The sequence below is a fragment of the Brassica napus genome, chromosome A7 (assembly GCF_020379485.1).
Source record: "Brassica napus cultivar Da-Ae chromosome A7, Da-Ae, whole genome shotgun sequence".
In the NCBI taxonomy this organism is placed as follows: domain Eukaryota; kingdom Viridiplantae; phylum Streptophyta; class Magnoliopsida; order Brassicales; family Brassicaceae; genus Brassica; species Brassica napus.
In genome coordinates, this window is record NC_063440.1 from 7,885,524 (window position 1) to 7,946,471 (window position 60,948).

The 60,948-nt window shown below is 32.8% G+C and overlaps 5 protein-coding genes across 14 annotated transcripts; 4 read left to right on the forward strand and 1 right to left on the reverse strand.

The window, feature by feature from the left end:
- The first annotated feature begins 21,479 nt into the window (after positions 1–21,479).
- LOC106367682 (probable pectate lyase 10) lies at positions 21,480–29,836 on the forward strand. The gene is made up of 7 exons (XM_013807511.3): positions 21,480–21,684; positions 21,776–21,835; positions 21,924–21,992; positions 27,654–28,296; positions 28,910–29,013; positions 29,089–29,227; positions 29,308–29,836. Exons 1-7 carry the CDS (start codon positions 21,602–21,604, stop codon positions 29,527–29,529), a joined length of 1,320 nt encoding a protein of 439 aa, XP_013662965.1. The 5' UTR covers positions 21,480–21,601; the 3' UTR covers positions 29,530–29,836.
- LOC106431708 lies at positions 22,867–26,308 on the forward strand. 3 transcript variants are annotated; one of them, XM_048736515.1, is made up of 8 exons: positions 22,867–23,212; positions 23,304–23,506; positions 24,416–24,695; positions 24,793–24,907; positions 24,995–25,119; positions 25,259–25,316; positions 25,392–25,549; positions 25,624–25,708. In XM_048736515.1, exons 2-6 carry the CDS (start codon positions 23,315–23,317, stop codon positions 25,270–25,272), a joined length of 726 nt encoding a protein of 241 aa, XP_048592472.1. In that variant the 5' UTR covers positions 22,867–23,212; positions 23,304–23,314; the 3' UTR covers positions 25,273–25,316; positions 25,392–25,549; positions 25,624–25,708. The 3 variants fall into 3 exon arrangements, with proteins under 3 accessions (XP_048592472.1, XP_048592471.1, XP_048592473.1); XM_048736514.1 differs by having other exon boundaries at positions 22,869–23,506; positions 25,624–25,744; XM_048736516.1 differs by lacking the exons at positions 22,867–23,212; positions 23,304–23,506; positions 24,416–24,695 and adding an exon at positions 25,816–26,308 and having other exon boundaries at positions 24,795–24,907; positions 25,624–25,744.
- Positions 29,837–35,120: 5,284 nt separating the features above from the next.
- On the reverse strand, positions 35,121–38,302 carry LOC106367681. Its single transcript, XM_013807510.3, has 4 exons — positions 37,878–38,302; positions 36,191–37,677; positions 35,968–36,103; positions 35,121–35,778 (listed from the first exon to the last, which is right to left on the reverse strand). Exons 2-4 carry the CDS (start codon positions 37,664–37,666, stop codon positions 35,231–35,233), a joined length of 2,160 nt encoding a protein of 719 aa, XP_013662964.1. The 5' UTR covers positions 37,667–37,677; positions 37,878–38,302; the 3' UTR covers positions 35,121–35,230.
- Positions 38,303–43,238: 4,936 nt separating this feature from the next.
- Positions 43,239–47,652, forward strand: LOC106364823 (rho guanine nucleotide exchange factor 8). 2 transcript variants are annotated; one of them, XM_013804315.3, is made up of 7 exons: positions 43,254–45,279; positions 45,380–45,496; positions 45,602–45,756; positions 45,836–45,910; positions 46,117–46,389; positions 46,584–46,904; positions 46,994–47,650. In XM_013804315.3, exons 1-7 carry the CDS (start codon positions 45,027–45,029, stop codon positions 47,363–47,365), a joined length of 1,566 nt encoding a protein of 521 aa, XP_013659769.1. In that variant the 5' UTR covers positions 43,254–45,026; the 3' UTR covers positions 47,366–47,650. The 2 variants fall into 2 exon arrangements, with proteins under 2 accessions (XP_048592474.1, XP_013659769.1); XM_048736517.1 differs by having other exon boundaries at positions 43,239–45,279; positions 45,380–45,756; positions 46,994–47,652.
- An 8,963-nt stretch (positions 47,653–56,615) lies between these two features.
- Positions 56,616–59,170, forward strand: LOC125576436 (E3 ubiquitin-protein ligase RSL1-like). Of its 7 annotated transcripts, none has more exons than XM_048736520.1 (5): positions 56,624–57,132; positions 57,317–57,357; positions 57,541–57,698; positions 58,104–58,757; positions 58,884–59,170. In XM_048736520.1, the coding sequence occupies exons 4-5, from the start codon at positions 58,153–58,155 to the stop codon at positions 59,026–59,028; spliced, it is 750 nt and encodes a 249-aa protein (XP_048592477.1). In that variant the 5' UTR covers positions 56,624–57,132; positions 57,317–57,357; positions 57,541–57,698; positions 58,104–58,152; the 3' UTR covers positions 59,029–59,170. The 7 variants fall into 7 exon arrangements, with proteins under 7 accessions (XP_048592481.1, XP_048592480.1, XP_048592477.1 ...); XM_048736521.1 differs by having other exon boundaries at positions 57,546–57,698; XM_048736524.1 differs by having other exon boundaries at positions 56,616–57,357; positions 58,114–58,757.
- Positions 59,171–60,948: the final 1,778 nt, after the last annotated feature.

Below are 60,948 nucleotides of genomic sequence, written 5' to 3' on the forward strand. Positions count from 1 at the left end.
TTAAATAGTAGTGACATTTTTTGTAAATAGATCAAAAATTCAAGGATTGTATGGAAAAAAATATGGTAAAATGTAGTAAACAAAAAAAAAGGTTACATTTCCATTTACTTCAATTTTTGAGTCATTTTTGGAAAAAAAAAATCCTATTAATTGCTTGTTACCTAAGGTATTTGACCAAACGGAGGTCGTGTTAGCTTGTCACTAATCTTATCACCACTAAGTTGCATTTGCAACAACCACACTTTCAGTTTGGTAATTCTATTTAAAACTCAATGGGTTTTGACTTCGCGAAACATAATCTAGTTGAAAAATATCTGAATTACCTAAAAATAAATGGACTTACAATATTTCCACCTCCATTCATTATTCATTACTCAAGCCAATTGCAACACTTGGGGATCACTGTACAATTTACATTATTTTATATTATCGTGTATTTTAGTTAAGTGGCTGATTGATTGTGTTGCGTTGCTAGTTGCGTTATTCAAACAAGATGAAATTATATGTTTGAGTGAGCTAATACATTCATACTGTCACATTTGAAAACATAAATCAGGAGACTGCAGCCATAGATCGAACAGCTTGATATTGGTGTCGAGTTCTATCATCAACCACAATTTAGCGTTGCCAATATAAAACTCGGAATCTATAATAATTGGAAACTCACTTAAACTACTCTTTTTATAATCAATGTATGATGGTTTAATGCTTTATGTAGGTCTAGGAGATTATGGTTCCAGTCGTTATGATTGCCCATTATAAGCATATGGAATCACAAGAATACTCAACAATTTACAAAAGTTATTGAGATTATAATATATTTAGTTTCCAATTACTAAAACTTCTATGACATTTCAACAGATTATTAAAAAAGGCAAGCCAATTTTCTGAAAAAAAACATTAGAGAAATATAAAAGAATTGTGTGTGACGTATTAAATATTAGCCCGAAAAATTAATTTTAGTTATGGAGCTAAGGAATTAATGAAAAGTAAAGCAGCTAAGACCATCTCCATCCATTAGAACCCATTAGAGGTCCTAATGATTATATTAAGAATATTTGATGTGAGTTGGCAAGTTTAGGACCTTAGTTAGTGGCTCTATAGTTTTCCTCCTCCAATGGTAGGACTCCTATGGGGTGCTTAAAATATATATTTTTTTTAGTAGAATAATTTTAAATTAAAAGATACTTAAAAATTTGAATAAAAATTACATAAAAACATATAAAAAATACAAATACAAATCATAAACTAGAAAATGCCGATTAGTTGAAATCTTGAGTTGTTCCAAATTTTTGCCATATATTCTCAACCAAATCAGCTTTCAATCGTTGATGTATTTTGTTATCACGTATTTGATTTCGAATGCTCATCATATTCATCACATTTCCGAGATTTGAAGGCATATCTGTTGAAAACGCCATATCCACTTGTGAACTTCGGCTTGATTCTGGTTGTGAGAAAACTGATACATCAAACAAAGAGTATCCACCCCGTTCATCTTCTACAATCATATTATGTAGAATGATACATGCTCTCATTATCTTGCCAATTTTTATTTTATCCCACAAAAGAGCTGGATTTTTGACTATGGCAAATCGAGCTTGCAAGACCCCAAAAGCACGCTCGACATCCTTACGCACAGCTTCTTGTTGTGTAGCGAATAATGATGCTTTCTGACTTTTGCAAGACCCCAAAAGCACGCTCGACATCCTTATGCATCTTCAGGGCATCCAGTACCAAATGCACGCGCATCCGAGGCAGGGACTTGAATACTTGGTTCACGACTAACATAGGAGAAGGAGGGATTTGGTTGTTGACTGTTTAGGAGATTTTGAAAGCCATAAGGTTCACTAAATGGATCCATACCGAAAGAGAAGAAATTAAAAAAAGAGAAAGAGAGCTTCTTCTGATGAGAGAAGAGATATAAATTCCAAGGAGATGAAAGAAATGTGAATTGAGAAAGGGATAGTTGGTCGGTTTTTAAAGCAAACTTAAAGAGAGTATGGGATTTGTTATGTGTAAATGCCCATCAATGTATCTACCTAATTATAAAACAACCAAAACACCTCATAAGTCAATTTAATTCTAACGTAAACAATGCCATCAATGTATCCACCTAGTTATAAATCAACCAGAACACCTCAAAAATACATTTAATTCTAACGTAAGCAATTATGAATCAATGTATCTACCTAGTTATAAATCAACCAAAACACCTCAAAAATACCTTTAATTCTAACGTTCACAATGCCCATCAATGTATCTACTCCTAAAGACCATTTAATTCCAACCTAAACAATCTCTAACACTCATTAAAGGATTGTCTCTACTTACCTATGTGTGCCCTCTGTATCTTGCTGCTCCCTGCAAGACCTTTGTCTTCTTTATGTGTTTCTCATTTACTGTCTCCCACGCTGTCTTCAACCTAAGAAAAGGGAAACGAGAGACAATTAACAAATAAAAACAATGAACCGATTTAATCAATCAACTTGGAAAGTTTTTAAGACAATCAAGATTTAATCAAACACACAAGAAACTTGGAACAGATTAAGACAATGAAGATTTAATCAATCAACTGTTTTGAATCAAAACCAAAGTCTACTCAAACTTCTAACTCAAGACAAAGAAGGAAAACTTTGAATCATCAAATAAAACAGAGTAAAAAAATGCGATCTCTTACACATTGTCATCGCTGTAACGGTGGTGGTACTGATGGCGCCGCCGACGATCTCCGCCGCGAAGTTCGGAGTAACCTACTCCACTCCCGACTTCAGCTCTGGATCCGTCGAATTTTCTCCACAAAGAATCGTAGCAAAGATCGATCGTTTCTATGGAGATCGAGGCGGTGAGGCTTCTCGATCCGAATCCGGAGATGATTGACGCCTTCGCCTCCACGACGGTATCTCTGTTCCTCTCTGTTCCCAATCGACTGGTTCCGATGCTGGCTTCAGATCGTTCGAGTGGGTAAAGCTCGCCCAATCCTTCCCTTCCACAATCGCCCAAAGATCTCCATGATATCCGTCGGAGACGACGAACAAACGGATTGAACATCATCAAGGAGAGTTCGACAGAGAGAGGAGGAAGAGATGTCGTCGATGACATCGAAGAAGAAAAAAAAAATGAAACCAACCGGCCACGAGACCTTTCGTCTCAAAGGAGCCATCCAATCCACTGCTGCCACGTCAGGGTCCTTTATCACTCCTTAAATCACCAATTCAAGGAGCGCTCCTGCCTAATAAAACTATTTTTGATTTAATTTTTGGCTTTAATTACTTTAGTACCTCCTCTAAGATCTACTGATGGAGGTGCTCTAAGCAAGTGGATTATCTAATAAAATTAAGAGACTCTAAAATTAATCGAAGTAATGTTCATGTGTCTTGATTAACGGTGATAACCTAGCTAGATATGTGGCTTGTCTTATATGCCAAAAGTCAATGTCAAAACAAAGTCTTGATTGTTAGTGTTTTATGGTTTTTAATTTTGTTTATTTTTTTTGAACTTTCGGGTTTTAGATTTGGGTTAAGTTTTCTGTATAATTTCAGGCTTTTACTTTTAGTTTTTAGGCTTCTGTTTGTTTGAAATCTTTGTTTTGAAGTTTATAATTTTTTTATTTTCTGTATATTTTAGGTTTTTAAAATCTTGAATGGTTTTAAAAATAATTTTTAGACTTTAGGTTTTTGAGTTTTTGGTTTCATATTTTTGATAAATGTTTTAAATTTATATTAAAAAACATGATTGATACTTTTGTTGAGCTTTTGGTTTTTACCTTTTAACTTTTTATCTCTAAATATTATGTTTTGAAAACATTTTGTTCGTTTAAGTTTTAGGTTTTGAATTATCTATTTATTTATTTTTCTTTTCTCTTATAAGCTTTTATATCCAGGTAGGAATGAAAAAAAAATACAATTAAAACTAAAGAAAAAAATCTACAAACTCCGAACAAAACAGACTAAGCTAGCAGTGCCAATATTAAACCGTTATAATGGATATATAAAAAAGAAAAAGATTGACACCAAGAAACTTGCTGGAGCTGACCGCAAAGCGATTAGGAGACCGCCGTCAAGAATCTCCACGAAACCTAGCTGAGAACAGAGAAAAACTTAAGAAGCTGTCACCGTAATGATCATTACTGATTCAAATCTAAAATGCCCTAAAGACGAAAACGAGAGAAACAACCCGATAAATCAAACTTTCAGGGACAAGAAACCAAAAACGAAAGAAAGTTTTCTAACCCAAACGATCGGAGAGGTTTTAAAAAGTTTAGTTGCCTGCAAAAACAAAACAAAATCTCTATTTAAAATTATTTTATAAAACTTTTGTGATTATATTATTAAAAACTAAAATAATAGTTTTACTCATTTATAATTAAATGAAAAACATTTATGAAGTAATGCATAAGTGTGTTATATCATAATTTTTAGAAAATACATTGTTACAAATTATTATAATAGAGATGTGTAAAAGTATGAAAACTTTTCTCGTATACAAAAATTATATTTTGTTAAAGTTAAATGGAGAAAATAGTAATACTTGCAAAATTTAATATTGAAAAAAAAAACTAATAGCAATTTTGTTGAAAATCTATAAGGAGTGGTTTTGGTTTTTGTTTAAAAGGTGAATTTTGTTTTTTGAAAATCAGTTTCCTGAATTACAAGAAAATTATTTTTCCAAAACCTTAGAATGGTTGGTAAAGTGATTATCTGAAAAACAAAAACCAAAGTATACGTCAAAATCTTGAAAACAAAATCAAGGCCCGAACGTGCTTGAGTAATGCCCTCATTAAACTTCCCACTATTTCCCACTAGTAAAATACATCGCTACAGCCACGAACATGCCACACGATTTTCGTAGCAAAAACGTAAGAGCTACGATGTAGATACGATATGCTACGAAAAAGAAAACGTAGCCTTTTTCTTGCAAAACGTAGCAAAGCTTGCTACGAAATTGCTACGAATATATTTGTGGCAATGTTCTCCTACGTTTTGCTACGTCTTTAACGTGGGTATCGCTATATATTAATATTTTATCTTAGTCGGCCAGAAAAAAACAAAAAAATAAGCTTGCCACGAACAGATTCGTAGCAAGTCGTGGCTAGCCCACCGAAAAAAAAATCCCATCAATCCAATCCTGCACTTAAGGCAGTGATAAATACAAAAAACTAAGCCACGAAAATGTTTCATGGTAAATTTCGTGACTAGCTTTCTCAGTGCAATCACATCCGTCTGGTTGTGTGCAGAAAAGATTCTAATATTTGCCACGAAAATAATCGTAGCAAAACCGTAGCAATTTTAGTGGCAATTCGTAGCAAAAATTGTAGCAAATATCGTGGCAAATCATGGCAAAAACGTGGCAAGGTATTTTCTATATAAGCAAGCAAACCTACGAGAGTTCTATCACATTTCAAACCATAACAAATCGTGAAATCAAACCATTTTTCCCTTGTGTTTAAAAAAAAAACCATTTTCCCAAAAAAAAAAAATAGAGAGAAATTTCAATGTCTTATTATTTTCAAAATCGAGAGTGGATGGATCGACACATTGATCCAGTTGATAATAATGTTTCGAGAGAATTTAGCGAAGGTGTTGAAGTTTTTATCGCATTTGCCTCGAGTCAAAATTCTTTTATGGAGCGAAAAACCATGCTATGTCCTTGTGTAAGTTGTGGAAACCGAAAGCAACGTGATGTAAGAACCGTATCCCGCCATCTTTACCGAGTCGGCTTCAAAAGTAATTATTATGTATGGTCAAGCCATGGAGAAACCTATTATGACGCTGGAGAATCTTCGACGGGAGGTCAATTTATGGGAGATGAAGCAAGATATGTAGGCGGACCATATGAAGAGAACATTCCTGGAGGAGACTTTGGGTCAACTGAAATACCGGAGAATTTGATGGAGGAACCCAACGAAGAGCAATATGAAGAAGGAGTGTTTGAAGCTTTTGAAGCCGCTAATCAACCACTATATGATGGATGTGTTGAAGGTATTTCTCAACTATACTTGGCATCTCGTTTAATGAAAGTAAAAACTGATCATAATTTGGCGGAGTCATGTATGGATGAGTTATCACAAACTTTTAGAGATGTTTTGCCACAACCAAATATAGCTCCTGAGTCATATTATGAGATGAAGAAGCTGACGAAGTCGCTTGGCCTCCCTGTCGTGAAGATCGATATTTGTGAAGATAATTGCATGTTATTTTGGAAAGAAGATCGCGAGTTGATGGCGTGTCGGTTTTGTGGAAAAGATAGATATCACCAGAAGAACCATGGAAAAGGGAAAAGGCGTCCAAAACAGAGAATGTTCTATTTGCCTATTACGGAGAGGTTGAAGCGTCTTTACCAACAAGAGGCTACTGCATCACAAATGCGATGGCACGCAGAACATGAGTCGCCAGAAGGAGAAATGCACCACCCTTCTGATGCAGCAGCGTGGAAGCATTTTAACAAGGTATATCCTGATTTCGCTGCGGAAAGTCGAAATGTTTATCTAGGATTAGCAACAGATGGATTTAATCCAGTGGGTATGAGCGGTGAATCCCACTCGGTCTGGCCCGTCATCGTAACCCCATATAACCTACCTCCTGGTATGTGTATGAAAAGAGAATATTTCTTTTTATCAGTACTAGTTCCTGGGCCAAGGCATCCAAAGAAGAGCATTGATATCTATCTGCAGCCGTTAATTGAAGAACTAAAAAGTTTGTGGAGCGATGGAGTCGAAGCCTATGATGTCTCGAAGAAGCAAAATTTTACGATGCGAGCCGCACTAATGTGGACAATTAATGACTTTCCCGCTTACGGCATGATGTCCGGATGGATGACTCATGGCCGTTTAGCTTGTCCATATTGTCTTGATGATACAAAGTCTTTTTGGTTGCAACATGGAAGGAAGCATAGCTGGTTTGACTGCCATAGAATGTTCTTGCCTAGGGAGCATCCTTACAGAAGAAATGTCCAAGCTTTTCGAAAGGGGCAAACGGTAACTGATGATCCTCCACCATGGTTGACGGGAGAAGAAATTCTTCGCGAAAGAATCAACAACATCGAAGGACTGAAGGAAACGGTCGATCTTCGCGTAACCAGCCACACCTCCATCCTGACAAGATCAATGGAGCATTGTGGTAAGACTATCTTGCATTTAGATTTTAAAATTTAAACTATTGTGTTTGCCATTTAACAATGAACACATACATTATTGTTCTTTTTCAATCATCCTGATTTAGATTTAGAGCATTGTGGTAAGACTTAGACTTAGTAAGACTTAGACTTAGTAATGATTTAGATTTTATTATACATTACAGGTAGCAAACTACTACTGATAGATTGTAGGTATTTGTAAAAGCATTAGACCAGGTTAAAAACAATTGTATGATGAACCGTGTATAAGTAGATTAAGTGTAGAGTTTAATATATGATTTTTTTTTGATGTTTGCCATTGTCTTGTCTCAGGTTTGGTATTGATCCTGAAGTCCATGCTTTTATCCGAGCAACATGGCAGGGAAACTATTGGGGGTCGTGGGCAAGCTGGAACTTCGTTCCACCTGAGAAGAAGGATCAGTGGTGGCATGCGTTTATTGTAAGTGCTTCTTTCCCTCTCTTTTTCCCTTTCTCAGCTATAAGTAACAATCAGTGTTTAACTCTAATGACTTATATTATGTTTTTTGCAGCAACACTACTACTGGGAGGACCAATTCCATGATGAAATCTACTTGAAATGGAAGAAACAAACCCAGGTTACCGTCTGTGGCCGCATCAGCCAGAAAAGGAGAGATAACCGGCAACCTTCCTACATGTCAGACGCTCACTGGGCAACAATGGTTGAGAAGTACAACACTGAGCAAGCGAAAAAGAAGAGTGCAAAAGCTGCAAAATCTCGTAAGTCTGCTCCAGTTGGGAAGAAGATGCACAAGCACGGTGCAGGCCCACGCTGTTTCCTTAACATTCAGTATAATATGGTAAGTTTTGCCTTGAGTTTATTTTCTTAATTTTTTTTGCCTTAACTGTTGTCTAACTTCCATCTGTTTCCTTTCTTATAGATGGTTGATGAAGGTTTGGATGAACCACCTTCATACACAGCCCTTGCGAGGAAGACTCACACGGGTAAAGACGGCTCCTTCTTAGACGAACGTACAGAGGAGCTGGTGCTGGAGGTTGAGGAAGCCGTTGAAGAGATGTTACAAGCTAGATCTCCACATGGAGACAGTCAAACCGACTCCACTGCTGCTTCAAATGCAAAGCGCTACCTTCTCAACCAAGAATACATCAAGGTCATCTCTTCTCTCATCCTCATTTTATTTATTTCAGCTTACTGGAAATGCTTGTGTTGTTTAATTTAATTATTGGAAATGCTTGTGACTGTCTTAGTTAGTTATTGGAAATGCTTGTGACTGTCTGTCTTAGTTATTGGAAATGCTTGTGACTGTCCTAGTTAGTTATGTTGCTTGTGACTGTCTTACTTAGTTATGTTGCTTGTGACTGTCTTACTTAGTTATTGGAAATGCTTGATTATGATTATTTTTCCTTTCCTTTTGCAGAGAGGAAAGACAAAGAAGGGCACAATCTATGGCCTTGGCAGTGCTCAGTACAAGAACAGCAGTCCTTCTGTGCCAATTCCTGTCTCACTCAAGCGCAACCTTGACGTGGATATGCGCATGTCTGGCTTCGAGACCACCATTTCTGAAGTCAAGGAAGACATTGCTGGAGTCAAGGAAGATTTCACTGCTTTGAAGACAGAGATCAATGCTTTCAAGACTGAAGTCACAGGGGGGATGTCTGCAAGCCAAGCAACTCTCAACATTATTCTGCAAACTCTCCAATCTCAAGCTTCCACTCCTGCCTCAACTGCACAACCATTTCAGCCTCAAGCTCAGCCCCAAGCTCCAGTTCAATCTCATCATCACCCACAACCTCAAGCTCAGTCTACGGCTCCACCACAACATCTCTCGACCAATACCCATTCTGATTTAGATAGGTGGTGCCAAGAACTTGATATGTAAGGTTTGATCAGTTCATGTATTAAGCTACAATATTTTGTGTACTTTGGTTCAAATTCATGGATCTTTTGAATGTTTGAAACTTCAACTCTTATGTAATATATTTCGGTTTCAATGATATTATGACTTTCTATTCGCATATAGCATTTTATATAAATTTCAAATTTGTTTTTATAATTGATTTTAATTTTTTTTTTATAATTGGTTAAACTAGCCACGAAATGTTTCGTCAGTAAAACGTAGCATATGTTACGAAAGAAACCGTGGCAAAACCGTGCCTGTTGCTACATTATATTTCGTATCAAATCGTAGCAAGTTACTGAAATCGTGGCAAGCGTTGCCACGAAAACTTTCGTAGCAAAACGTGGCACTTTGCTACGATTTTTGATACGCGCTCTTTTTGCTACGCTCGTATACGTACGTTTTACGTTTCGTAGCATTTCGTGGTTTCTGCTCCGTATAGCCACGAAATCTTGGTCATAGCCACGAAAATTAACGTGGCTGTAGCGATGTTTTTTACTAGTGTCCATATATTACTCTCTTTTTTTTTTTCTCTTTTTGTACTCTCTCAAAAATAATTTTGGGTTTCATTCTTTTTCAGGATCCATGTATATTTTTTTAATTGTGGCCATTGGATTTTTTTCATTCAAGAAATTCTTCTTTTCTACTTCATTCAAGAAATTCTTAAATCTTAAAGTCGATAATCTATTTCTTTTTGTGTTAATATGAAAAAATTATTTGAGACAACCCTCATATAGTCATATGTATCAATAAGTTTCAATGCACATGGGGCACAAATAATATGTTTTTTCTTTTCCAGCCGCACAAATAAAATGCTCGAAATATATATATACTTGATGCATTCTCCTAGCTAGTGATAATACTTGATGCATTGGATTTATGATGGTGAACTATTAAACTTTAAGAAGTCAAGCTGGTTTTATATATTGATAAATAATATGAAAATATATAGAGACGTAGTGTAGGCCACAATTGTTCTTTGCGCTTGAATTTGCATTTATATTTTTCATACTATAATTTGCTAATCATCAGAATGAATAATCAAAGATAAATCAAATTTATATTATTATTTCCTCTCTCACAAGAATGATAAAACATAATAATGCGCAAAGGTTTTTTTTTTTTTTTTGAACATTAATAATGCGCAAAGGTTACGTGTTGGAGAATGTTAAAGTGGATTGGATTAAGCACCCTTTTACCACGAGGTAAAATAGCCGACCCATGTATGGATTGCATTTTGCCGGCCAGGTTCCTCTAGCTTTTTTCCAAACCGGGCTTACCATTCAGAATCGGTTCGTAGGTAACCATTATACAGCCAGTCACACTAACAGATTTAACCAATTAAAATTATATTTGACACCAACTCTGATCTCACCCAAAACTTTGCAAAAATGTATTTTTGGTGAATATCGATAATTCCTCTAGAATTTCCTTCTTACATTTTATACTTCTCTCGAGGAGTCTACAAATCTAAATGGTTATGACGAATAACCATACACTACAAGAAAACAGCGGTATTCTGACGGACGTTCCGACGGAAAATGAATTCCTCGGAATATACCGAGGAATTTCCGAGGCAATTCCGAGGAAACACAAAATTTGGCTTCCTCGGAATTTCCTCGGAATATTCCGACGGAATTCCGAGGAAAATTCATCTCGTCGGAATATTCCGACGGAATACCGAGGAAACTAGTATTCCTCGGAAAAAACCGATGAATTCCGAGGAAATATTATAGACGTTAGAGAGCCGTTGGAGAGCCGTTGGGGGATTTTAAAAATTCCGAGGAAATTCCGACGAACTAGCCGTTTGCATCGGAATTCCGTCGGAATTTCCTCGGACCGTCGGCAGGATTTCAACTATAAATACAAGCACCCCTCTTCCTCTTCATTCACTCCATATCTTCATCCTCCCTCTCACTTTCTTTACACACGAATTTGATTCATAAAAAACATGTCTTCTTCAAATTATTTTCGTTCTTGGATCGATCGACCTCATTTGGATCCGAACACGAGATTGCTTACGGAAGAATACCAACAAGGTATAACCGAATTCATGGGGTTAGTTCACCGACAACCGGAAGCAAAAACAGGTATGTTAAGATGTCCTTGCTCTAATTGTAAAAATAAAAAAGTTATTAAAGAATGGGATGTTTGGACTCATCTATATTTGAGTGGGTTTACACGAAGTTACAAAATTTGGTATCATCATGGAGAAACTGATTATGAACTTGGTAGTACTAGCGAACCTCAGCCAGCGGTTAGATTAGAAGATCCAATTAGAACGGATGTAGATTACGGTGTAGGTACTGAGCAGATGGTAAATGATCATTTAGAGGGGAAATTTACCCAATGCCGAAGCTAGGAGATTTTATGATATGTTGGATGCTGGAAAGCAACCATTGTACGAAGGTTGCAGAGATGGTCATTCAGCTTTATCATCTGCTACAAGATTGATGGGCATTAAGACGGATTATAATTTGGCTGAAGACTGTGTGGATGCGATTGCTGATTATGTAAAAGGTATTCTACCCGAAGATAATGTAGCTCCTGGCTCATACTACGAGGTTCAGAAACTCGTAGCTGGTCTTGGTTTATCGTATCAGGTAATAGATGTATGCAGAGACAACTGCATGATTTATTGGAGGGCGGATGAACAGCGGGTTTCATGCAAATTTTGTGGGAAGCCTCGTTATAAAGATACGAGTGGAAGAGTTCCAGTACCATATAAAAGGATGTGGTATTTGCCTTTGACGGAAAGGTTGCAGAGGCTGTATCTGTCTGAACGCACAGCGAAACCAATGAGATGGCATGCGGAGCACTCAACAGATGGTGAGATCAGACATCCTTCAGATGCAAAAGCGTGGAAGCATTTCCAATCAAAGTATCCCGACTTTGCGTATGAGAGAAGAAATGTCTACCTTGGATTATGTACTGATGGTTTCAGCCCGTTTGGCAAGAGTGGAAGACAGTATTCTCTATGGCCAGTCATTCTTACACCATACAACCTACCCCCAAACTTGTGCTTGCGACGAGAGTTTTTGTTTCTCTCGATTCTCGTTCCCGGACCAGAGCATCCTAAGAGATCACTTGATGTGTTTCTTCAGCCACTAATATATGAGTTGCAACAACTATGGACTCAAGGTGCTGAAACATACGATGTTTCGTATAAAGAAAACTTTCAAATGCGGGCAGTACTAATGTGGACAATAAGTGATTTTCCAGCATATGGTATGTTATCTGGATGGACAACGCATGGAAGGCTATCATGTCCATATTGTCAAGATAACACTGATGCTTTCCAACTAAAACACGGAAGGAAAACGTGTTGGTTTGACTGTCACAGGAGATTTCTACCACCAGATCATCCATATCGTAGAAGTAGGAATTTGTTTACGAAGAACAAGAAGGTGTTTGACAGTCCACCTCCGGAAATTCGTGGGAAAGATTTGAAGACACAACTTAGAGATTTTGGTGCAGAAAGGACGCCAGACGTCGGTGGACATGAGCATTTTCCGGTAGATGGTGTTGGAAACCTACATAACTGGCACAAAAAAAGTATTTTTTGGGATCTGCCATACTGGGAGGATCATCTACTAAGGCATAATTTAGATGTCATGCATATCGAGAAGAACTTTTTTGACAATCTCATGAACACGATCCTTAATGTTCAAGGTAAAACAAAGGATAATTTGAAGTCAAGACTGGATTTAGTCGATATATGTGCTCGTTCAGAACTTCATGTTGATGAGAGTGGTAGGGCTCCTTTTCCCATATACCGACTTGATGCAGCGGGAAAGGATGCGTTCTTTGATTGGATTTCAAACGATGTGGAATTTCCAGACGGTTACGCATCTAATTTGCGTAACTGTATCGACAGAAAGGAAGGAAAGTTTACTGGCTTGAAAAGCCATGATTGCCATGTAATGATGCAGCGTCTCCTTCCGTTTGCCTTCAAGGAACTATTACCACGAAATGTTCATGAAGCAATTGCAGGGATAAGTGGTTTCTTCCGCGATTTATGCACAAGATCAGTGACTCTTGAAGGTATTGAAAATTTGAAGACTAACATAGCTGTGATTCAGTGCAACCTTGAGAAGATATTTCCTCCCTCATTTTTTGATGTTATGGAGCATCTTGTTATTCACCTGGTAAGAGAATTGGAACTTGGTGGTCCTGTGCAGTATAGATGGATGTATCTGTATGAGCGGTATATGTTCCATTTGAAGAAGATGGTGAAAATTTAAGTAGGGTGGAAGGGTCTATAGTCGCACAGATGATCAATGAAGAAACTTCAAACTTTGCCGAGTACTACTTTCCAGCAGAAGTTCAGACCAAAAACAGAAGACCTGCTCGGCATGATGATAGAGGCGAACGGGCAACATATCATTGGAAGGTTCCAGACATTTTCACAGACGTTGGACGACTTAGCGGAAAACCAAAGGACCGTCGACTTACTGATCAGGAGCGCAGTCATTTGCAAACATATTTACTCACCAACTGCGAAGATGTTCTTCAATATGAAAGGATTTTCATGGCAGAAAGCGGTTAGAATATAGATACGCCACAGAGGACGAACTAGAAGAAATGAAGCAGAGAGAATTTGGTGGATGGATGTTTACTTATGTGAGTGATGGTTTGGCCAGAGGTGAAACATTTGACGATTGGATACGCGAGATGGTCGTTGGACCAAACTTTGTTGTGAAGTCATATCCGAGATTTTGTACTCGAGGATATGCATTCACAACTCAGAAGAGGAGACGTTCGAGTATGACTTACGATGCTGGTGTTTGTTCTGCATCAGGAGATGATGTATACTACGGACACATAAATGAGATTTTGGAAATCAAGTATTTGGGCATGGTTGGATTGCGCTGTACTGTTTTCTATTGTGACTGGCACGACAACACTCCAGATCGAGGTGTGAGAACAGATGCATTTGGTGTTACATCAGTAAATTCAAGACGGAAGCTGCAATATTATGATCCTTTCATTCTTGCTTCTCAGGCCGATCAGGTTTGTTATATCAAGTACCCCCGGGTAAGGAACAGAGATGATCCATGGGTTACTGTTACAAGACTCAACCCGAGAGGCCGAGTTCAGGGAAGTTCTGAGCTGGAAGACCCACTACAACCAAGCACATCCGGCAACTTAAGTGCAGCAGAAGATTTAGGTGGAGTTGGCCTTGTAGTCGATTTAACCGACTTCGGAGAAGAAGCCGCCGTTCACGTAGAGGATGAACCAGTGATTGGAGAGTTTCACCAAGATCCAGATTCAGATTCATCTGGTGATGACGACTCGGAAACAGACTAGCGTCGACCTTTTTTTTTTTTTTTTTTAAAGGAACATTCCGAGGAAATTCCGAGGACAGATAGGTTTTCCTCGGAATTTCCTCGGAATAGATCTTCTCGATTGAAATCCCCAATTCCTCGGAATTTCCTCGGAATTTTCCGAGGGAATTCCGAGGAACTCTTTATGTTCGTCAGAATTTCCTCGGAAAATTCCGAGGAAATTCCGAGGAATTGGGGATTTGATTATAGATTCATTTTCCTCGGAATCTCCTCGGTATATTCCGAGGAAATACCGACGAACACAAGGATATCCTCGGAATCTCCTCGGTATATTCCGAGGAAATTCCGAGGAACTTGTGGTTTTAAATCGAAAACAACGTTTTACGGATTGAATAACACGTATATAACCTTCATTAAGTGTCATAACCAGATTATGATGTTTGGAACTATGAACTTTGGTGTTTTATCCAATAACAAACACTTTTACGATTGCATGAACGAAAACCACACAACATAAGAGAAACACTTATACACTTTAATAAACGGTAAAGGGAATACTTACAATTATTTTTGAAATTGTGTTATTTCATGGTTTATGATCATCTATACAAAAATCCTCAATGGTATGCATTATAATTGTATAAGAAATGAAATACGGCGAAAATAATCGATGTTTTAAAACCCCAAACCCTGGTTCCTCAGAAATTCCTCGGAGATTACCGAGGGTATTCCGAGGAATCCTTGTTCGTCGGAATATTTTCATTTAACCGGGTAAACCAAGCCGCCAAATATTTCGGGAAAATTGAATCAAAGAATTCCGAGGAAATTCCGACGGAAATAAAAAATATTTCCGAGGAAATTCCGACGGATAGTTTCCGTCGGACGCCTCATAATATTAGGGCGAGCCCGATCTTCTTCCCCATTTCTCTCTTTCTCTCCGCGCCGCACAGCTTCTCCTCTCGCGATTTCCGGCGACTCCACCGTTCTCTCTCGCGTTTTTCCGGCGAATCTCTCCTAATCCTCCCCCATAATCATGTAAGAACCCTATCCCACTCTTTTAGGTTAGATTTGTATGGTTTTTAAGTAGATTTGATGATTTTGGAATGAGATTTATAGATTTTGTTAGGGTGAATGGTAGATTTGTGTAAAATCGATTTTGTTAGGGTGAATGGTAGATTTTGATGATTTTGGAATGAGATTGATTATGTATTTCACTTGATTTGAATTTTTTTTTTAGTTTTTATTAATTTTGTGGTTATAAAAATCGAATTTGAAATTATATATATATATATTGAAAACGTTTTTAGTATATAAAATCTATTTTTTGCATTTTAAATTCATTTATATATTTATTAAACATTTTTAAAATCTATAAAACTTTTTTTAAGATTAAAAATCATTTATATAATTTTTAAAAACATTTTTTTGTGGTTATAAAACGTTTTATGTATTTTATATGTAAAATATAAATTTCTATATTTATTAAACATTTTTAATATTATGAAAACTATTTTTGTAATTATTTAACATTTTAAACATTTTTAAAACTATTTTTCGTAATTATTATGTTTTTGGGATTTATTTAAACTATTTTTAAAATTTTTAAACTATTTTTTATTTATTAAAACTTTTTTTATTAATTATTAAACTATTTATATTTTTGTGATTAAAAACTATGTTTTTAACTATTTTTTATTTAAACTGTTTTTTTTAATTAAAATTATTAGAACTAATTTTTAAATATGTTTTTTTTTAATTTACAGGTCTAATGATGATCAGATCCGGCCTCGCCAGCGTCGTAGCCGGGGTGGTATGGGGAGCCAGTCTCGGGGTTCTTCCAGCCATGTTCAGGATTCCGTTTCGCCCCACAGCTCATACCATACATCTCCCTCTCCATTCCTCGCTCCTGCTGCTCCCGCTCCCGCTGCTGCACCCGCTCCTGGTCCCGCTGCTGCACCCGGTCCTCCGGGAGTGATGAGGGTTGCGGAGTTGGTTCGACAGCCCGGTCGTGACCATCTTCCCTATCTCACTGAGTATCCACATGGACATGGTCAAACATGGTAATTTAAACTTTTATTTTTTAAACTATTTTTTATTTAAACTATTTTTTTATTAATAATTTTTTTTTTTATTAGGTTCAACCGATCCGGGAACGGGATCAGCGCATGCGGTAAGTATTCTAATTTTAAATTATATTTTTTATATTATTAATACTATTTTTTGTAATTATTAAACTATTTTCTATATTTATTAGACATTTTAAATATTATTAAAACATATTTTTTGTAATTATTAAACTATTTTCTATATTTATTAGGCATTTTAAATATTATTAAAACTTATTTTTTTGTAATTATTAAACTATTTTCTATATTTATTAAAATATTATATTTTTGTGCTTAAAAACTATTTTTAAACTATTTCAGCAAGAATTCAACTGGAATGCCGATGATACGCTCTTTATCTATCACCATTTTGTCCATAAAGTTATGGACAACTATGGGAAGCAGATGTACGAGTGGAAGAAGAAGTGGGAAGTAAACAAGGTAGTTTTTAATTTATTAACAATTTTTAATTTATTAAACTATTTTTAAAATTATTAAACTTTTTTTTTTAAATTAAAAGGTCCCAAAGTCGATGAACGACACGGTCTGGAAGGAGTTGTGTGCGCATTGGGATAAAGAAGAGACGAAAGAAACTTCTTCCACCAACTCCAACAACCGCAGGAGCGACCGTAAAGGAAAGGGCATCTACAAGCATAACTTGGGTGCTCAATCAATTGCCACTCTGGCGGATCGCATGGTAAGTTCAACTGCTTTTTCTTCAATTATTTAAGTTTCAGAATTTAATTTTTTATGCATTTTTTCAAATTTCTAATGTTTGTTTAATTTATTTTTTTTTCAAGGCGGAAGAAAATGAGGGCGAGCCGGTTGATGATCTCGCCCTCATGAAAAGGGCGTATACCAACAAGAAGACCGGCCAGATTGATGATGGTCTTGTGAGGGACGTGGTCGACCTGGTCCAAACTCAGGTGTATGACGAAGTGTCTCAGCTTCAAACCGATGATGACGATTCGACGGCCTCGACCAACTTGTCTCGGGTTCGAATCAACGAAATCGTTGAATCGGTAAGTTTTTTTTTTTTAAAAGTTCAATTTAATTATTTCTTGATTTTTATTTTATCATCAATTTAAATTATCTAAACTTGGTTATTTATATTTCAGTCGGTTCCAAAGAAAAAGGGACGTTTGGTCGGTTTGGGTCGTCGCTCCCGGTCGGCTGCTCCTTCTTCTGCACCACATGCGTATGTTGATCCAGAAGTTCTTACGGCTCAGCTGAAGGACAAGGATGATCGGATATCTGCGTTGGAGACCCAGATGGCAGCTCAACAGGCGGGCTATGAGACCCAGAAGAGGCTGAACGAGCAGATGATGGAGATGATGAAGAGGATGTACCCGAACGAGACGTTCCCGAACATTCAAGACCCGTAGTTTTTTTTTTTTCCAAAAACTCTGAATGTTTTATTTAAATTTGAATATTATCTACTATGTTTTATTTTTTGTTTTATACAATTTTAATTTTTAATTTTAAAAATTTTAATTTTTTTTAAAAAAATAAATTTTTTCAAAATTCCGAGGGAATGGAGTTCCTCGGAAAATTCCGAGGAACTTTCTCCCCTCGGCAAATTCCGACGAACTTCAAGTTCCTCGGAATTTTCCGAGGGAGAAAGCTCCTCGGAATTTTCCGAGAAACTCCACTCCCTCGGAATTTTCCGAGGGAAGAAAGTTCCTCGGAATAGTCCGAGGAACATTTGTTCCTCGGTATTTTCCGATAAACATTCCGAGGAATATTTCGTCGAAACTTCCGAGGATTGGACCATCGGAATTCCCTCGGTATTTTCCGAGGAACCTTCCGACGAACTTCGTGTCCTCGGCGTTTCCTCGGAATTTTGTTTCCTCGGAATTCCGTCGGAAAATTCCGACGGAATTCCGAGGAAGTATGAATTTCCGAGGAGATATTTCCGAGGACTTGTTTCGTCGGTATGTCCTCGGAATAGCGTTATTCCGACGACATACCGACGATTTTTTCCCTCAGTATCCCGATGTTTTCTTGTAGTGATATATCAATAGATTCGGATAGACTTAAGAGTTGATGGTGTTTTCTTTTCTAACAAAATTTCAAATTGATGGATTGACGAAAAAGAAACAAATGATTGACAAAAAAAAGCAGTAAGTGTAAACAACTGGAAAATAATATAAACATAGTAAGCGGTTTGTTTGGGTAAAAATACAAACACAAATTCAGGTAAGTCACGTCTTCTTAGAAATTCAATCTGTTTTCTTTTTTCTTTTAATCGTAAAACAATGCTCCAATAAGAACGCTCTACATTTTGTTTGTTCTTTAATTTGTTTAATTGTTCAATTTGTAATTCCTACAAAAAAAAAAGTGGATATTGGCATGGTGCATATAATTTTATTTTTATATTGAATGTTAGTTATAGTACTTGACCTAAAAAAGAATAACTCGGTTCAACAGAACGTGTGTTGCATCTATCCATCGTCGAATTATAAACCTTATAACTAATACATCTTTTTGAACACATCTTTTTAACTAATACCTAAATTCAACTTTTCGTAGACAAATCAGTCACATGCTTTGAGATTATGTTAGTTTGAGAACCATCCCTTTTCTTTGCGTCGATATAGAATACGGGTATGTACATTGTACTTAGAAACATGCAGATAATTTATTCAGGCATGTCATAATCCATAACCACGACGTCAAAACTCTTATTATAAGACGTTACCTAATCTCAAATTTATGCAGCTCGGCGACTTAAATGAAAACCATCAATTTTTTCAACATATTATATAGATATCCAAGCTTCAAAACTAGACGTGGTTGCCATGCATTTTGTAGTACCCGGAACGACGGGCATAAGCAAACTTATAATTATGTTGACTAATTTTTTCATCAAGAATTATTGTACGTCATATTCATATCTATTACGTTTTTTTCTGTAAGAATATCAATTAGGTAGTTCAATGATTAATTTTCTGTATTTTAGGATTGCAAAACCTATACATTCCAAGTTGTTCACTGTAGTTTCAATTATTATTGTCATTTTAATCATTCTAAATGACATTTTTATGATAAAGAGGTTTTGGACTCGTGAACTTATACACCTCTTCTTATGGTCCAGCTCTTTCCTCTTCTCTATCCAGTTAGCTAGGGAAATTTGTATATGGTCTTCTAAGTCATTAGGTTGCTTTCTCCTTTCCCTTCTACTTTGTTTAGTTTTATTTTTCGTTTCTCTACCACTAGTCTATCTTTGTAATTTCTGTCAAAAAGAAAAGCTTTGGTATAAAATTAAAAACTTATACCGAAAAAAACTTATACATCTCGTAAGACAAGACTTAAACCATATATTTAACAATAAAAGACTCTTTCCAATGTGAACAGAATCGGTGATCTCAAGGTTTATACATTTTTGTTAACCAAGAAACTTAACCACTAGATCAACTTATCACTGATCTTAGAAAAAGTTTTGGGTTTTAATTAATGTTTTAAAGGATATGAAAATGAACGAAAATATATTTTGCATGTAGTTTTTTGTTTGAAACTAAACTACTAACCATAAATATTAAACAACTATAAAATCTGATGTACGCTTTTACACAATGCTTTTGTGTTTTTTTTTTCTCAAAAAAGTGAATTAAGTTTTTTTCTCAAAACACAAAACACGATGAGAAAAGTATTAAAAATGGCCAATCAATTTTTGTCGAAGCTAGATTTGATTATAAATATACTATTATCAAGAACAAACTAATCTAGAAAAGACTCCATGTTACTAAATATTTATGTCCCATAGTTGATTAATATTTTGATAATATGATGCATATCTAAATGATATAAAGTACAATATAAACTCTGCAAATTAATATTTGATAAATTAATAAACACGATAAATTAATAAATAAATTTGGTTCTAAGTTGTACTAGTACAAAATCGATAAAATAAGAAGATGATAATATTTAAAAAACACTCAAATATATATATATATATATATATATATATATATATATATATATATATATATATATTTCATTAAAAACATGATTAATAATTACTATGTATAAAATTTATATAAACATAATAAAACATTTTAATTTAAATTTTTAATAAATGGATTTTATTTTGAACTTTATATTTAGTTATAAATTTTTTGTTATACTATTGTATTACATAAAAAGTGTTTGTATTTAGTTACACATATTCAAGATGTATAAAATATATAAAATGTTCTGATAGAAAACATGTGATTTAAATATATAAATTTAATCGATCTATTTTGAATTAAAACATTTTTCTATTTAAAATAAATTTATAAAATATAAATCTATACATATTTTAAAAAAACTAATAAAACTAAAAACTAATAAATTATTATAATTTGACATTAATTTATAGAGTTTTGTGTATTTTTTTAAACCACAAACAGTTAGTAGGGTACATTTTTCTAAAAAATTAACTGAAAATATATTTTTTTTTTCTTGCAAAATAGCTGGTCTCGGAGATCTAAGCAAAACACAACTGAAAATATATTTAACGTGTAAAGATAATAATGGTAGACTAGAGATATTATTCTCAACGTTTTTTATAAATGTGTAAATATGATTACAACAGTAGAAAACTAGGGAGTCTTAAAATAACTATTACAAAGTATGCACTCTAACAAAAAAATACATTAGATTATCGAGAGGTATATAAAATTTGGTCAGAAGGAACTGCAAAGTGGTAATTTACCAACCAAAAGTATGAAGGCTAAGGCGGTAAGACCATTATTAACCCTAGTCTCTTAACTGGAGTTCTTAGCTTCGGATAAGAGACGGTTCTTAGGTTTTTTTAGATTTTAACTAAGAAAAATTAAGAATCATCTCTTAAATAAAAGATATAATAACCGTCTCTTAGCTGAAAAATGTAAAAAAAAGTGTTAAATGATGAGTGAAGAATCCCGGCCAACCGGGATTAACGATGCCCTAAATAATGTTTTAAAGTCAACCTAATATCACGGAAGACAACATATAGAAGACGGCGTTAAATTATATGTTCCCGCCGTAACAGATATCCTAACGTCGAGCAATATAATAGTTTAACGGAGTTAAGCGCCTTCTTTCCACCTTCGTTGCTTGCCTATATATAAGCATATTGTAATCTTCAGCTTGTCCAAGTTACATATCTCTCTCTACTCCTTTCCTCTTCATCATACACAAAGGAGAGAGAGCTTCAATATATTTAACAATGGCGGTCTCGAGAAATCTCTTAGCTCTCTCAGCAAGTCTACTTGTTCTTGCATTCTTTGTCTGTGTAAATGCATCGACAAGGTAAGCTCAGAGATTCTCAAATACTTTTACTAATTCGTTCTTAGTGAAAGCTTAGACGTAACTTGTTATCTCTGCATCTTTTTTGTAACAGAGCTCACGAAACAGAGGAGCTTAAGTCTCAGAGCCTGACTAATTCATCAACGGCTGATAAGTGAGTTTTTTACTTCTTGTTCAATCTCATCCATCCAGATTTGATCAGTTAGGATGCTTAAGTAATGATCTGTTTGGCTGTTTCTCAGTTTAAGCGACAGTGCATGGAATGAACACGCCGTTGAAAACCCAGAAGAAGTAGCTGCATTGGTCGATATGTAAGATATACTCTTAAACTTATTCGTAGATCTTCAAAGCATTTAAAAAAATTAATATTCACTCCAAGATAATATTCTACATTTTCTAAAAATATTAGTTTTACGTTTTCATAATAATTCAATAATAATAAACTGTAAGCTTTAAAAATTACTATAATTATTGATTACTGTCAGTTTAAAATTATTTAAATTAATTAATGTTTTAAATATATGTAAAAGATAAAACAATTATTTTTAGAAAACAGACGAAATATCTTATCTGAAACAAAAATAGAATGTATTCAATTACTGATGAGTTAGACATTTTTATTGTATATATTTCCACGCTGTGGCCATTTCATATAAGTCTCAAACGTTGTGATTCCTTACCTATAGTATTATGTTATTCCCAAAAAAAGTTTTCTATTACGACAAAAAAACGTTATGTTAATAAAACGTATGTATGAATAATCAAACCAAAATAGAATAACTAATAAAATAAAAAATCTTATAAAGAAGTCGATCAGTTCTAGATAAATGATTTGTAGTTGTCTTCCGAGAAATATAATATGTCATATTATATTATGAAATCTTGAAAAAAATATTATTACCTTATTCCTTACATATTAATATATTATTATACATAAGTACACACCCATAATTTCCTTTCATAAAATTTAAAAGTTTTTCCCGTAAATGTTATCTCTGTATACTGAATTTAGAAAATATCTTCATGGGCCACAAGTTCTTACAGCTATATATATGTGACACAGACACGCCGTGATCGCCATTTAAAGCGCCTCTGTCGCCGCTACTTTCCACCGACGTAAACATATAATTAAATATATGCATATATTTCATATTGTGTATTAGAGGCTTCACATTTATTTAGGCCATCACATAAATAGAATTATCTATACTATATTAAAAGGGGCTGAGGGAGGCTTTTTAGAGTGTCCACGTCGGACAGGAAAATAGTCCAATCAGAACATTTCGTTTTGCCACATCACCATGTACTTTTTTTGGTTTATGATTGTACGTATGGGCTCTCTCTAATAGTCAAGGTAGACTTCTGTATGGCCTCTCTCTAAAAAAAATATTGGCCCACCCAGCTCCTACTTCTTAGTCTTCAAGCTTCGGAAGTCTCTCTCCCGACGATTTCACTTCATCTTCTCCAATCCCTAATTTTTTTTTTTGCCGTTATCTTATCATCAATGACTATGTTAAAGCGATTCTTCAATGTTCTGTTCTATCTCTCCTTCATACTTCTCCTATATAAAGCTCTCTTTCTAAACCTAGATCCATCCTAAATCGAAAAAATTTAATCTGCAGAAACGATATCCATGGCAATGAAATCCACCACGAAGTCTCAGCTAGCCACCGGCAAATCTTCCGTCGCCATGTACTTCAACGACATCTCGCCGGGACTTTCTGAGTCACAGCTTCGATTCCGATTGATCCATTTTTGGGAGGCAAAGAACATCGCCAAAGGTGGGACTTTAATTGGAATAGAACTTCTACTCATCGATGAACAGGTGAGTTCTAATCCCCAACTTTTATTATTCCGGATCTCGGACATGTTACAACATATCCATGCTTTTTATATTAACCTTGCTTTATATTCTTCTTCTTTGTTTAGTTATTTTGCTTTAAGGGTACAAAAAGCTTTAGCTTATAATTTCCTCCGTTGGGACTGGGAGTATTATTACAAGTAATTTATATGGAGTATATATATCGAAGTTGGTTAAATATTTAATATCCGAGTTGAAGTCTTAAGTTTTGTACAACATGGTCCCAAATCTCATCATTTAAGTATGGTCGTAGTTTCTCTGTTAGAACGTAAGATGTTCAACAATGTAGGCTATTTGAAGTATTGGGACATTTTCCCCAATTTGTATGCGATTTATTTATTGGGTTTTTGTTTTGTTTTTTACTTAATTTTCTTCACTTGTGATCTACCTATATGCATGCTAGCTGTAACGGTGTTGAAAAAAGGAAAAAGTAGATGTAACATGTGGATTTATTAGATAGTTTTGGTAACATTCGTAGGAACTTATTTATGATTTATAAAATAAAGGCACATTGTCTATGTGATGTATACTTAGAGTGTTGTAAATTTTTTTTTTTTTTTGGTAAAAGAGTATCGTAAGTCTGAACCGTAAATTTGTAACAGAGCTTCACTATAATTTGCAGAAGGAAACAAAGGGTATACTTTGAGTGAGATTTACAATACATATGTATAATGTGTATCTAATATACACTTTAAGAGATATTTTTTGGCATCAGTGAGACTTTTTAATCTATGAAAACGAATAGTAGATTTTTATTCTATGAGATTTTTTCTTGATACAATGTATTGAGTGATTTTAAACATGAACTATGACTGACTACTACATGTATTCTAAACCAGCATCCTTAAACTTGGATTATTTGAACCCCTGCAGGGGACTGTGATGCAAGGTTTCATATCCTCTTATCGTGCTCCAACATACCGGCGTCATCTTAAAGCAGGAGCAACTTACACCCTCCAGAATTTTTACGCTGCCACAAGCAAGGAAATTTATCGCGTTGCTGATCAGAGTTTAACAGTTTCGTTCTCCAACGGCTCTGTTCTCTCTCCCCTTGACGACATCCCTGTCTCTGTCTCTTTTCCCCCAGACAGGTTCAGGTTCCATACACATGAGGATTTCCAAGCTAACCGTGGACTCAGGGGTGACCTCTACGGTAATCTATCTGAATTTAAAAATCAGCGTAGCTCAATGATTTTAGCTTAATAATTTTTAATTGATTTCTCTACTGATCTTCATGACCAATGTTGTAGATGTCGTCGGCCACTTGAGGCTGGTGAATGGACAGTCCCTCAGTGACCGCCCCATCCTTGACGAGTCCGAAATGATCAGCATGCGTCATATTTTGGTGCATTTGCAGACAAAAGAGTATGTGTTTACTGATTTTATGATCACATTCTCATATGTCTAGGATAGCCTATTAAAACATACCATGTTTTTAATAAATTTTTGCAGTGGACCAGTTATGAAGCTCTACCTTTGGGACCAAGCTGCAAAAGACTTTTACAAGAAATTCACATCCAGTGAAGACACTCCCACCGTTCTTTTGGTCACAACTGTGAACCCAAAAACTGTAGCAGGTAATCAATTTTCCCATTACCATAACCAACCAACTGCTAATACAAACGTTTAATGTTTTGCCATGCTGTTTGTTATCGGTTTCTACTGTTTCCTTATTAGTTTGTTTATATGCGGTAACCTATATATGCTGTTTGTTAGGGTTGAGACAATGACAATTGGGCAGATCTTTGCTTACATCAAGCAGGAATATGCCAAGGTAAATACAACTTTAAGATACCTCTGTCAAAAACAAAACATATTCATGTCATCACTAGCTTCAACCCTATTGCAGGAAGCTTCTTTCAACTGCATAGCCACAATTGGTGATGTTAAGCATGACAGTCCATGGTACTATATTTCTTGCGGTGGTTGTCACACTAAGGCCACCCGAGGTCCTTCTTCGTTGATGTGCGCCAAGTGTGGCAACACTAACGTTTCTGGTGAAGCAAAGTATTCATTCTAACCTCGCAGCTTCCTGTTTCATCTTTCTAGAATTTGATTTTTGTATACGTTTATTGTGACAGGTATCGTGCAGAGATCTCTGTCTATGACAGTAATGACCAGGCTGTTTTCGTCCTACTTGGTGATGCAGGAAGTGAGTTGACAGGGAAGCAAGCAGCAGAATTGGTTGCCAACTACTTTGAGGTACCTAGACATCAACTCAAACCCCCTTCCAGTTCATTGAAACTCACTTAGTTCCTCCTTTAATTATTTAGGCTAATCAAGAACTTAGTGCTGGCCATCAGATGCCTGCCCCCCAAGCTTTAATCGACACTATTGGGCATACACATAAGTTCAGGGTCAAGGTGTCTAAACTCAACTTCACAGGCAAGGTTCAGTCTATAACTGTTACTAGGATTGTCTCAGCAGAGGATCTGCCACCTGTGCCAAATCCTACTGAAATCCCACTTGCTGCGGAAGATGAAGTAGCTTTGCCTACTGCAAGTGTCTTTGATGGCTCTGGATTCAATGCTGAAGGTGGGACTGAAGGTACCAGTGACATGGATGAATCACAGAAGGCTAAGCGTCCTAAACGCCATGCATGCTGAGTGGTCGTCTTCTTTATTTTCAGCTTGAGTGTTTTTTCCCTTATTTAAAACTTTGTTTTGGTTTAATATTTTTGCAAACAGTTTCATTATTTGTTTAGTCTTTGACTTCGTTTGAATGTATGATGGTTTTCAGCTTTCAAAAGAAACAAATGTTATTTCATATTATGACTCATATACTTTCCATTATATACATAACACAGACATATCTTGCTTACTAATGTCAATTCAAGTTAGAATAAACAAAGCTATATAACATTAAAGCAATGTAAAAAAAAAACGACCGAGGAAAAAAAAACGAACACATCCAAATAGTCCACCGTCATATATAACATTAAAGCAATGTATTATACTATTTCCTAGACAGAAAGGAGTCTCAAGAGAGTATCTAAACTCAGATAGTTTTGAGATATCAGATAGCATATGAGTTTTGATCATATAAGAGCCATATTCTCTTAACTTTACCGTGTTTTAGCAACAAAAAAAACTAAAATTTGGCCAATGTAGGTGTACGTTAAGAGTAAGTGGCAAATCCATACTATGTGAAAATTACATGTTCTGCCAATGGTATAAGCAAAATATAAATCATATTTTTTTAAAAATATAAATCATTCTTTTGCATATTAGATTGTTCATCATGTTTTGTAAACCGTAAACAACTATGTTTTTCTATCGATTCTAATACATTCCTCTTAATGATATTGAAGTACAATAGTTTACTTAAGTATGTGATTATAATATGTTTAATAATATTTGCTTGGTTTAGGTTCCATTAGAAATTTAATTTGACAAAACAAAATCCACTTTTCTATTTTTGAAATCCAAACCATGTAACGGGCCGGCCCACGGGCTAAACTCTATTTTATTTCCTAATGCAATTTCGTTGAAAAAAAAAAAGAAGATGTAGTTGTAGACTATCCATATGTATCTTCATTTAAAATATAAAACATATCTAATTTATCCCAAAATCTTTCAAATATAACATATTTTAATACAAAATTAAAAATATTAAAGTAAATTTTAAATAAATTATCATGTATATATTTCTTTAATTTCTTTTGCAATAGTCAAATCAATTTAGCTTCATATCTTCGATAAATAGTTTATTTTCTAAGATATAGTGAAATTATTTTCTAAATTTATGAAACCACATAAAATCCAAATAAACAACCAAACTGCATATTTAAATTATATATTAAAATAACTGAAAAATTATAGAAAACCGGCGCGTAGCGCCGGCAAACCCCTAGTCTTTTTTAAAGAATGATCAAAAGTTTTCCGTATAGTCCGTATCACAAGTTATATGATTTCGTATATTAATATGCAGTCACATTTATTACACCACATGGGTCCCTCTTCTTCTTTGGTCCTTCTCACACGTGATCTTGTTGAATCTATGGGCTTTTCAATATACCCAAAATTCTGCGGGGTTGATTTAATAATTATTAAAGTTACAGCACTCTTTCTGCAAATATAATTAGTTGAGTGAATTTGATTTTCGCGGGCAGGACGATAAGGAACAGCACGGAGCGGAGGAAGCTAGGATTCTTCTCATGCGCCACCGGAAACCCAATCGACGATTGCTGGCGATGTGATCGGAACTGGCACCTCCGTCGCAAGCGTCTCGCCAACTGCGCCATCGGTTTTGGCCGCAACGCCGTCGGAGGACGCGACGGTCGTTACTACGTCGTCACAGATCCATCGGACAACGACGTGATTAACCCGAGACCGGGAACGCTCCGTCACGCCGTGATTCAAGATCGTCCGTTATGGATCGTATTCAAACGGGACATGGTGATCACCCTGAAACAGGAGCTGATCATGAACAGCTTCAAGACCATCGACGGAAGAGGCGTGAATGTCGCGATCGCGGGAGGCGCGTGTATCACGATCCAGTATGTGACGAATATTATTATACATGGGATTAATATCCATGATTGTAGACGGACGGGTAACGCTATGGTGAGAAGCTCTCCGTCGCATTACGGGTGGAGGACGATGGCGGACGGTGACGCGATTTCCATATTCGGGTCGAGTCATATTTGGATTGATCATAATTCTTTGTCTAATTGTGCTGATGGGTTGATTGATGCGATTATGGGATCTACAGCCATTACCATCTCCAATAACTATCTCACTCATCACAACGAGGTTCGTTTCATTGCTCATTATATCGCCTTACATAACGAGTTCGGTTTTGGTGGTTTGGCTTTCGGTTCGCACAAAATCTTTGCCAAGTTGAGCCTAACAAAAACTTGGTTCGGTTTGATAATGGGTAGTTCGGTTTTTAACAATTTTACCAAAATGAACCGGTTTTTTTAATTTTTAGTTCAAGTTCTAGCTTAATTTAGTCAAAATTTTCGGTACCTTCAATTAAATCAGGTTAGTTTGGTTTGAAATTTGGATTTGTTTTCAGTTCAAGTTTGACTAAGAGCTCGGTTTAATCCGGTAAAACTAAAAAAATCGGTTATCGATCAGGTTCGGCCTTATATTACCAAATTGGATATACCTAAACTGATATTGGAAATGGTGCTAAATTTGTTGTGAAATCATTTAAACTTCAAACCTTTTGAGGTGGGTTGGAGTCAAAACTTCATACTTAGCTGTCAAATTAGTATAGTTTTACAAGTTAGGTTGTGTTAAAAGAGATATTTTTTTTAGTTTGATCATAGCTTAATCACACTACAGAGAAATACAGCTTTAATATGATTCATTTTTTATGAACATCAAGACTTTAAATTAATTTTCTTGATTTGGAATGCAGGTTATGTTGATGGGACACAGTGATTCATACACAAGAGACAAGGTGATGCAAGTGACAATAGCATACAATCATTTTGGAGAGGGGCTTATACAGAGAATGCCAAGGTTCTTACTCCCTTTTTTTCCTTCTGGTTGTTTGATTCAGAAATCAGGAGTGCTGATTCTTGTGTGTTTATTCAGGTGTAGGCACGGTTATTTCCATGTTGTAAACAATGATTACACACACTGGGTAATGTATGCGATTGGTGGAAGTGCTAACCCAACCATCAACAGCCAAGGCAATCGGTTCCTTGCCCCAGCAAACCCTTTTGCCAAAGAGGTATACAACTAAGCTTACTACACTTGATCATGACACCTTTGTGAAGTAGGACATATCTGAATGTTATATTTTTCTGACAGGTGACAAAGAGGGTAGGTTCATGGCAAGGAGAATGGAAGCAATGGAACTGGAGATCGCAGGGAGACTTAATGCTCAATGGTGCTTACTTCACTAGATCTGGAGCTGCTACTCCTGCAAGCTATGCCAGAGCCTCTAGCTTGGGAGCTAAACCATCTTCCGTTGTAAGTATGCTTACCTACAGCTCTGGTGCCCTCAAATGCAGGATTGGTATGCGGTGTTAGCTAATTCTATAACCCTCAAAGCCAAGACCTAAAAAGATATCTGAATAGCTAAGGGAAACAAAGAAGAAAAATAACTTGTTTTCTTCGCTCCCGTGTTTTACTTTTTCACTGTGTCCTTTTCTCTTCCTTGTACCATCGTAGTGTCCTTCCTATCCATATCTACTCGTCAACCTGGGCCGGCTTTCATGAGCCACAGTGTTGTTCGATTTCCTATTGTAGTACAGTGCATTCTTCTTCTTCCTTATTACTCTTTTGGTGTATCATCCTTGTATCATATATTCTTCTACCAATGTAATGCCTTTTATAACTGCGTTTGTTACACCATTCTCATTGACCAATCTTAGATAAACCCAAAAATCAAATCAGAAGGGTTTATTTCTTATGAAATAAATGCAAATAGCCAACTAAAGTGGGGAATTACAAAAAGATTAGTATAACAGAAATTGAACTCGGAACGGTATCGCGCTGTCAACTCCTCTTTTTCTGCCGGGCTGTACTAGTACAACGTTGATTTGTTTCTCAGCATGTTCACCTCCAGTGGTTCACAACCTCTTCCAAAGTTCCATGGTGGGTCTAACCATTGTAACAGGAGCACAACAACATCCCATTGCTAGCTTTAACGCACAATATGCCATGCATGAATTAATGAATATGCATCTTTTGTAGGGAAATTTGCCAAAACTAACCCACAACTTAATTTTAACCCCAAACCTATACCCAAACTTGAATCAAATGCAAAATTAACCTAAAAGCCTTGTGAAATTACAGCTCAGCCTCTTGTGACCAAAAAAAAAGAAGTCATTTTACGAATATAGCTCCAGTAAGTCGTCTGATATTTTGAAAATCGTCTGGACGACTTTAAAGTAAGTCTTCTGGTATAGATGATCTTAAAAATAATTTATAAATTTTTTAAAAAATATTTTGATAAGCGAAAAAATTAAAACAAGTAATTATAAACAGTTTTAAGTGATATAAATTAAAATATAACAAAATTGAATTGTTTTCAACATAGATGAGTAGGTAGTGAATCATGGTATTCTTTGGTCTAGGGTTTGACAACATATGTTGTAGTATTGTATGTATTTTTAGGGTTAGATTTCGGAAAGCTTGAATGTTTTTTTGAAAAATTAAATTTTTACCTATACGTGTTTATTTTTGTGTATAGTAAGCACTTTTGAAGTTTAATTTGATTTTATGAAATATTTAGTTAGTTAATTAAGTTTAGGGGTTATGCTTAGGGTCCAGACGACTTCCATAGAAGTCGTCTGGTGAAGAAACTAAAACAGACGACTTACATGTAAGTCGTCCAAATATTCCCGCCTAAAATTTTTAAAAAAAATATTTTCTCGCTTAAATAATTTAAACTAGACGACTTACTTGGATCTTTGATTAAATAATGTAAGTCGTCTGGGAAATCTTATATTTTAGTTTCCTGCTAAAAATATTTTAATTTTCCGCTAAAAATATTAAAGTCTTCTGGACGACTTACAAGTAAGTCGTCTAGGAAGTCGTCTGAATCAAAAATATTTAACCTAATTGGATTTTTTTGTCTCCTTATCTAAAGAAAAATTTACACATTCTCTCTACTCCTCTCAAATGGCTGTAACAAAAATGTAATGTTCATCATTTTAAAACTCTTCAACCTCTCTGTAATCTATTTGACTTGAAAACACCAAACTTTATATGAATTTTTCAGTTTTGTCTCATGTCTTTTTTACTAATCTATATTTTTTTACAGGTTTTTAATCAGATGGTACTCATCTTCCACTCATTTAAAGGTAGATCTATTAATTTTAGATATGTATTTTTGTGTGTTCTATAAAAGTAGATTTATCCAATCTTCCACTCATTTTTTCTGTTTTTAAGCCATTTAAACGTTTTTGGATATGCAGGTTTTTCAGATCTGGATTTGATATGCAGGTTTTTCAGATCTGGAAGACTTCTGGGACAACTTACCAGTTAGTCGTCTAAAATATAATGCACTAGACGACTTTCCAGGAAGTCTTCCAGACGACTTCCATCTCAGTCAGGGAGCGAGGAATACAAGGGCGAGTCAGTCACCACTTTACTCGGAGATAAAAGCTCTCATTTGAGAAATAGAATGTATGGGAATCTAAGGCATTTTACTGTTACATTTTGCAACGGATTGTTCTCAGTTGGTGAAGATGGTTTCGGAACCAGAAGAATGAGCAGCCTTTGCAAGTTATTTGAAAAATATAAATATCCTGAAGAGAAGTTTCAACAGTTCAGAGGTTATTCATATACCACAGACGCAGAATTTAAGGACACACTCTCGCACGCAGTGCAAGGGAACAACTGTCGTTTGTTGTTCATATGGATATGGAGTTACCAGTGTAGTTTACACAGTCTATATGAGCCAGTTTAAGTTGCTGACAAAAAAACACATCGTTTATGGTTGGTAACAGTTTTTGGCGCTTTTCAACAATCATAAAAACGCTATAAGTTGCTTTAAACCATCTCAAGCTTCTTAAAATCAAAAGTTGGTTTCCACTAACGTTTGCAGTTGCAGATGGATAAATTATAAAAATATTTACTAAAGATATTTTCAACTTTAAACTGTATAATTGAAATATTATAAATAAAATACATATATATATATATATTTATATTTTAATTTAAAGTCACTAACAATATCATAATTTATAGTAAAAACTCTAAACAATATATTCACTATAAGTTTAGATATTGATATACACATATATAAAGATATATACATATATAAACAAAACAAAATATTATTTTCAAAGTTCTAATATAAATTTTCAAAACAAATTTATTACAATTATAAATTTCATCTAAACAAAAAATAAATAGACAAACATAAGTTGTTATTAATTTTATTATATTTATAATTATTTTATTTTATCATAATAATCTGTTTTTGATATTTATAATGTGTTAATGTGTTAATTATGGTAATTTATTATTAAACCGCTACAACATATCATAATCAATCAGTCATAAATATCTCGCAAACAACACTAATAACGCTAAAAACCGCAGCCATCCACATCTACAAACTCTCTCAGCCGCTTCCATAACCACATCGTTTCAACCAGTTAGGCCCTTTATGTATCTTTTAAAAAGATCAACAAAAAGAATATAGTGTTTGATTAAAAGAATATAGTATTTAAAATCATGAATAAAATTATGGGTCAAGATCAAATATCAGAAAACAATACCAAGATAAGGTAGATGCTGAGAAATATAATTTTACATTTTATTGATGGAACAAATATTGCAAGACTTGTCCATTAAAACATTAGAAGAAACCGGTAACCAGAAACAATGTGTTGTAAATTCAGTAAAGTAGGATGGCATAATTTAGAACGCCAATCGAACAAGTTGGCCTCTCAGATGGAAGCAAAATCAAGTGATGATCGATGAGATGAACTTGTAGATCAAATCTACATACAAATTAGAAATATAACACTAGAAATGCCCAAATGTTCAAAGCTAAGCAAATATGAGAAGGATTTAAACTAAACTAACATGGTAGAAAAATCAACAAAAGTCAATTAAAGTCAAACAGCAAAATTTAAGAAGAACCAGCCTTTTATTTGAGGTTATTGACTCAAGTGATCAAAATATTAACCTATGATGATAATGCAATCAACCATTGTTAATCTTCAATCCTAGAATCACTATTCCATTTCTTATTTTATCATAATCATGTTCAACTGTCTATTTTCCAATGATAGGTTAAAATGCATTATGCTCACATCGTAATAGCCACTAAACACCTTGAACATCAATTTCTAGTGATTAAATACGTAAAACATTTAATTGATTCATTAAAAAATTTCATCAAATAATTTTTAGATGCCAATATCTAACTAATTATGTAAGCAAATAAAAAAATATTAACCGGTTGAATTCTTTCGTGAATGAATCAATTTCATTCAAACTTGTGAAATTGTTATGGTTAACACATACAATTAAATTTTATCGAATTATTATGGTAAATATAATTAATAAAGTAATTAGGAAGAGTAAAAAAGAATATAAAAGATGTAATAAAATACTTAAAATATGTAAGTTTTATTTTTATATTATTGTAATAAATGTTGTCAAATTATTTGGAAAAGATAATAAATGAAGTGGTTAAAATTACTTTGAAAAGAAATGCAAAAAATGTAAGAAATCACTTAAAGTTAGGCAAATAATATTCTATACACCAACTTTAATAATATAGATAGATAGATAGATAAATAGATTAAAAAATAGTTGCAATATACTACATAAAAGGAAATGAGACATAAATACGGCAAAAATCAAGACTCAAACGACAACTGAACCATGCGGTATCACATATGTTCACTCTGATACGAGGATAGAGAAGTTTGGAGCCAACCATGTTGACCTCTCTACGTATGCTAGTAAACGTGAAACACAAGCTTGATCAAGTTTATAACTTAGCCAGGGAACAAGTTGTTAACCTTCAAGAGTAAGATGTATTCATCATCTTTCCGAAGAACACAACCTCAATAATAAGTTATCGCATCCTCTTAGCTTCAGTTAATGAATCAATTAAAGATGATACTATTAGAAAAACCTGGAATGAGAAGATTAGTGATCTCTTGTACCATGATACAAAGATTTAAATTCAGTCAGCTTAAACCGCAAATCCCCATTTTGAAGACTCAGGAATATAAGATGAAACAAATTCTTTGAAACCGTGCAATGCAGCAGGATACAATTTATAGCCAACTAGTGGAGGATCAAACCAAGTTTAGTGTTTTTTTTTTTTTTTTTGTAACAACCAAGTTTAGTGTTTTAAAGATCTGATGTTTATTATCTTTAGGAGAATATGATGAGTCACATGAAATAAATCCACTCTCTGGTGTGTCTACCAACGATACTACAAAGCTAAAAAAAAATTAACGCAAAAGCATCCATAAAGAGAAGCTGGTTGAATTTGATGGGTTAGATACCAATGTAAGCATATGAAAAGTATTATTGAATGATTATTACAAAGGAACCAAATATATTAAGGACAATGTCAAATCTTATTTTGGACAAGTTAGATATGCACTAACATGTTATACATTTTTGTATTTAATGAGAACAACGCATATGCTATATCAGCAAAGAAAAACTTGAAATTATTTCATCAAAACAGTTCCAAAGGTATAGTTATCTTTTGCAAGATTTATAGATATAATTTTACTTTAGTGTTTAAAAGAGAAATTATTAATTCTACTCAATAATTGTTCTAGACACCTATAAGCACAACCATTCAAAATCTAAATCAAATTTTGAATAATCCAAAAATATAATAAAAGGATTTTATATAACATAATATTATTAAAATAGTAAATTGACTATCTCTACATTTAAAAATGTCCAAAAAAATTGTGTGATCAGGTGATTCTTGAGTTTGCTATTTGGAATTGTAATCATGGCATTTGCTTATTGCAACTACGAGTTAAGTGTGACCTGAATAATATTATCTTAAATTTAACAGTTTACCTACAACCTGCAAGTGAAATGGAATTTCACAGATTTTAGAAACTCTTACTAATTTTTGGGTCAGAATAAACTCTGCCAGGCTTGATGTTTCTGCACAATTTAACTCTGAAGTTTATAATCTCATTGCTACAATTATTGTTATATATAATTGGTTACAAAAGAACTGATTACAAAAAGAGGAAAACTTTTGTTATATTGGCTCAAGGGGTTAAGAAAAAATTTCTTGGATCAAACCAGACAAGATGAGTTTCTCTAAGTCAACTACAGCTTGATGAGTTTCATCGATCTGAAACTCACTTCTCCAACCCAAATCCCAAACTCCGCTTGTCATCTCTTTTTTCTTACTATATAGATCCTTCTCCAAGGCCATGTGTATGCTCTCTTTAACGAAGCTGCTCTGATTTAAAAACGTGTCTCTGTAACTTCTGAGGGAGTCAAACCCATCACAGACTTCCATTAACAACTCATCAATGTGCAAAGAGCTTCTCAAGAGACAAGTTGGTTCGGTAATGAGAAGAAGGCTTCTGCGTCTGGCTACTTCTTTGGCAAAGTCTAGTGCAAGTCTTTGGTCTGAGATTACACTGCTGTCTCTATCCTGACAGGTTCTTTCTTGGCTCCTGTTAGTGTTGGTTTTGAAGTCAAAAAGATTCTCTGCGTAGCTGATGAAATCTGAGGAGTTGGATAAGAATGATCTAAGAGAGGTTTCTTGCTGAATTGTGGGAGCACAAGAAGTAACTTCTCCGCTGTCGCAATGGCCTTTACAAGAACAAAAGTAACATAGACTATTATTTTATTTTATTTTTTTTTGTCAATTACCACCATATATTAAATCAAGTTTGGACCATAGGCTCTAAGTAACATAGTTTATATATATGAGGACATTTTTAAGAGAAACAAAATTTTGAAAACATCCTAAGATTTAAGAACTTTTGTGTAGTAACTAACCTTGAATGTGAAGCTCTGAAGAAGTGGTTTCCTCTGCAGAAAGTTGGTTTATTGATACACGCGTGTCTTGTGAAGAACTTGAGTTATTCTCTGAAGCGAGGTCATAATTGTCTCGTTGATGGAGTTTCTTCTTTGGCTATATGAGAAACATAGTTAATAAAAAATATTTAAAATTAAGAAAATGAAAAAATAATGCAATGAGGCAGTGACAAAGATTGCTTACACTTCGTTTACTAGCTTCACCAGGCTTCTTTAACCGACTATTACTTTTCTGCTCATCACTACTAGAGCTTGAGCTTGAGCTCAACCTGGAACGTTGATTCTTGTTTCTTGACATTTCTGAAGAACCATTTGATTTCTTGTGAGTCGAATGATTGGCAGGTGGCTTAAGAGCGCTACGTCTGTCTTTACCTTCACTGATATCTTCCTTCTTCACGTAAATCTTTTTGATGTTTTCCTTTGGTTTTCCTTGTCTTGTGACATTGCTCGGTGACAATAACTTCATCACCTTACCTTCATTCTCTTCTACTTTCCGCACCATTTTGTCTTTCTTAGTCGGACTCGATGGTAATTTCATTGTGTTGCTGCTGCTTGTTTTACTCCCTCCCTTGGCTTGATGATCTTTTCTCTGGTTGATGATCATTCTTGGATGAACCTCTCCTTGCATCCTCGGTTTCTTCGGTAAAACCGGTCTTTTGTTGCCCGGTTTTTCGTCTTGTACAACATTCACAGGTTTGATGAGTACTATACTTGAGGGATTCTCACTCGGAATCTCTTCAGGCAAAGAGTGTAAAACAGGTTTTCTTGTAGAGTTGCATCTAACAGTTTCAGGACTCTCTTTCTTCTTCCTCTTCAGCAGCTTCTCTTGTCTTTCTGGTGAGACATTTACAATAACTGGCTTATCGATATGTTTCACCGTGCTAATGTTCTGTACTTGAGGAGATACATCCAAACCCATAAGCCTAGCAATCAAACTTGGTGGTCTCCTTGGAACATCAGACGACGCAGACGATTTTGTGGAGCCAGAAACCATAGAAGATTGGCTTGAGCTCGTTGATGAGGAAGCAAAACCACTTCTAGCAACGCGAGTCTTCTTAGTCTCTGTATTACTTGTTTGTGGAAGAAGATTCTGCCTGTGAAAGCTTTCTCTTATCACGTTTCTTAGCTCATCATAACAATCTCTCGATGCTGCATTCTCTTGAACCATCATCCTTTTCTCAATACGCTCCCCGAATCTATCAGACATCGATCTCTGAAACCGCAAATCGCGACTTCCATCTTTACTAACCCTCCCTTTCTGCTTGTTATCAGCTTCTTGAATACTACTAAGCATAGCCAAAGACTCCTCCAAATCAAGCGCTCCTCTTAACAAACCTTTTGCTATATCCTCAGGCCTCACAGTCTCATAGCTTGACCCTTTGGAATATGAATCAATCGCAACGTTCAGTTTCTGAATCCCTTTGGATACTCTCAAGAGCTGCAATGAAGAAGAAGGAGCAGGAGCATCCTCTGTGCTCTTCCTCGGTGCCGTTTCGGATCTCTCTTTGGGTTTGGAAGGATGGTCAAATCTTTGGTTAGTACCACTACATATGCTATTATATCTCTGTTTCTTGATTGCGCCACGTTCAACAACTCCTCTTGGATCATCGCACATTATGAATGATCTGTAAACTCCTGATCTTAATTTCCCTTCAGGCATTGTTTTATACTCTGCCACAAGAATTCAAGAAACTTGGTCAAACTCTCATAAACATTTTTTAAGGATCCTTAAGACGGATCAAACACTAATTAGTTCTGAACTTTCGATCTGGTTTCACTATTGAAGCAGAGAGGGGAGAGAAATAAAAAGAAAAACATGTTTCTTGTTTTCTTGAAAATGAATGTAAATACAAAAACAAAGAAAAACTTACCAGAGCTGGAGCTTTTTCAACAGATCGTCTTCCTCTGAACCAAAGCTTGTCAGATTTTATCAAAAAATTCCCAAGAAACTCTGTAATGTGAACTCAAATGAAGAGATTACGATCAAACACAACGAACAGTCTTTATTGTTTGCACCGCCTGCAAGTGACAACAAGAAAGAGAGAGAGAGAAAAAAAAGAAAGAAAGCGAGTCAAACTCAAGATCCAACTTCTGATGACTTGGTCGAGGTTTCTTGAGTTTACACGATAGGGATCCTCTGATGTCAAGCGGATTCAATGTTTCTGCAGAGATTTTGTCTTAAATGAATTGAAATCTAAACAACATTGAATTTATCTTCATTTTTTCACTATATGAAGAGATAGGAAGATGAAGCGAAGGCTCCACGTCCGCATAAGTATGGTTTCAAAAAAAGACAATTCTACCTTCTGTTTTTATTTTACTAACCAAGCTTTTCTCTTGTTTCGTTTGTTTATTTGTTTAATCATCTATCTTATTAAAAAGGAACCTACGAAAATATATTGTGTATTATTAACGATTTATACCACTAAAATATGTGAATTCTTAGATATTCATTAAGAATAATGTTAAATCCATTTATCACTAATTTACTTATAATATCTTTTAAAATTTTAAAAATATTAATAATATGTTTTATTTTTAAATAGCTATAATCTGCTGAAAAAATATAACAAATTTATTAAGAAAAATAAAAAAATTATTTACCATAATTCATTAATTCGTAATTAGTAACAACAAAAATATATGCTATTTTATAATCGCAATCTATTCATTTAAGACAAAAGTAATATATGAAACAAAATATGAGGAAATTATATTAATATAATAACATAAATCTTTTTTATATTCATACATATAAAATATATTTATTTAAACTGAAAATAAATTTCATCATATCAGTTTAAAATAATTAAACTATATAACATTTATTAAAAAATTAAGATATTTAACATAGTTTAAAAAATTTTATGTCTACAACTATATATTATATACATCATAAACTAAATTTTATTATAAATAATTAAATTTATTCAACGCGCGGTCAGATCAGTGGATGTTAATAATCAATATTTCATAATTGTGCCAGATTTTTTAATTCTAGTCAAAATTATTAATTTTGTTGTGTTTCGAAAAAAAGTCAAAATTATTACAGTGCTACTTAATTTGCTGGCAAGAGAATCAAATGTTCAGTTACAAGAAAAAAGAGAGAGAGAATAAAATGTGAGCTAAAACAATAAAAAAGAGAATATTCTCTTTAAGTATAATAAAATATATTTGGGAATAACTCTGTTGGTTTATTTATTTATGAGCTGCAAACAGCCTTGGTAAGAAATAATAATTCTAAAAAGATCAAATCAATTCTATATTTGTAGTTTAGTTCTGATCCATGACACGTTGGATGTTCATTGGTATTAAACGGCAGGTTAAAATTTAAGAAGTATATAGTGTAAATGGTTTTTAAAAAACTTATAATTTGGAAGTTAGAAAAATTTGTATATTAATTTTTATAAATTTGAAGGACAAAGTCAAAGTTTTACTAATTTATGATATCGACTCTGGATAAGCCCATTTTTACAAGGGCTTCCACTAATCATAATGGTGATGATGTGTTGTAAATGATCAGGTAGGGTTAAACAAGTGGAGGATAAATACAAGAAAATGCAAACAACAAAAGACATTGGATTTCTTTACTAAATAATTGGGTGTGATCAATATTCCCATTTTAGAGAATCCATTTCAATGACACTTTTTGTCTAGTTTCTCCACAATTGTGCACATGATTAGGTTAACATTTATTGAAGAATATCACAATTCTTTATTATTATTGTCCAACGGCCTCTCAATTTATATCTTAATACATTAACTCAATATAGTTTTGTGTACATGGGTCATTAGTTATAGTTAATTTTAGTGGCGAAACTAGACAAAAGAAGTTTGCTAGTTGCGATTCCAAACCTGAACATGAGTTTAAAATTCATACTTTAAGATGAGTTTTATAATTTCTTAACAATGGTATCCACTTCTAAAATCTCTGTTTATACTTTTGCTATAAATCTGAGGAATAAGATAATTCCATCTCTATGTAATTGTATAGTCAATTTCAATGTAATTGCTTCATTTCCCTAACAACCGGTAAACAATAGTGGTCGATGTTTGACCTAAACAAATCGGTAGCATTAAAGAAAGGAGGGACTTTTCAAATTCAAAAGTAATGAAATGGAATGAAGTTTTGAATTTAACACATTTATTAGAGTTTACAGAAGTCGGAAACACATACACTGAGTATGACCCGTGACAAGAAATAGCAAACAAATCAATTCAAAAATTACCACAATTATGTTTTCTTATTATTTATACTTTAGCTATGTGATGGGGACTTAATCATTATCCGTGGGTCCGTTCCATTTGATCCACGGATCAGTAAAATTTCAACCGCGAATATTCGCCAACCTGCAAAAATTTTTTAAAAAAAAAATTTAAGAAAAAATAATATTTTAATAATAATTTAAAATTATTTATTTAATTTTAATTATAGATCAATTATTACTATTATTATTATTTTTCATAAAATATTTAAAATAATAGTTTTATTATTATAATAAACATCACCTGTTATTCTTATTGTGGGTCAAACAGATCAAATTTTTGAATAAAAAAAATCATTCAATCCAGAGGTTTGCGGGGCGGATTTGATCTGTAACCGAAAACTAGGTTTTTTTTAAAAAAAACTTTAAAAAATGTGTCAGAAAAAAGTCATTGATTTTTATCAGTAGTTATAAATTACTGAAGGACTGATTTTTTTTTTTTTGAGCACAAGGATTGTTTTTTTTTGTGCCACACCAGTGGATTGATTAAAATTTGAAAATAAAGGTGGAAGAGAATTAATATAGTCACATGGTTCTTGCAAACCATGACCGCCTTTGTGGCGCAATAAATGCAGATGCCATTCTTTAGTTACTTTGGGTGCAAGCGTGAAATTCTTGAAAGTTTTTATTTTATTTTCATATGTAGCAAAGTTGAATAAAGACCAGTCATGTGCAGTGTTGGCTTTGGATTCACATTACATACTGAAAGGTTTCTCATTCATTTAAATTTTGTACAACCTAAATTTGTATGAAATGAGTTAATTTACTCTATTAAAGGAGGATATAACAAGGCCATGAAAAGCTAAAAACAAAAAATATATTGATAAATGAGATATGCATCCTACTTGGTAGTGAATTATGTACATATAAGAAGATAGGGAGTCTTGATCTAAGCTAAAATCAGGCATGGACAAATTACAATAACCGTAAAATCAAACCAAACTGAAAAGAATTATGAAGTACTGAACCGGATTATCATAAATATATAGTTTTCTAAAACCATTTTGGATGTTCGAATCAAACCAAAACCAAACTGAAAACCAAATGGTTATCTGAATAACCAAAATATGATTCTGTTTTTAAAATATAAGCTATATTTAGATTTAAAATAGCCAAAATATATTTCATAAATCTACAAATATTAGGCATGCATAGAGAAAATAATCCAAACTAACCATGTATTACACAATATTTTACCCGAAATATCCTAAATTACCAAACGAGCCGTAACCAAACATATAGCCATTTTGGTTTTTAGTCGGACTCCAACTTCACTACCCAAACTGAAGTAAAAACCAACAGAATTTAATCAAAATCGTTATGAAATGATTCTTTATATATATACATATATATATAATATACCCAAATATTTGCAAACCAAAATACACAAATCAATTGTAGTTGTTGTGTTGTTACGAGAGTACTTTGATTTTTTAACTAATTAATTTTAATAACTAGATTTTGATCCGCGCTTAGAAAGCGTGGATTTTTGGATTATATTATAATACAAAGTTTTATTATACCGAAAAATGTAATTTTTAACAGTTGTATAATATACGAATTAGTTTATTTGAGACTTTATATGTACACTTTTATGTAAGTTTCTTTTAGGCATGAAAATTATATCCGGATCAAAAAAAACAAACCGAACCGACCCGAAAATATAGGTTTAGTTCAGGTCCAGAGAAGATAATCTATTGGGTTTTTTTGGACACGCATGTCTTTGTTTAAGTCTGGGTCCTACCCTAGACCCAATCATAAATATATTGTATTTATTAGGTATATTTGGATATTTCGAATATGTTTTCGGTATTATGGATATTTTTTTAAAGTTTTCGGTTTACAATTAGATAAAATTTCAAATTAAAAGAAATTGAGTATTTTTCATTTCATTGTGTCAGATTTTGAATTTTTAGGTATTTGATTTTTTTGGGTATTTGTTTAGAATTTTGAATATTTTTCAGATTTTTTAGATATTTTGATTTTTTTTAGGATCCTAAATACCCGAACATATGTGACCCATTACGTCCATATTAGGTCCAACAACCTTTTGATATAGATTTTTAACGTTATTGCACAAAAACATGGTTGATGAAATATTTTTCTGAGTAAATGTATCATAAGAAATAATATTAGGATATGTTAAAAATATTTTAAATATTGTATGGTTAGAATGATTAATGGTATTACCAAAAAAAAAAATAGTTATACATGACTCCAACAATTTTTTATATTAAAATTTTTAAGACTATTAATCTTTTAATAGTATTGATTCGTTTTTAAGTGAAAAGTATATAAAAGTATAATATCTAAACCAATAATTTTCAAAATTGTGAATATTCAATACTGATATCGCAAAGTTGGGTTAACTTTAACAGAACCAATGAATTTCTACATTTTTGTGAAGGTAACATGAATATTCAGAAAACTCATTTTTAAATATGAAAATATCTATCAAATAAAGACGGTTGAAAGTTTAGTATATGATATGTGATTTTAGTAGAAAAGTTTATATATGATATGATTACTTTATTATAAAAGAAAGAGGAAGTTAGAATGTGTACATATATGTCGTGTAACTTCTCTTTCTTTAAATCATATATTATATGATAAAAGTGATAATATAAAACATTAGTTTCAATGTTTTTACGATTAAAAATCAAAATGATAAATATAATAATAATAGTGATTAGGATTTAGGAATGAGATTTGAATAAATAAATGAATTGAACAAATTATTGTTAAGGAAATATATGGTAACATATTGTTAGTCTAAATTTAAGGTAAGACAAAAAAAATAAGATAAATGAAAGGGTCCAAACAACTTTTATAGCTAGATTTTTTAAGACTTTTTCCCTTTTAATAGTATTGATAGTTTCATGAGTTTTATATTTTTCATAAGCAATATATATATAGACCTAATCATTTGATTACCTAGAATACAGTATATCATTCACCTATATTAATGCGCTAAAAACAACTACTTTTGAAACCAATTCTCATAATAAAAGTGTAGTTTCCGTAGTTGCAAGTATAGCATATTATTGTAGATTATAGCTCATTTTAGTTTTTTTATCTTTATGATATAGGCGTAAAATATAAGGTTTTATTTGCTAACATAAAATAGTATTTATAACTGTTTCGAAATTTTTAATCTGTAAAGTTGTTTTAGAAAAAGAAAGGAATTTGTTTTGCCAACTACACCAAATATGGTGTAATATGGTAGAAACCATCCAATATTTCAATGTATTAGAATATGTCGATAACTATACCATGTTTATGTTAATATATGCCATATATACAAAACAACAATTAATACGGTGACAACAACATCATAATCAGGTTAATTAATTTTAAGCTTAGTTAATGGGATTAATCTGTAATATGATAAACTTAAAACCAACTAAAGCAAGCCCGACCCGACCCAACTTACTAAATCTGACCAGACTGCGATTTACCTTAGGATTTTTCCCAAATAAAAAATTATGGATTATAAAGAAAAAAATTGATTTGGGGGGAAAAGAAGTCATGCTGAGAGGGAAATAGTCAATTTTAGAGACATAGAGAGTCGATTCCTTTAATATTCCTTCGTAACACAAAGAGAGTGAATTGATTTTCTTTAGAGAGAGAGAGACACACACACAATGAGGTAACAATGTCTTTCATAATGAGGTAACACATACTTGCCATACAACAGGGAAGTGTGAACTCATCAAAATCCCTGTCATTCTCGAAACTATGTTGGAACAAATCATAAAGAAACCTGATATGAATGCTCCAATGATTAGAGAGGAGTTGAGGAATAGGTTCAACATCATAATCTCTTATGAGTAAACAAAGATAGCTAGGCGTATTGTTCTTGAGAAGCTTCAGGCTTATGAACCCTAAAAGAACTTTTCTTATGAACCCTAATTTTTTTTATTTGGGCAAAAATAAGTGACTTTAATCCAACACGTGTCGGGTTTAAGTTAATCGGTTTTAAGTTTATTATATTACAGATTGACCCCATCAATAAGTCATAAGATCAATTAAACTTGATTATGATGTTGTCACCATATTAATTGTTACTTCATATATGTTACAGGTATTAACATAAATGTTGTGTAATTATCAATATATTCTAATACATTGTATGATTTTCACCATATTATACCAATACTTGCTGTAGCTGGCGAACATTTTTTCCAAAAAGAAAGATTTAAGCTTATTTTTTTTTCATTTGCATTTCCACAGAGACTTTTTAGCTTAGTAAACTCAAGGCATATGTGCTTCAATCAAAATTCTAATTGACACTAATTTGAATAGTGATTAAGTTTTAAAAAAATTGGAAGACAACTAAATACTCTATCTGATGAGTGGTAGGTCTCCATCTCCCATGAGGATGTTGAATCAGTTGCGGAGTTTTATTGTCTTTTCCGTGCTTCGTGGATCACCACTCTTACCTCAAACCATCAATTTATTTCTAACACGAAAGAAAAGAAAATAGATCCTAAAAAAAGCTAACATCCTAAATTTTGATTTACTAATTTCTTATTTGGAATGTTTTTAATCCTTAAATCCAAGACAAACGTTTGTTTTTAATAAATTTGTTTAATTTCAAAACCAAAAGAGAGAGATTTTTGGTCTGTTATATGTTTGTAATAACGACCCGTCAGTACTTCTGTAAAAGTTGTATTATCTTTAGATCAGCTGGATTTTAAAGGCATAAAGGTGTTTAACTTGCGAGGCAAGAAAACAAGCGAACGTTGTCGTACCATGGTTGCAGCGTTGGAACGAGGACTAAGCGCTTCTAAGTCATTCAATTTCAAAAGAATGTTTGAATCATCATCGACAAAACATCAACAACCTCAAACAATTGTTATAGAGAACGGAGATTCACATCTTGTCGAATCCAACACGCCTGAAAGCCAAAACTCCGATAGCTTGTCAGAAAGCCCCGTTGAGAGCATCCCTCCGATGATTTCTCCTCTTAACCGGCCAGGAAAACGACCTGATAGACAACAAGCAGGTGGATTTTTTTCGTTTCCTCAATATATAACTTGTTAATCAAGCTTGGCTGAGTAAAATTGTTTCCTTGAGAAACCCTAATAATACATAAAATATTGCAGATACGGAGATGTTGAAGGACAGGTTTGCGAAATTACTTCTTGGAGAAGATATGTCCGGTGGCGGAAAAGGTGTATCTTCTGCTCTGGCTCTTTCTAACGCCATCACAAATCTTGCTGGTACATCTTTTTCTTTTAACTTTCCTCGTTTGAAGCAAGTGACTATTGAGGTAATCTTATTGATTTCTGTATATTCTGATGATCGATGGTGCAATCGATTTTCAGCGTCTATATTCGGAGAACAAACAAAGCTACAACCGATGCCGCAAGATAGACAAGCAAGGTGGAAGAAAGAGATCGATTGGTTGTTGTCTGTGACCGATCACATCGTCGAGTTTGTTCCTTCTCAGCAAATGAGCAAAGATGGAGTTTGCACCGAGGTTTGGATCTTATCAAAGGAAAAAAATATTATTTCTACCTTTGTTAGATAGATTAATAATGTTTAATGATTTTATGTAGATTATGGTGACAAGACAAAGAGGTGATCTTCTCATGAACATCCCAGCCTTGAGAAAACTCGACGCCATGCTCATCGTAAGTGTTTCCATTTGTGTAATCGAGTTTGAACTTATTTTCTATAGCAACAAACCCTAAGAACTTTTGAAAAAAAAAAAAAAAAGAACTTTTGAAAAATAATACAGAAATTCTAAAATTTGTACTATATTTTTCCTCTATATTTTACCGTTGATAAATCAGACATAAATGGTATGATGAATTAATGGTGATGAAAACATGTTCAGGATACACTTGACAATTTCAAAGGACACAATGAGTTTTATTACGTGTCGAGAGATTCAGAAGAAGGGAAACAAGCAAGTAATGCTAGGTCAAACGACAAATGGTGGCTTCCTCCGGTGAAAGTTCCTCCAGGCGGTTTATCTGAACCGGCTAGGAGAATGCTTTACTTCCAGAAAGATTCAGTCACACAGGTCCAAAAAGCTGCAATGGCCATTAATGCTCAAGTTCTCTCCGAAATGGCAATACCCGAGAGCTACATCGACTCTCTCCCGAAGGTAAATAAATCATTGATATTATATGGAAGTGATGACTGAGTAATACTAATAGAACGAAATAACACCATATTTATACAGTAGTTTACAACTAGGGAAATATTGACAGAATCTTATTTCTATATATACTCTATTATTTTTCATTTCTCCCTTTGTTGTTTTATATTTGGCTTTTGAGCTTTGGTTTCTGTTGACAGAACGGAAGAGCTAGCCTTGGGGACTCGATCTACAAGAGCATAACAGAGGAGTGGTTTGATCCAGAGCAGTTCTTGTCAATGTTGGACATGTCGACAGAGCACAAAGTGTTGGATTTGAAGAATAAGATTGAGGCATCTGTTGTGATATGGAAGAGGAAGCTTCACGTGAAGGACAGCAAATCTTCATGGGGATCAGCAGTTAGCTTGGAGAAAAGAGAATTGTTCGAAGAGAGAGCAGAGACCATTTTGGTCTTACTCAAACAAAAATTTCCCGGTCTTCCTCAGTCTTCTCTTGACATCTCCAAGATTCAGTTTAACAAGGTAAATGCAAATCAGTTTAATAATTATCAATGTAGACGACTTAGGTGACAAGAAACAAAAGATTAATATAAACTATTTGTTTGGTTAAGGACGTTGGACAAGCGGTGTTGGAGAGTTACTCGAGGATACTTGAGAGCTTGGCTTACACGGTGATGTCGAGGATAGAAGATGTTCTTTACACAGATTCTTTGGCACTAAAGGAAACTTTATTGGCTGAAGAAACATCAGATGGTGGGAGAACAACGGAAACGGATTCAGAGTCAGCGGGATCTTCCAACTCGGGGGAAGAAACCGAGAAGCTTGACCCACGCTACTCTAAGACCTTGTTGGATTTCATGGGTTGGAGTGACAATAGTTCCAAAAGCAGCGATAAACCTACTAAATCCCCAGGTCTTACGCCGAAAAAATTCTCCTACTTGGAGAATTTGAATGGTTTTAGAAGTCCCAAAGCTAGACATTGATCATGAAAATCTAGGGATCTATGTGTGATACAAGTACAAAGAACATAAAAGTAGCAAATGGATTATTTACACCCTTTCCTTCCTGCAGTCTTCCTCGGATAGAGAAGTCTTTAGCTTAAGGGGTTAAACTCTTGAAAAGAAGATAACTATATCTCAATTGTACATGTTTGATCCAGAATCTTTAAATGTTGCCTTTATTGTTTTTGACTTCCAAAATTGTGGATACTTAATGAGAATATCTGATAATATCCCCTATATATTATTTGAGAAGCATTATAACATTTTTTTGCAGCCACATGTCATCACTAGAATGATTCTTAGAATCCTTAGAGAAATATGTTGGTCCATCTAAATATATAATAAACTTTTTATTAAACTAACCATAAATACATTATTAATGTGCTTCATTATTTTCATAAATAAAATTACGGAATTACCTAATATGGCTAAAATATATATGACAATTAATGACTTTGAATAATAACGATTTGATAAAAATAAGTGTATGTTATATTATATTTGTTTAAATTTAAACTATTAAAATAAATTAAACAATCATAGTAACCATTTAATAAAAATTAAAAAAATTCTTTATATGTTGTATTTTGAATTTTTAAAAACGAATATAAATTAGTAAAATCCTTAAGTTTCACATTCAAATTTTGTGATCTATGCTTTAAACTTTTTGTTATGACATGATACAAATAATTAAAAAATCATATAAGTTGAAAGTGTCATTTAATAAGTATTAAAAATAATATATATATAAAAATATATATGTATATGCATATTAAATTATATGTCATATAAGAAAATAAATAAATATCTTAATTTTGAAATTTACTTTTATCAAAAAAAATTTGAAAAAATATTGACAAATTAATTTTTAAAAATATTATAAATTACATAAACTATTAATCCCACAGTGAAAATTTTGTTATCAGTAATTTAAATTTTTTGCTATAATAGATACAAATGATTAAAAAAAACATGAACAAAAAGCATCATTTAATAAATATTAATATTAAAATATACTATATATATGTTACTATCATTTAAATTTAATTATATACCATATCAAATAAAAAAAATATTCTTTTGGATTAATAAAATTTATTTATATGTTCGCACCAACTTAATTATATAGGTAATAGTTACTGACTTTTTAATTATTCAATGTATATTTATTGTTTCATAATAGGTTAGAAGATATAATATATAAAATAATTTATATATATAATGTTCATCCCGCGCAAGGCGCGGGTCTTAACCTAGTCCGATAATATTGGATAACACCACAAAGTATCCAATTATGTTCTTTATGATATTTGCAAGAGGTTCTTTTGATATTTGTCCGCGTATAAAATAAAGAAAGATCTCTCTATTATCCCCTATATATTAATTGAGAAGCATTAAAAAAATTAGAACCTTAATCTCTTATATATTAAAGAGAAACATTATAATATTTTTTGTATCCACGTGTCATCACCACAATCATTCTTAGAATCTTTAAGAAAATATGTTGGTCCATCAAAATATATAATAAGTTTTTTATTAAACAAATCATAAATTGATTATTAATGTTCTTCATTGTTTCCTTAAATCAAAATAACGGAATTACCAAATGTGGCTAAAGTATATATTGCAATTAATGATTTTGAATAATAAATATTTGATAAAAATTAGTCTATTCTCTAACATTTTTCAAATTTTAACATATTAAAATAAATTAAAAAACCATAGTAACTATATAGTAAAAATTTAGATTTTTCTGTATATGTAATATTTTGAATTTTTAAAAACGAATATAAATGACTAAAGTTGTCAAAAATCTCACATTGAATTTTTCATGGTTTAATTTTTTTTTTGTTATAACAAGATATAAATGATTACAAAATTATATAATAAGAAGTCTCATTTAATAAATATTAATATATTAATATTGTTTAAAATAAATTATGTACCATATAAAAATACATATGTATTTTAATTTCAAAATTTGCTTTGATTTTTTTTTGATAAAAATTTTGAACAAATATTGACAACTTGATATTTAGTTTTAAAACTTTTCATAATGTTTTTAAAATTATAAATGACTAAAACTATTAAACATCCCACAAAACAAAATGTTATCTGTGATTCAAAATTTTGTTACAAAAAAATACAAATGATTATAAAATATTATTTAACAGATATAAATATTAAAAATTTACTATATATATATATATGTTAATATCATTACAACTTAATTTTATATCATATAAAATAGAAAAAGTGTTTGTTTGAATTAATAAAATTTATTTATGTGTTTGCACCAATTTAATCATATACGTAATATTTACTGAGTTTTTAGTTATCAATATATATGTATTATTCAATAATATGTAAAAGAACATATAATACATAAAATTAGTTTATATAATATTTATTCCGCGCAAGGCGCGGATCTTAACCTAGTTTTGCATTAATTAAAAAAACCCCAATCCTAGGTGGCACTTCTAAATGCCTTCTAAATTCCATTTCAAAGAATTCTAGAGCATCTAATATAAAGTATAGTTTAAAAATATACTAACAACATTATATAACCCAAAGTATAAGAAATGTGCATTCTTTCCTTAAATAAAAGCTACGAAATTACCTAATATGATTAATATATATATGACAATTGACTATGAATAATAAAGATTTGATAACAATTTTTGCATCCTTCTTCATTTTTTTTTAATTTTATATTATTAAAAAGATTAAACAATCACATTAACCATATAATTAAAAATAGATTTGTTTTTCTTATATGTTATAGTTTGATTTTTTAAAAATGACTTTGAAATTACATAAATGAGGAAACTTTATATGTTATATTTAAAAAAAATTAAAACGACTTTAAATTACAAAAATAAAGAAACTTTATATATTTTATTTTTCTTACATGTTAGATTTTTTCTTATATGTTATATTTTTAATTTTTTAAATGACTTTAAATTACAAAAATATAAGTTTTTCTTAGCCAAACAACTAAAAGCATTAAAATAACATGTATCAATTCGATGGTTGATCTGAAACTTTTTAAAACCAAATGGAGGATAAATGTCAAAATAATTCAACTGTATAAACAATACTGTTCAATTTTTTTCAAAAATGTGTTCGATGGAAAAAAATAAAGTTTTTATATCATAATTTGTTTACTGTCCAATCTGATCAACCCATAATATATTAATCATAGTTTAGTTTCACCATTTTTAATAAAAAAATGATCCGGTTCATCTAGGGGTGTTCAACCTGGATATATGTTCGGTTTCGGTTCGATTTTTTCCGTTTTTCGATATTTTGGTTTATGATAAATAGCTACCACATTAAAACCATATTTACTTTGGTTTGGTTTGGTTTATATACCGTCGGTTTTCGGTTTATTCGGTTTTATATCAATATACCAAAATACCATAAATTTGTTTTAAAAAAAGAGTATTTTATGGATTTTATTTATATTATTAGATATTAGTTTTTATATAACATGAAGATATTTCGGTTTTTACTATTTAAAATATTTAGTAAACATATTGAGTTAATAATTATAATAATTTTTACATAATAGAAATTAGTAATCCATAATATTATAAATATAAACACTCATATTTGTTAACAAGAGGGTAAACGTTATGTTTTATTTAATTTGATAAAAATAAAACATAACTTTAACTTAAAACAAAATATTAAGTTACTAAAAACAACGTTTCAATATAAAAATTAAATTAATAAAATAAATTATGTATATATTCTTAATTATATTATAAACTTTACATATAATTGTACTACAATATTTTAAATGATCGGTTTATTCGGTTTATTCGGTTTGATCGGTTTATATACCAAACCATATCCATATACCACGGTTTTCAAAAATGACATACATTCAGTATATTTTGTATTACCAAGTCCAAACCACTTTCTCTATTTCGGTTCGGTTCGGTTTTAATTGGTCTGATTTCACCGGATTGAACACCCCTAGGTCCGTCCATCAGAAATAAATTATATAATAACAAAAAAAAAATATTATATATGTATAAATAAAATAATTATATATAAAAAAAAATTATATATAATATATACAAATAAATTCACCATGCGGAACGCGCAGGTCTTATCTAGTTTTAACTTAATACATTGCTTGTATCACAATACTACTTTGTATGTTATTGGTGTTTGTATTTAATATAAGCTTATGATGAATCGCTTTGCGCGGGATAAGATGTCTACATTAAGGTTAAAATTATATATTATAATTATGTATAACATAAGGTATACTTTAAGCGATAGTTAGATAGAACTAAAGGTATGATTGTTATCAGGGACGAAGCCAGAGACTTTTTATGATGGATGCACTAATATTAAAATTTGATATATGGTGTTTGCAAGTTTGAGAAGAAGTTTTGGAAAATAATTTTTTTAATATTTCGCCTATCATGTTGTGGTAGTTATGGATTTAGGGGTTTAACAAATAAAATCGAAAAAAAGTGGATCAATAACATATTATAAGCAAAACAATAACTGTGTAAAATAAAAAGAGGTATAACTCCTTTAAATTCAGAAAACATAGTTGCATAATAAAAGAAATTGAAGGTTATTCGAGACCCTCTAAATTGTAAAGGTTGTTCCAGATGCGACCAGCACGTGAGACTTGCTAGTGGTTCATACCTGAAACTTTCTTCTCATCTTCAAAGTCGTCTAATGCAGAGTTCTCATGGTGGCGAAGGTGGTGACACTCGCATGCTTGTATTGCTTGCTCGAAAAGATTAATACACTAAGCCGAGACGATTTACAGTGATTCAATATCCTCAAAACAAAGATCACCTCATTGAGCAATAACAAAACCGAGTCCGACACATTTATTTAGAAATAAATTTTCGACGTCCTCTTTCAGTAATGAGAGGCGGTTTTCAAGGAACGTGAGTGCTCTGCTAAATGCATGAAAGTAGGTATGGAGAAAAGGGTTCTTTCATTAATACTTGGCATCGTACTAAAGTTTCATCGCTTTGTCGTCTATATGAATTTGTCGACTTAATGGCGATAGATCAGATGGATTACCGTTTTTAACAGAAACGTATAAACGAATAGGGAAGCTTTATTGATGCTATGATTATATTGAGAGGATTGATAAATCAACTAATGGAACTTGAAGCTGAAGGTTTATTTAAGTGTTCCGTCGAGAAAAGTGTAGATGATATGAAGTTCTTTTAAAGGAATGTTAGTGTGAACGCAATAAATTCACAGTTTTAGTGAGAAACATTCTCTGCGTGACACCTAAGCGTTTTACTAAATAAAAGCGTCTCGTGAAGTCATGTCACCACGTCACATTCCTTGCCAATAAACTTTTAAAAGTGCTTCTCTTTTAATATATAGGGGATTAAAGCATAATTTCTAATAAGATTCTACCTTAAAATTTTCAAATTATTTACAAAGGAATGTTATTTCCTTATTTAGATTTTTGAAATTTTATTTTGACCAAAAATTAAACACACGTAATATACCATTAGAAACTTACCTTTTTCATATATATTATATTCTCTCTTCTATTTAAAAATTATTCCGAAAGCAGAAAAAAATTAAACACTCTAATAACTAATTATAGTAACTTACATCCTATATATATAGTCGTGATTTCCAATAAAAGATTTCTACTATTAAGTTGTATCATTTTATTGACCAGCACATGAAATTCTCAATTAGGAAATTTTCAGCTTTTTGACATCAGGAAATCAATAGCATGAAAAAGAAACATAAAGTTAGACCCAACTTGGCTTTTGGTTTTAAAAAAATTAAAAAATTATATAATATAATTAACAACCCTACAATCTATATTATTAAAACCGAATTACCTTTTGGTACTATTTGGAAATTTAAATACTAGATTAAATGAAATTTTTTGGAAACAAGGATAGCAGATTAAATATTCTTTTTATTTACATATTTAGTCACTGTATTTCTTTCTCATTTACAGATTATGTCGTTTGGAAATTTGGATAGTAGATTAAATGAGAATTGTTTGGAAACATGGATAGCGGATTAAATATTTCTTTTTATTTACAAATATAGCCATTGCATTTTTTTCTTATTTACAAATCTGTCACTTCACTTAAAATCAAAAATTTAAATTAATTAATTACAATGCATTTTTATTTTTTTTTGCTGAAATAAAAACACAACCTGTAATATATAGTATATATTAATTTGCTACAATACAATTTTCAAGAAAACCAAATATCATAAAATTAATAATAATTCATAAAAACCTATTGTAAAAAATTAAATCATTTAAAAAAATCAATAGGTTAATATATGAATATTACAATTACATCAAATTGCATCAAGTTATAAAATTATAAATATAATATTACGTACATATAAAAAATTATTATCAAACATCTATATTATTGCTAAACCTTGGGTGCATTTATTTATATACTAGGTGACCGGTCCGCACCCTGTGCGAGTATAAGAACATGACCGGCCCGCATTCTGTGTTCTCTCGGTCCGTACCTCACGAGAGTGAACACAGTAACGTCAGTATGAAGAGGCAGATATTGTGTGTATGTATAATTGCAACGTCACAAAATATTTTGTGTGTTTACGAAGATACTTTCATTCAAAAAATAGAATAAATAGTGTATAGTTTTAGAAGTAAGAGATTTTATATTATCATTAATTAGAATTGTATTGTATATGTTTCGTAATTCTTTATTTTAGGTGAATAATATTATTTTTCCATAAATAATAAACAAACATTTATGTAGACATATTAAAAGAAAATATAATAAAAATCAAAATATTATCCATAAATAATATAAATTATGAAGTACATTTCTCGATAAAGAAAGAAAATTCAATTAGAAACTTGCAAATAATTAAATAATTTTTGTAAGCAATTTGACGGGTTAATATTATTTGATAGATTTATAAATTTCTAAATTTTATTGAACATGAAATAATATTAAATTGATATACCGTCATCGGTCTCCTAACTCATCACAACCCATGTAGCAAATACAAAAAATAAATAATTACAACAGTTTATTCATTTTAAAATTTGTATTTGAAAAAAAAAAGTAGATTAAAATTACGTACCGTAACTTTGAAATATTCTGAAAAACTTGTTTGTAGACAACATTCAATATTTTTGTCTGCGGCTTTCCTTTTTTACCAGTTATTAGGATTTTTAATCCAGATCTCGATTTAACTCTTGAAAGTGCAACTTTGCCTTGCATTTTGTAAACATTTTATAAATTATTTTAAAATTATGATAAATTTATTCTTTAAACAACGATAAATAATTTAAAAATATATTAATAAACATTTTTGGATTTTGTAATATTTAAAATAGTTATTATATAATTATATTCGAACACAGTTCATCAAGTAGAATATAAAACTATTATAATTATCTTATATAAAATTTCGTTCATTGTATTTTATAGTTTATAAATATTAAAAGTAATAAATAAAACATTATTAATCTTTCTATAATACTTCCAAGGCAAAGTGGGTGGCAGAGTCGATTCATCAAGTAGCATATAATACTTCCAAGGCAAAGTGGGTGGCAGAGTCGATGAAAGATGAGGAGCCTTTGCGTCTAAACACATTTTTCTTAGCACACAAGCATCATCGTCGTAATACCTTAATAGTATGAGAGGAGAGATTTGTGAATAATACTTTAAAGAATGAAAAGAGAATGTTTGTATTTTAAGACCTTGGGTGTCTCATATATATATACAGTCGATTTATTTCTCATAATGATGCACAATAAATAATGAAATCGTTTAAAGAAAGATATTAAATGTGTATTGTCAAAAAATGATTTGCATATGATATGATTTAAACTTGCGCAAGTAATCTATATTAGAAATGTAAGTTATTAAAAACAAACAATCTAATTAGAAACATTAAAATATTTTGTAAGCAATGTAATAAATATGATATCAACATGCGCAAGTTTACCGTTTGAATAATAAGGAAAGTTTTTAATATTTGTTTTAATTCTAAATCTTGCCAAGGGTAAACTAAATCGATAATATTTAATGATTTCAACTTACGCAATTAATCCATATTGTTAATAAGTGATTTGCATATTTAATGATTTCAACTTGCGCAAGTAATCCATATTAGAAAGGTAAGTTATTAAAAAAAAATTTTGTCAATAAGTTATTTGCATATTTAATGATTTTAACTTGCGCAAGTAATCCATATTAGAAAGGTAAGTTATTAAAAACAAACAACCTAATTAGTAGGGGTGGGCACGTTACCCGATATCTGTAGTGGCACCTGAACCCGATCCGAAAATGCATGTCAAGTTTTTTATTTAAAAAATTAACAAAAAGTTACATCCAATTTTTTTTTAAAAAAAAACTAAATTAATGCCTTTTTAGTTTTAAATTTTTATGTCTAAATCTATTAACCATTAAATCTATTAAAAATAAAAAATTAGTTAACTGAAAGTTATATTTTTAAATATAAGAAACTTGAGAAATGAAAATTTTAATTTTTTTTTCAAAATCTAAATATCCGAACCCGGTCTGAAATAACCGAATCCGAACTAAAAATACCCGAACCCGACCCGAAGTACAGAAATATCCGAACGGGTTCTACACCTCTATACCGAAATACTCGAAAATCCAAAATACCCGATCCGAACCCGAACGGGTACCCGAACGCCCACCCCTACTAATTAGAAACATTATAATATTTTCTAAGCAAATGTAATTAATATGATATCAACATACGCAAGTTTACTGTTTGAATAATAAGAAAAGTTTTTAATATTTGTCTTAGTTCTAAATTTTGCCCAATGCTAAACTAAATCGATAATTATTATCCCCTAGCTATATATGGGCTTAACGAAATCGATAATAGTTTTGGGCTTATCTACATAAGCGATTGATTAAAATAAATGAAAAATAAAATTCAAAAAAATTGACCAATAAAATTATAACAATTTTTCTGAGAAGCTATATATTAATGCCATGTCAGCAGAAATCACTAAAGTGACTTCTCTTTTAACGTATAGGAGGATAAAAAGTGTCAAGGTATTACATATGGAAGAGGTAACACGCTAGTTCAGAAAATAATGGAACAGTGAGGCCCATTACGAAGATGGAGACAGAAAGGGTTTGGCCTAGAAAGAGAAAAAGGAGATGACCCTGATAATGTAATTGTCGAATTGGGAAAAGTGGCCCAAGACGATGATGCCCAGATTTTTTATGACGTCTCGAATGTCTATTCAGTGCCATTCTTCTGAAACGAAACGAAGAGAAGAGAAACCCGAGGAGAGTAGATAAAGAAATCCAGGAACTCCAGTATCTAATTCAGTGAGAGCCATAGCTGCATGCAGTTGCTGGATTCTTCGGGAGTCTCCTGCCTGAAAGAGGATATCCTGTTTGTGATTGTCCGATTGATCATAGATAGCAGGGAGACAGGGCTTCTGAATGTTCCGTTGTCGCCAAATTTCTTAGATAACCATCTGCCAAGCAATCCGAGCCAAGAATTTGAAACGGATGGTTCCCAAGGGGTTTGTGATCGTGCGAGTTGTATCATCCCAAGAGTCAGAGGGGAGATTAAGACCAAGCTTCGACGACAACGGTCTCCAAACACTTCGAAGGAAGAAAATATGGTCACGAAATTCTAGGTGATTGTTGCACAAGAGGCAAGTTGGGTCTGTCGAGATTCCCCCACGAGAGAGTAAACGGTCTCGAGTTGGACAACGGTTGAGCAATAACCAGGTAAGAGTCTTATGCTTTGGAATTCCTTTTGTGTACTAGAACGAGGATCCTGATCGAGTCATAAATTTTGCTGATAACAAACTTGTTGATGTGAATGTGTTAAACGTTTACTAACACATGTTTTTCTCTTATTTGTTATGATATATTGTAAATAACTGAGAAACAATATTTTTGAATGAAAAAGAGAAGAATACATTCCAAAGCAATACGACAGACAATACAAAGGTTAGTAACAACCTTGTTTAGCATGAGCTGTTAAGTGTTAACTGTTTAGTTTGATTGTGCTCACGTAGCATGAACATCATGAGCGATTCAGTTTTATAATGCTGCATATTGATTGTTTACTTGTTTAGTTTGAATTTGATATGGCTTGAGCTTTAGCATGAGTCATATAATATGATCGTTTAGTGCAGGCAATGGAAGAACCCCGTCCCACGGCCGACCCGCTAAACCCCATACATTTTGCGGGGCAGGTTTGGTCAGCTTTTCTAGAGACCGCGGCCCGCTGTCCCGCCGAGATCCACTTGACAACGGCTGGACGGGACAACCAAATTACCATCACTAGTGTTAGTTATTCTTTCTTGTTCTCTGGTTAAATCTAGTGCTATTTTCAGCTTAGAGTGCAAGATTTCTACTTTCCGTGCTTAAATTTCTGTATATCCGAAAATCGATTCATATGTTTTTTTTTTCTAACTATAGTATGAAGTTATTATATTTCCCTTTCTGACTAGTTTCCATTTATCTATCGTTTCTCTTCCAGTAGTTTTCCTTTATTTTAATTTACTTTTTTTGCTTTGTCTCTTTTTATTAAAAAGTAAAAGAAGAAGGTTTTCTAAATGATATGGTTTTCCATAAAAAGCCAAAGGCCGTCGTTATTACTTTCCTTTTCCCTTTATTAGTTGTTCGATCTCTCTCTATTTAAAGAGACTCGCATACCCTTGTTTGATTGCACGTTCTTCTCATTGAATTAGGCACTCTTAGAGAAGAGAAGCTAGTTTCTGCCACTAAAATAAACTTGCAATGGAGGGAACACAAGTTTCTGAAATCCGGATTCATATGCCTGCTGAGAAGAAGACTTGTGGTATCTGTTTCGATACTGATTTTAACGCTGAGCAGATGTTTTGTGTTGCTTCTTGTGGTCATGAATTCTGTGTGGAGTGCGTGAAACGGCATATAGAAGTGCGGGTATTTGAGGGAGACGTACACATAAGATGTCCTTGTTATTATTACTGCAAGTCGAAGCTGACTTTTGAAAGTTGTGTCCACCTTTTGACACCTAAGCTAAGAGCAATATGGATACAAAGCCTCGAAGAAGAATCTGTTCCTGCAATAGAGAGAGTTTATTGCCCAAACCCCAAGTGCTCAACTTTAATGTCAAAAACCCGACTCTCCAAACAAGAAGATGGATCTATGAGATGCTGCTTCAAATGCTGGGAACCTTTCTGCATCGATTGCAAAGCTCCTTGGCATAAAAACTTGTCCTGCGAGGATTACAAGAGATTGTGTCCAATTCTTACAGAAGATGTTGTGCTAAACGTTTTAGCAAATCAGAAAAACTGGCGTCAGTGTAATAATTGCAAACATTTGATCGAACGATCGGGAGGATGCGACCGTGTAATTTGCAGGTATAATAATTCTCTAGTCACAATCTCTACCTTTTTTTTTGTCAAACAATCACAATCTCTACCTATTATTTACTTATTTGTAATCTCATCGTCCAAATAATTTTTAATCTAATGGTTGATGGATAGATGTGGATTCTCGTTCTGCTACACATGTGGAAACCATAGGTGTGTTTGTTACCCTGAAGATCCGGTAATAGCACTTTGGTGTTGCTTCGGTTTTGTCCTTTATTCATTAGCTTGCATTTATTTATTACTCAGCAGTCAGCACTGAGCTGTAGTTTGGAATATTAGATCGTTTGGAATATTGTTTCGTTATTTCTTCGGTTGCTTAACTTCTTTTTATTGTAAGCTAGTAGTTTTATATATTGATTAATTTTATAGATGTGATTTAATCATCTATGTTCATAAGATTATTTGATCTTTTGTATAAATAGACTATGTTTTTAGAAAATATATTTATCAGGTTAAGTTAATTATATAATTTGCATTTAAGAAGTGTTCTAAACACACGGCTGGTATGGCCGTATATACACAGTGAACAGCAGTATTCTCTACAAAGCCTCGAAGAAGAATCTGTTCCTGCAATACAGAGAGTTTATTGCCCAAACCCCAAGTGTTCAACTTTAATGTCAAAAACCCGACTCTCCAAACAAGAAGATGGATCTATGAGATGCTGCTTCAAATGCTGGGAACCTTTCTGCATCGATTGCAAAGCTCCTTGGCATAAATACTTGTCCTGCGAGGATTACAAGAGATTGTGTCCAATTCTTACAGAAGATGTTGTGCTAAAAGATCTAAAAACATAGTCTATTTATACAAAAGATCAAATAATCTTATGAACATAGATGATTCCGTTTTTTTTTTTTTTTTTTAGGAAGAAAACCCTAGCCGTCGAGAAAGAAAAAAAAGATTTTTTTATAGTTTCAAGCCGATGGCGGGAGGCTTCTATAGCTCCGTTATCGGCTTGTTTGATTCGTTCTGCTTCTCTTTCTTTGATTTGATTTACTCATCGTTACTTGGTTTGTTTGATTGTCAATTTGTTTTAAATCTGGCAAAGTTTTTTATTATTCTTTTGTATGCTTCTTCCAATGAATTTGGAGAGATAAAAGTTTCGGTTCAATTGAACCGTTTAGAAAAGTTAATTGACAGATCTACTGCGGATGGTGGCGACGGATCTTACCGGCTTCAATCGTTGATGGTTCTTCATGTGACAGTGATGGACTTCTTGCTGCAAACTATGGTTACTTTAAAAAGCAGCATCAAATTCTATGGAACGGTAATCTCTTTGACTCTATTATTATCAGTAGAGCAATATAAAGAGTTGTCTTATCTCAGTGGCTCCTACTGGAGTATTAAAAAGAGAGTGACAATCGTTCTCAATTCATTCTGAAGCGTGGTGTTTTTGGATTAATACGAAGATTATCTCTTTTGAGATTCAGCTTCTCCAAAAGCAATATGAAATTTTTATATGAAAATCTTTAGTTATCCATACGTAAGATGTGTTGTTAGTTTACTTTGGATCTCTATTGGTGTATCCCTTTTCTACTCTTTTGTTTTGATAATTCTCATTGTTTAGAACTTTTTGACTATAAGACTTAATAATACAATCCAGCGTTAAAAAAAAAACTATGTTTTTAGAAAATATATTTATCAGGTTAAGTTAATTATATAATTTGCATTTAAGAAGTGTTCTAAACACACGGCTGGTATGGCCGTATATACGGTGAACAACAGTATTTTCTACTGTATTATGATTGGCTGATTTTTAAATCTTATGTGGACACTTTCTCTTTTGAGCATATCTCTCTTTTATTTATTTATTATTGTATGTATTAGGTGTGTATCGGGTCGTTAACGGAATTGTTGCTTTATATAAATAATTGGAGATGTTGTGATATGAAGTGATCTTGCGCATGTGAATATTTGTAATTTTATTAGATTTATGGTAGGGTAAGATGTTGCGCTAGCATGTTCTGGGGAGAAGACGCTGTAGTAGAGATAAACAATCCAATTCCGAGATCAATGCATCATGACAAACAGTTCTATGTAGAGTGCGATAGAGAGAGAGAATGATTCAACCGTGACGGCACATTGAGTTTAGCGAGATAATACAGTCAAGTATAATGCAGATAAATAAATATTTTCGTAGGTTGAGTTTAGTGAATTTCTATATGTTCTATTTGATATATAC

Coding starts and splice junctions, on each gene's coding strand:
- LOC106364823 (XM_048736517.1), top strand. CDS start 45,027: ATGGTTGCAGCGTTGGAACGAGGACTAAGCGCTTCTAAGTCATTCAAT. Junction 45,280..45,379: donor ACCTGATAGACAACAAGCAG/GTGGATTTTTTT, acceptor AAAATATTGCAG/ATACGGAGATGTTGAAGGAC. Junction 46,390..46,583: donor ACATCGACTCTCTCCCGAAG/GTAAATAAATCA, acceptor TTCTGTTGACAG/AACGGAAGAGCTAGCCTTGG.
- LOC106367682 (XM_013807511.3), top strand. CDS start 21,602: ATGGCGGTCTCGAGAAATCTCTTAGCTCTCTCAGCAAGTCTACTTGTT. Junction 21,993..27,653: donor GTAGCTGCATTGGTCGATAT/GTAAGATATACT, acceptor TTTCGCGGGCAG/GACGATAAGGAACAGCACGG. Junction 29,228..29,307: donor CAAACCCTTTTGCCAAAGAG/GTATACAACTAA, acceptor TTTTTCTGACAG/GTGACAAAGAGGGTAGGTTC.
- LOC125576436 (XM_048736524.1), top strand. CDS start 58,153: ATGGAGGGAACACAAGTTTCTGAAATCCGGATTCATATGCCTGCTGAG. Junction 58,758..58,883: donor TGCGACCGTGTAATTTGCAG/GTATAATAATTC, acceptor GTTGATGGATAG/ATGTGGATTCTCGTTCTGCT.
- LOC106431708 (XM_048736515.1), top strand. CDS start 23,315: ATGGCAATGAAATCCACCACGAAGTCTCAGCTAGCCACCGGCAAATCT. Junction 23,507..24,415: donor TTCTACTCATCGATGAACAG/GTGAGTTCTAAT, acceptor GAACCCCTGCAG/GGGACTGTGATGCAAGGTTT. Junction 24,696..24,792: donor ACTCAGGGGTGACCTCTACG/GTAATCTATCTG, acceptor CCAATGTTGTAG/ATGTCGTCGGCCACTTGAGG.
- LOC106367681 (XM_013807510.3), bottom strand. CDS start 37,666: ATGCCTGAAGGGAAATTAAGATCAGGAGTTTACAGATCATTCATAATG. Junction 36,104..36,190: donor GTGAAGCTAGTAAACGAAGT/GTAAGCAATCTT, acceptor TTTCTCATATAG/CCAAAGAAGAAACTCCATCA. Junction 35,779..35,967: donor TTCAGAGCTTCACATTCAAG/GTTAGTTACTAC, acceptor GTTCTTGTAAAG/GCCATTGCGACAGCGGAGAA.